Source organism: Apus apus, chromosome 7, assembly GCF_020740795.1.
Source record: "Apus apus isolate bApuApu2 chromosome 7, bApuApu2.pri.cur, whole genome shotgun sequence".
NCBI classification, from domain to species: domain Eukaryota; kingdom Metazoa; phylum Chordata; class Aves; order Apodiformes; family Apodidae; genus Apus; species Apus apus.
The window spans coordinates 22827924-22898206 of record NC_067288.1 but is presented as its reverse complement, the minus strand read 5'-3'; the positions used below and the strand labels follow the sequence as shown (position 1 = coordinate 22898206).

The following is a 70283-nucleotide window of genomic DNA, read 5'->3' as shown; positions in this document are numbered from 1 at the left end:
CAGAGCTGGCTCCTCCTGGGAATTGTGTGCGGAGGGGCCAATTTGTTCAACAAAACCTGGGCAACCAGAGTTTTCTTAAATTCAATTGCCTGAAGGAGAAGGCAAATAGCATTTAAGCAGAGGAAAGTGCATTAAAACCACATCTTTGATACAATGGCCGATACACCCCACGCTGCCAACGCCTGAAATGATAATATTTTTTTTCTTAAATAAATAGCTCAGCAGCAGGAGCCCAGCCTCCCTCGTCACAGGGAGGCTTCACGCTGCAGCAGCTGCATTTCCAGCCCTCCAGGCCAAACTGCTTCAACACTTCCCCTCTTTGCTGGGCTCATTACCGAGGGCGGACCAGTTCAAGAGGGACTGACAGCGGTGCCCACGCTGTGCTGAGGACCCGCACATCCAGAGGGTACTTTCAGCTTCTGCTTCTCACCAGCTTCCAGGAGGGAGTTGGAGGAGCATGGGTTAGCACGGGCATCCTTCCCGACTTGGTACAAAGAGTTTTTCCTGCCCTTGGGAACTTACTGCCTTTAGAGAACTGCCAGACCTCGACACAGAGGAAGGCAAACCAGGGCGGTTCAGGAAAAGGAACAAATATTCAGGATTTGGTGCACCTGCATAACCCAATGGGCCTCTTGTTTATCCAGTTGTGGGATGCACCACAACCACCTCCTCCTCTCTGGAAGCTTTTCCTGTGTTCCTTCTTCCCTCCTCTATCTGGCCAGCATCTGTGACTGAGGGGGCTTTGGACACCTCTTCAAGTATCCCAGGGGAGACTCCTCAGAGACCTGAGACCCTGAGCTAGACAGAAGTGATGCAGAGGAAAGGGACAGGGCTGTGCTCCAGGCAGGACAATCAGTGGCTGGTGCTGGTTGTCCCTTTGCAGAGCAGCAGTTAACTTCAGCCTTAAGCACAACGTGTCATATCTGTATGAAGCCAAATCTATAACGAGGGATTTCAACTTGCCCCATCTGGCCTCAAAATGTCTGTGAAAGTAAGAGACTGTCAAAGAGAAGCACCCCCTGCCATGCCTCCTCGAGGCCACTGCTTGGGACAGATGTCAGCTCAGTTGTGTCACACGTTATAAAAGCCAACCCTTCCAGTCCAACACACTGCTGGTGCCAGTAGCAAGGCCCCTCTGCAGGGAGACCTAACCTACACCTGGGCCCTTTTTTTACCAAAACCTCAAAAGCATTAACTGCTGAGGGAAATACAGAGCAAGGTGAAGGACCCTGCCTGGCTCCACTCGACAGAGGCTCCAGTTTCTAAAGGAAGTCTAAACCAACTGTCATCGGCTGAGGGGCGCATTGTCCCTCGGAGCAGTGGCTGGTGCCACATAGGAGGTATTCAGTCTAAATTAACTCTCCCCCTAATACCTGAGCAAACATTTTCAGCTTGAGACTTAATATCCCTGGACATGTCTGCTGTCTCCCAGGTGAATCCCCAGATAAACAAGGTCAGCTCAGCTCTAATGCAGCTGTAAAAAGCTGTCAGTCAGTCCAGGAGGTCTGGTTGCAAGGTCAAACCAGTTCTGAAGGTTGCTGGGGCCAAGCCTGGCCTATCTCTCATTTTAAGTGCAGGAAGGTTTGTTTTCTCATCACAATGTCAGGTACCCCAAATTTAGGATTAGCTGTCAGCCACCAAAACATTGTTCTTCCAGAAAAAAAGTAAAAAATAAACATGTGCATCCACACACCCCTGGCCCCAAAGAAATCTGTGTGCTCAGCCTGCCTGCAGCTGAGAGGTGAAAAGAAGCTTGTCCTTCAATAAAAGGCACGTCCCATCAAATAAAGGGACGTTCCCACACATTGTGTGACAGCTTCTGGCACAAAAAAGCCCTCCAAATACACAGAACAACATCCTCCAGTTAAAATATACACTTGAATTATGATATGTTCACCAAAATGATCCACTGCTGAAAAGCCTCTTTGTCCAGCAGATGAGGAGCGAGGCAGGTCACCCTCCATCTCAAGGGGGACATATGGAAGCTGTACTGGGCCAGCTGCAAGCAAAAGAGCTTTGCATGGGATGAATCCTCAGTGCCACATGTGAAACGAATGCATAGTCTTCCCCAAATCTGACCAGGAATGAAAGCAGAGGAACTAATTTGCCTCTCTGCATCCTTTCTCCCAGCTACACATCACTTGTGACCAGTGATGCTCTAGGAAAAAGGACCAAACAAAACAACCTTCCAGAGTCAAGTCCAACTTTGGCTTGGTCCTCCCACCACCCTTGTATCATCAGCAGCACATCACAGGGGTAACATTCACAGTCTGGGGGGTGAAAGTGAATGTATAGGTGTGGTTCTCAGTAAAAAGCCCTGGAGTGGATACTGTGGGAATAAGTCCACAGGAAGAGACATATTAAAAAGCCTCTGAGGGCAGCTCATCCTTTTCAGAGACATCTCAAACTCCTTCATAAAATTCACTCGAGCTTTTGTCTCTCACCAGTTTCTACATTAACTGACTTACACACAGTTCACCTGCTGCTAACAGCAGCCTAAGTTGATCCATGGACAGTTTATCCATTTTTGAAGGAAAAAAGCATGGCTTTTAAACAACCCCTCTCCTCCTCTCCCCTGGTATTGAGCCACAGTGATGCTCCTGCAGGTGCCCAACTGTGGTGTTTCTGCTGGTGCAGGGGGTTGGCTGGGCAGGGACCCTCCAGGGCAGCCTCAGGCATGTGCCAGGGACCCTGCCACAGCTGAAGAAGACGGGAATTTTTCAGCCTGTGTCTCAGAAGGGAAGGGCTGGGAGCAGGAACCTGCCTCAGCCCCTCAGAAAGACAAATAAGCTCCAAGGAGGAGGAATGATCAGACTGTGCACAAAGAGGTTAACCTGAAGAGACTTGTGCCAGGAATGCCTGGAGTGAGACAGGCTGATGATTGACAGCAGCACCTCCCTCTGCAGCAGCCATTGGGGCAAGCTTGTGGCAAAGAGCAGGAGAGGCATGTTCATCTCAGACCCTGGTGTCTCCACACACTGGAAGAGTTGGTAACTCATTTCTCAGCTTGTATTATCATGCTCCAGCCATCTATGGAGACTTATGGATCAGGTGGACTTTGCTGCGAGACCTCTAAGAGATGCCTTGACCCTCACCACCCCACTAAGCAGAGTCAGCAGAGGTACCCCAAACCCCACAGAGGACCCAGGCAGTGCCCCTAAGACAGTAGAGATGGCAGGTAACCATTGCCTCTTGGGGCACACATCTTTGCTCTCCAAGGCTGTCAAAAGAGCCTCTTTACCTGCAGTGCATCTCTAGGTTCTGCTGGAAAGCAACTATTTCAGCACATACCTGATTGAGGAAAGCATCTCAGCCACTTGGATGATTCATGGGGAGAGATCACCTGAATGGCTGAATATTCATCTATAATTATATAAAGCCTTGGTTCCCAAGGCAAAACCAGATTAAGAATTTGCCATCTTTGATGCCAGCAGCACTGTGCTACAGCTCACTGCCCCAGCCCCAAAAGGGATGCTTTTAACTCAGACCACTTGATTATCCAGATAACTGATCAGCCTCATTAAACAGTTACAACTGCACAGCACAGGAGATGGGAAACTGGGGCATAGCTGGAAGAGGAACTGGGCCAGGAAAGGCTTCTTTTCAGCCAAAGTAGGTGAATCATCTGTGACTTGAACAAAATTCCATTGACTCCATCTGCTGTCCATCCTGGAGCTAGCTTCCCAAATGATACCTCCTGGTGAAAGAGACCTCCAGAAAGTAAACAGACAAAGCCCTGTGGAAAACCAAGGGTGATCATCCATCATTTTCAGGGCTACAGCATCTCTCCAGAAAGCTTCTCCTCCATCCTGTCCATCACAGGAACATCACACAGCCAGTTAACAATGTCCAGAATCATAATTGGTTTTTGTTCTTTCAATTTTCAAGGCACATTAATCACTTCAAAGCAAAGAAACAAAACACTCTCCTTAAACATCCCCAATATTTTAAACTCAACTTTGTTTCAATATCCCTAGAACTGTTTGGTTTGGTTTTTTTCAACAATTAAACCATTTATCTTTTTCAGATCCACCCAGAACCTTATTTAGATACATTTGTCTTCCTGATCTCAAAGCCAAGGAATAAATGGGACTTTATTCTTCTCCTACAATACTGTCACAACATTTGCTGCCTCTTCCAACCCAAGCTATGAATGTATTCAGGCATTAGGCTTTCCTCACATTTCATCTCAGCTTAAAATATCTGATTCTCAGTTTCATCCCATCACATCATGCTCTCAACATCCTAAAAAACCCCCAAACAAAACCCACAAAAAATAAGCAAATAAAACCAAACCAAACAAAATTAGGTCACCTATCCAAAAATCGTCTTCTTCCTGAGGGCTGAGAGAAACTCTTCCACCCAGATTGCCCCAGAGAAGTCAAAGGAGCTGCTGCCACATGCTCCTGACTCTGCTGGAGATTGCTACATCAACTGAAGGGGGGGAATGATCCACCCAACCACCCACTTCTTAGTCTAACTCATCACCACTTAACCATCAGAGCCCTTAGTGATTCCTACAGCAGCTTACATGTAAGGACCACTCCCTCACCTTCTGTCCTCTCCATGAGTTTCAGCTGAATCACAATCCACTCTCCAGCAAAGACACTGGAGCTAGCCCTGATAGACTGCAGAGGGAGAGAAGCTTTGGCCAAAACCCAGTTCTCTTTCCCAAAAGATGTCATTCCCCATCCTGGAGCATAGCATGATGGATGTTTTCACCACTATCAACAAACACAACACACGACGCCACACAAACGCTCTCCCGGTTTACAAAGCATATTCCTTCCCCCTCCTCCTGCCTTGCCTGCTGGAATTCAGAGATGGCCAACAACTATTAAACACATCAACGTAAATGTTAGTAGATTGATTCTAATAGGAAACAAAAATGTTTTGAGCAAAGCTAATTGCCGGGAAATAGGGTCGTTCCAATATTTCAGCAGGGGGTTATAAATCTCTTGGTTCCTGCCTCCTTCCAGCATTAAGGTTTTACAGATGTTGCTGTCAGAAGGAGAAGAATTATTTCAGATGCTTGTTTCCACTTTACATTAAAAAAAAAAAAAAAAAAAAAAAAGGCATAAATGCATGCAGCAAAAGGCAGGGCAAGTTTTCTTTCTACAAGAAAAACACGCAAATCACAGGAAACTGAACAGTGAAAATCTGCCCTGAGACTCCTTAGAGTCTTATGGTATAAAATACTCAGCACACCCACAACTGGCAAACTTTAACTGGTAGTTCAACTTGGCCACTTGCACTGACTGCCAAAATGCTTCTTCCAGTCCTGTGCCTCTTTTTACCCTACTCTGCCACCAAATATTCACTGTACATGAAGGGACCCTCCTTCACAAGGAGGTCAGAGACCAGCCCAGTCTTTTCCAGGCTGGAAAAGGAGGAGGAGATAGAGTTGGGCAACCATGGAGGAGAGCACCATTCTCTGCAAAACCTAGACCCAGACACAAATGTTAAGAGGGTAGGGAGAGAGAAGAAAGCATCTATTAAATAAAAGAGGAAGGTCAGATAAGAAAATGAGTTGTGGTGGCTGCCTCTCAGTCATATTTCAAATATCCACCAGCAAAGGGGCTAGCTCAGCTCCTTTCCCTTTGCACGGAACAGCTGATGAGCTCTTTGGAGCCCCCAGACACCTCATGGTGCTGACACCCCATGATGCACATGGTTCATGGACACAGAGTGGGCTCATCTTTTTGGAAACCATTTCTCATGCAGCAAAATCTTGTTATGAGAAATGAGAGGAAGGTCTACCAAAACAAAGCACTCAGCTGCAGGACCAATTATCTCCCTGGGAAAACAGAGGAAGCACAGACCAAAGGCAGATCATCACAGACCAGGGTTTAGTCCCTGCAGGAAGGTGCCTATAGAGTTTCTCATCATTGTATGAATTAGGGTAATGCAGGCATTAAGCAGCAGTATCACACTATGGTTCCTGCTTAATACCACCACAAGATCTGTCACCCCAGCAGAGCTGGTGTCCATGCTGTTGGCAGAGTCTGCACCCAATATCTGTACCAGGAAGCAGTCAAACAAGGACTTGAGTGGGCTTCAGAAGCCAATGTCCAAAACTGCCACCACAAAAGCCAATGTGGCTCAAATCATGATGGGGACATGTATAGAAAAGCACACTGATTTGCTCAGCTTTAACTCAATGAGCCGACGTGACATTCAAGAGTGTCACTGTCACACATGGCAGTGTGTTAGTATGACCTTTTTTTCCAGCAAAGCACAATCCGTTCATTGTCCTTCACTTACCTTTAACTCCTTGATGCCATGTGAAGGGGGGAGGGCTCTGCTCCCCATATGCCCACTGCCCCCAGTGACCTCCTTGGGGCTCAGTGGTACCTCTCCCAAGGCACCAGGCTTGCTCCAAATGTGCCTGATAGAAACCAAGGGGCCAGGACCTCTCACAAGTCACATTTGAGCTGCTTTATTTTTCCAATCCAGCAGAAGCTGTTTCTCTCCTGCTGAGAAGCCTGGAGCCAGCTCTGAAGAGGATAGGTCTGTTCCAGATTTACACGATTTTTCCTCAAGCTCCAAGATTGCTGCTGAGCTGTCTCTCATCCTGCTCTTGGCACCTTCTTGCATTTTAAACTGCAATCATACCCCCCAGAAAAACATATCCAGCCAAGACAGCATCCAGTCCAGCTCCTTTGACATTCCCAGGACAGTAGCACGAGTTCCCCAACCACAGTGGAGTCACACTTTGGATCTGATTTCAATAAGACCCAAGTGACACCCCTAAAAACTTAAGTCAAGCCAGAAATAAACCACTGGGACAGGAGAGCTGATGTCAAACATCTCTCTTACTCAAGTAGATGGACTCAAGTCTCTCCAAGAAACCAGATAACCACCATGTATGAAGAAGCAGATCTATGTCCATCTTAAGTCTCTCAACACTTGGCGACAAGGAGAGGGCTGCGTGAGACAATAGCTATGCAGCCCACGTGGCTCTGCTTCTCATTTTCCACCATGTGGGCTACTCTGCAGGACCCTCAAGTGAGGGTTATGTTTAGACCAGCAGGACCCAACACTGATACCTGCATTTGGAGAAAATCAAGATGCCTGAGTGGCCCATTTCGGGATCTGTTAAATCGCAGAGACTGGTGTGGCATCCCCAGGGACCCAGGTCAGACCCACCAGGAAGGACAAGCCCCACTGCTTCCACACAGAGGATTGCACCAGGTCCTTGCAGGAGGGGTGGTGTGGGTGCCAGGTGTGCATCCCAGGGTGTCCGTTTCAGGAAGGCTCCTCCGATCCAGCTATAAATACCATCCCAAACCACACGTTCCCCAGCAGCTCACTGTCTTCTTCCAGCAGATGTGCCAAGACAAGCCAACCAGCAGTTTGTTGGTCTCCTGGGGCCAATGAAAGCCCAGATTAGACTTTACAGCTGACTCAAACGCACAAGCAACCGAGCTCTGTGAGGGCCACAAGCAACTGTGGAACGATTTAGGAGATGGGCCCTTGAAGTTGCCAATTATTTATCTAGCTGATGACTCAGACAAGCAGTTTTACTGGCCACATCTTGGGGAAAAACAAGTGGAATCAATCAGGCTGCACTGAAAGAAAAAAAGAAGAAAAAGAAAATAAATCAGACAACACATGTAATATCAAACCTGATTTTTCCTTCCAAACAGGCACCATATCTAGGGGTGATACTCTTTGTTGCATGTTTATTATTCTTTTGCTTTTAAAAGGCAACATATGGCAGAAGTCATTTCTGCTAGCACAACAAAACATAACCTCTTCATAAAGAAAGGCAATGGCTGTTTATTCAGCAGGTTTCTCCTATTAATGATGTAGCCATCCAAAAATTAGAATGAAATTGAAAATCAATAATAAACCAATGGGTTTTTTTGTGGTTACCCTAGAAATACACCAATTTCAGTGTTAAACCAACCAATACGAACAAAGTTTTATGCTAATAGATAGAGTGAGATTGTTGCCTGTTAATGTAAACAAAATAAGGGAAAACGTAGTTAAAAGACAGTTTTGATAGTTAAAGGTTGGCTGGCAGATTTGGGGTCCTCCCTTTTTTGGGCCCCAGAACATCTGGGTGCTCTTGGGAATGTCACTTCATCTCAACTCATCAGGAGCTGCATGAGTAACATCCACAGAGATCTTGGAATCTTGTAGGATGTGGGACCAGCTCACTGTCCAGTGATGTCCAGAGCCCTCACCCAGCCAGGATCTGATCCATGTTAAATCTCTAGTTTCAGAGGTGTGCATACAGATACAACTGGAAACTTTTCTTAAGAAAAACCTCAGGTTTTGCTGAACTTTCATTCTTATGGAAGGAGACTGAAGTACCAACCACATGAAAACAATGTACTTAGAAACAGGACTGAAAACTATTGCACCCAGCTTCTGAGAGAACATAAATGAAGTTGATTCAGCTTAAGCCAGCCTCAGCCAAGCCAGTATCCAGCCTCACACCAGCTCTCTCCCAACCCCTCACATTCCTCTCAGCACCAGTGAAGCACATCCCCTCTCTTGCCAGGCTCGTCCCCTCCTCAGCTCCCAGCCAGAGGCTCCTGCTTGCCTGCCCATTTTGCTGCCTTCTCCTCATCACACAACCTCCCAGATAACATCAGGTCAAGGCAATTATGTCCTCTGGGGCCAGCAAACCAAATTTTCTGAATGACCTGCCCAGATCACCTCTCATCAGCCTCATGGTGGTGCCAGGGATTCTCCTCCATGCAAGTCACCAGGTACTGTCCCAGAGCCAGACAGTCCCCCCCTTATCTTGTGTTCACCAAAAGACTGACCATGTCATTGCTAGAGCCATTCATTTCATGCAAGCTCCATCAATTTGTGTCCCCACCCCCACATCAGGTCACTGAAACTTGCCCTTCCGCCATGCCTTTCCTGTTTGCCTTCTCTTCTCCATCACTGCCCTTTGGTTGACTAGCTTAAAGATGTCCCCATCAAGTAGTCTGTGGTCTGGGGCCAAAAAGGAGCAAGACCACAGGTAAGCACAGAAAAGTACCTGCTGCCAGGGCTTATTTCATGTCTGGCAGAGTGATTATGTCTCACTTGAGGCATCTGTCAGCCCAATGCTCTCCAGCCAGGCCTCAGCAGCAAACATCCCACTGCTGGTTCCTCCCCAACAGCTTCCTGGCAGCTGCTGGTGGGTTTGTGTTACTTATGATGGATATTTCAAGCAGATTTACAGTTGTTTTCTATCAGAGAGCAGCCAGAGCCCCATTTCTGCTTGCCTCATCTTCATCCAGCCCAGAGCCATGCTTTCACTCAGGAGGCAAGGGGTGACTTCAGGGGCTCCTCTTGCCCAGGGACCTACAGCCATCCTGGGTGCCCATCATTCCTCCCCTCCCAACTAAAGGGGGCGCAATTCAAGAGACCACAGCGGCCTCCACAACAGGCCTATTCACAGGCCTGCAGGCCCTGCCACCTCCCTCACTTTCACTAAAACAAACCTTTCATCAGGAACACGACTTCACCCGAGCCACAAGGCAGAGGAGATCAGGCAAACACTAAAGCGTGAGCCAGAACACACCTTAAAACACAAGTAACTGCTTCATGCTGCATCCCAGAGACTCTTTCTTTTACTAAAGAAGTGAGACATTCAGGCATTCAGGCTGACTTAAAAGATTGAGCAGCACGATGACAGCTCCCATTTCAGGGGTGAGAGGCAGAGGGAGAAGGGATTTAGATTCAGACTAAACCCTCGCGGCAGGTCCCCATCAACACGCACCCCAAGGTCACACCCGGGAGGCAGCTCCTTTTGAAATAAAAGGACAGCTTGGGGCTTTATTTACCTTCAGAAAGGCTTTTTCACTCTGCCGGTTGTGGCTTCACCTCCGGAGACCTTATGAGATGTCAGTAACGTCATCCCTCAAGGATAAGATTTTGGGGGCCGCCAGTGTCTATGTGCAGGAATAGGGGGAATCCAGGTGTGCAGAACCCAGACAGGGGTATGACATGCCCATGGATGTGCACCTGATGAATACATCCTCCAGAGAGGCTCTCAACCCTACAACACACGGCCCAGCACTGCCACCCCACTGTACCCCCACATGCATGTTCTACAGGGGGGTCAGGCTGATGCAGCCTCTCCTCCTGCAGTTGCCCAAACCCTCCTTTCCACTCCCACATACCTGTGGACACCCAGTTTTAGGCACACAAACAGGCCTTTTCCGGGTTTAAAAACACCAAGGATCAAGCCTGGAACTGAGAGTTTGCTGGGGAACAGAGGGCCTGTCCCCAGTGCTGGGCACAACAGCAACACAGGGAGCCAGCAGGTCCACAGCAGCAGCTCAGCACCATACCAAACAGTTCTTATTTCTGTCACCCCTCTTCAAACTTCTCTTTGAGGCAGAAAAGCCATAACAGCATCACCTACACATGAGACAGGGAGCAGGGCTTCTGCAGGCAAAGGGCAATATGTGGTCACAGTCTTTCTGTCTCACCTCCACCATCTGTGCCACAGCCCTGCAGAGGAGGGGCAGGGTTTAATCCTGCACCTCACTTGCAGAGCTCACTGTGACTTAAAAATAAACCAGAAAAAAGAACAAGTATCCCTGCTCCTCAGCAGGACATGCACTGATCTGTGGGCAGGGCTGAGCTTTCCACCAGCCTGATAAACCAGGGCAGCTCCTGCAGCAGGTGAGGTTCCCCAATGTGCTGCTAGTGCCTGGCAACTCCTTTAACCTTTTCTCCTTCACCTCTCACCCTTTGCTCATTTTCTTAGTTCAAGTTTAGTTGGCAATGCTTCTTGAAGGCTTGCAGTTAGAGGGACTTGGGCAGGATTGTTTTGTTTTTTTTTTTTCCTTTAAAATGAAGCTCCAAGGGATGATAGAGAAATCAGAATCTGCTTTAAAAAGGAAAAACTTTCCTACTCCTTATGGCTATAGGGCAGAAACAAGCCCCCCCCAAAAAAAGGAAATCAGGAAGGAAAATAAAAATACAAGCTTCAGAGGAGTTTTAACCTAATTTCATGCTCTCTGAGTGCCTGGCAGGCTTTCCAGTCACACAGGCTTTGGGCCACCAAAGTCCCCTCGAGTAACATCAAACTCCTCAGCAACTTGGGAGCTTTGGGGCATTTACTAGTGGGGAAAGGGACTGACAGGCAGCACAGTGAAGCCCCACAGCTGATGGACCCCTCTACCCAAGGGATCCCAAGCTTTTGTGCTCCAGTCCCTGCTCCGTCTCCAGCAACACCCAATAAAATACAAGGAAGCTACTCAGACATGTGTCCTTGGCACTGCTCAAAAAATACCCCAGCCCCTTCCCCTCCCACTGCCCAGCCCCACTCAGACAGCCCAAAGGAGCTTTCAGCTTTGCCCCTGAGCAAACCAAAGCAGTAATAACCAAACCCAGAGCTCTCACCTCTGCTCCTTCCCTGGAGCCCAATGCAGGAGCTGCAGGACCAGTGCTTCCCTCCTTGGGTGTGAAATCCCCAGCTCTAACTGGCAGTTCCACTGCCTTCTGGGAACCAGCAGGAGCCCGGTTAGCAGCTGCCTGTCCTCACCCACCTGGGCTGCATTCCCTGCTGGGACCAATTAGGCAAATTAGTAGCTCATCAGGGTTACCCTGCAACACATGTGGGTGTTTGCCAATGACCGTACCTATTTCTGCACCCTTCAGCAGCTCCTTGGCTGTTTGTGGAGGCTCTCATCTCCCTGCTTTTATCTTTTCCCCCTAGAGCTCATATTTTTATGGGACTGTGCAGTTCAGAGAGGGGACAGCAGGGTAGATAAGGCGGGAGTTAATGAATTCTCACAATGGAAGAATCACAATCAAGCTAATTAAGGCTCTTAATATGCCTCCTGTCTACTGTGGTTAGCTACTGTGGTGACCCTGTGTGTACTCAGACAGCAGAAAACTACCTGCTCTCCCAAAGGGACCCAAAATCTCCCTTCACTGGAGTAATTCCTAACACAGTGTCAGTTAAAAGATGAGTCATTTTTTCAGTATTGTTTTTTTAAATTAAGGTTATCACCTTTTATTATTACTATTAAGGTCACTTGAGCCTTATAATTTTAGTTTATTGGTGTTCTTAACTTTTAAAAACACATTTTATCTGAAGCAAAGTCATCTAGTCTTTTATTCTGCAGCACAGAAGGACATTAGCAGGTTGGACATGGCTGCTGAGAGATGTCGTATCCCTCAAGGGGGACTGGGCTCAGAATGGCTTTTAGTTCTCAGCCTGCCCACAACTCTGTCAGCTTGTTCTCAGGGCACTTCACTTTCACCATGAGTAGGTGCCCTAAAAAGTTTGCACTGATTAATATCCCCCCCAAAAAACTACCTCCTCTCAATACTTTGGGTAAATGGCAGAACATGTTTAACATCCTGACCAAATCGCTAAGAATAATGTGGAGGTTAAATGACTCTTGATTCACTGAACTGATGCAGTGAAGCCCTCCTAAGCCTGTACTTCATAAGGGACCTAATTCATCTCCTGCTTCTCCTCACACTGTCCACTACCAAGGCTTTAAAGGAAGCTAAACAAGCTCTTAAACCGCAAGCCAACTCTTGTCCCTTTTTCCAATGTCTGCACTGCCTGCAAGACACCTTCCCCTTCTGCTCTGACTTGGTTCTGCAAGTCCCCTCTACTGAGCTTATGCAGGGGACTGCTGCTGGTCCTGCTTGTACCACACACTCAGAATCACTGGCCATGACCCAGCACAAGGCTTTGCCAAGGTAGGTCTACCAACATCTCAAGACCCCTCTGCCCTCCACCAGCCAAGACGCCAACTCTACTCTGCCTCTTCCCATTCCCCTACCCTGAGGTCTTTTTGGGAAACGCAGGCCTATTATTGCTGAAGGATACCTGGGGAGTATCTTCACAGCTGTAGCTGAAGGACTAAACTAGTCCATGTTTTTCCAGCAGAGTCCTGGGATAATAGGATGAAAGGACAACTAGGAGTTTTCACTATAAAACATCAATCAACAGACAAAACAATGTTGGGTTTTGACTTTGTAGCTACAGTCATTTCACTCCAAAATTGCCGTGAAAGGGAATCTAGTGCTTACCACTCAGCTTTCCCCATCAGCTTCCCATTCAGTGTTCCCTCTGCCAGCTCAGGAAAGATCTCACTGCTGAGGCACTCTGGGATGGAGAGGCACCAGGAATACTTCTCTGCCTTGATAGCAGGTCTGTGGCTCTTTTGCTAATGGAAAACTCTCATGTGAACAAAGCTCGGAAAGTTGCCTCATTGGTTCAGGATGGGAATGACAAACCCATCACGAATGAAGTGGCACAGAACAGCCACAGTAATTAAGTTGGCCCCATCTAGTTGTTCTCATTAGATGCAATTAAATAAACTGACAAAAAAAGCACAACGTTCACCATTGCCAAGTTACCAATATAGCAGATCTCACTGCAACAAAATATCTGTCCAAAAATACATTTCTTTATGGGGTTTTTTTTCTTTAAAGTGCATCATTAAAATATAATTTAAAAAAGAAAAAAAAAAAAAAGGGCAGATTTTTTTTTAAATCAGGTTTTTCTATATATGGGAAATCCTGTACAGCTTAAGAACTGCACTTTCAAGCTCCATCCTTTCCTCTGCGAGCCTTGCACCCCTCCTTGTGGTAGATGGAAGCAACTGCTTGAGCAAAATCTTCTGCTGGGCTTTGGCTTCCAAAAAGAGCACAGCTAAACGCCTGAGACACGCTTTCAGCCCTGGCACAGAGCTGAGCTCTTCTCCAGGTTGTGAACATCTCCGAGCTAGAGATATAAACAACTTCTCCCTCTCCCGAGAAGTCAACTGTAAGCATGTGTCTCAAACATAATTAAACTGGAGGGTGTCGATGTGTGTGACACATTGGAACAGTTAAACTACCCAATCTTAATGTTTGTTTAAAGGTTACTTTTGGATGAAAGCTGGTTAGAGAATAAATAACAGATGCTGAAGGCATCCATTATGTATTTTTGCAATTAGCAGAAAATCTTGGTACTTTTCTTAAAGAACATACATAATTTTGTGGGATGTTTATTGCTGGAAGGGATCTGCTCTCGCTGGCAAGAACTGCATCCAAGAGCCCAGGGAAGTTTCACAAGCTGTCACACATGGTGAGCCAAATGTAATGCTTGCTGCAAGGGACAGCACTGAGAACCCTGAGCTCTGTCACAAGGAAGCAGTCAAATGCTCTTTCTTTCCACATAAAATTTTAAATTAGAAAGAACGTGGTAAAATTATCCCCATTTCTATTTCCCATTAACATTTTGATTACCCGGCAAGAATGTAGCTGCTGATTATGCTTTCATTTGAAAAATGGAGCCAGGATGTTCCATGCCATTGCTGTCTCCTGTGCCCAAGGGCTTCTCCTGTGATCCAGCTACCATGTCTCCTCTCAGTGTAGGGAGGTACTACTATACCTTGGGAAATCTTTTCCATCCAGGATGCATGGACTGGAAAGGCAGATGGAAGTAAGGAAGCCACTACAGCTCCCAGAGAGCATCTCCCTCCACAGAAGTTTGCATGTGCAGGGTATGAGGTGGGGCAGCAGCTCCACTTTGGGCTCTGCCAGTCCTTCCTTTGAAATAAGGACACTGATGATTTCTGTCATACCAGAGGAGGTATACAGATAAGGACTGAGATCCTTAGTTAGAACATAACATGGACCTTAGGATACTTGACCCGTTTAAAAGACAACAGAGGTAACAGAGATAGTGCTCTGCTCAGTCAGGAAAGAGGACCACCACACATTACATCCTCCAAATACCTTGACAGATCCTGGTAGTTCCTGAAGTTCTCCACAATAGATTAAGCTTCGCCCTTAAGCCTATCCAAAAACCTCTTTTCATATCTCAGGGCACTGAATAAAAGTGCATGCTGAGCAAGAAAGTTTGTGCAAGCAGAGCTGCTGTACAAGACACCATTCCCACATACCGTTACACTTCAGTAGTCGTGCAGCAATCCAACAATCTTGGCCATTTCTTACCATGAAGAAAGTGCATTGTGCTAAAAAGCCCTCCAGAATAAAGCAGATACTATCTTTTGGGATGGCGCCTTGTATTTTCCAAGAGTTGTCTCACTGCAGCAGCTATAACAAGGAACTAAACCAAACCCTCCTATTTGTAAATTAGGGAGAAAAAGCACAACTCAAACATGGGATTTGGTTTAGGACTGAATGGTTTGCACAGTGCTTAAGAAGCACTTCAGACAAAGGCAAGCTTGCTGCCAAACATCTGAGGGGGAAGAGAAAATTTCTGCTTTGCTGTTTGAATGCAGTTATAAACCAAGATGACAAAATGGCCTGGCATTGCTGCCCATGGTGAAATAAGCTGTGGATCTTGTTCTTCACGAGCACAGCTCAATTCTCCTTCATCCTGCCCAATTTAGCTTTTACAGCTTTACCCTGAAGACAGATTCCCGTCACCACAACCCCTGGAATTCAAGGTGGTAGAAATGATGAGGGAAGACAGGCAACTTCTAGGCAGAGAGTGCTTTTGTATGGATTTCTATCCAGCATGATCACGAAATAGCTGAAGTAAATACAAGCATGACTACTGTGTAGAACAGATGTGTATCTAAAGCTGAAGTCTAGTGACTAGTGAAGCAGAATTGACTGAGCTTAAGCATCTTTTCTCCCCTCCTCAATCATCTCACTTGCTCCCATCAAAAAGGAGCAGGTCATTGCTAGTTTAACATAGAGTGATTGAAGAGATTATATTCTTGCAAAGCACTTTTTTTTCTTGCTAAGCCCTGTGCTGAAGCAAGACAGACACATCTGATCTCACTCCGGTGGGAGAAAAGAGCAGAGGAACTACACAAAGATTTTCTGAGGGGGGGGAAGCACAATGTGCTTTACGTCAGTTTGTTTACAGATTGTGTTCCAAGCTCATTGGCAGAATCAGGTCCTGACTGCTTTAGCAAAAGGTATTTAAAGATTTTGTTTCTCCTGCAATACAGAGATCAGCAAGAGCATCCCCTTCCTCATCCCACAGAGCTCCCACAATTCAGAAAGGTAAGGAAAAGACATTAGAAGGCAGAAAGCAAAGAGGATAGAGAACACATCAGCTGAGCAGATTAGAAGCCTCAATAAAGAAGCCTATTGTTACCAACAGAAATACTGTAGAGACCACAGTCTGAAAACCACCATCTTAAACTAAGCAATCCATGAAAAACAGCAAGAGCAGCAAGATTAAATTCATCTGTGCCTCCCTATCTCCACTGGAAGACTTATAAAAGTCTGGAGATCAAAAGAGTGTGAGAACTGATGATACATGAAAGCAAAAGTCTTAATATTTTTGTTACTGTCTCCTCGGTTACCTGATTAGCTGAATCCTCTTTCCATCGCCTTGCAGTTCTCGTTACCAGCAGTTAACCCTGGGATCTTTGGGCTGTAGAACTGCACCCCCCAGGTGCCCATTCTCCAAGTCCTGCTGCACCACGTCCTGAAGAAATAACCTGATGGTGTCAAGGGGGAAAGTGTTGCCCCCCTCCCCGAGCAGAAGGCCAGCTGCATAGTCACAGATCGTGGCTTTCAGAGACATCTCTATCACCACAGGGACCAAACTGGTATTGAACTTCAAACTAAGCAGAAAAGTAATCCCCTAAGCTGCAACCCTCCTAAATGCTGGCAGCCAGAAACTGCTAACCGGTAACGACAGTTGGCAGCTCCAGCCTGAACTGAGGCTTTTTTCCATTTAACTCTCCCATTCTCCCCAGTTCCGCCTGGGCAGCAGCACACAGATGTCCCCAGTGTTGTAAAACACAATGTTTTTACACAAGACCTTGAAACTCCCTCATGAACCAACTCTTATTAAGGACAAATGTTTCTAGTGGGGAGTATCTTACACTGAGGCAATCTTCATGCTTCTGGTCTTCTCTGCCTTCTTCACCACTCCATCAAACTGGCACCTTTTGGGCCGGGATTTCCTGTCCAAATCTCCCAGTTGTGGGAGTGGGAAGCTTGCTCTGGGGCAAGCCACCAGAGCCTTGCCCATCACTGAGTCCCAAAGGAGACACTACAACCTCAGGGTGGGGTTTCAGCAAAACAGTTAGGTCCATATAGTTTTTATCAGCAGAAAGATACCTACAACTACTGGAAAATCCTGTTCTCCAAGCCCTTTCAGGCCAGCTCTGCAAATCTTCCCAGATTAAGGTTTCAAATTCAACACGTTGTTTACTGGAAACCTACACGTGAACAATCCACCCATTCTGTGACAAAATTTTATGTCAAATATGAAAACATTTTAAATTAAGCCAGGCAACCTCTCAGTGTCTTTTATAAAGAGGGTTATGCTGTGCCCATCTCCTTTATGAACACAGGCCCCAGTACAGCACGTAGGCATTTGCTGCCAAGTGGCAGAATGGCATCCAAGAAAACAGCTGGAAATTGAGAAAGGAGGCATGAGAAATGAAGGAAAAAATAACTTCCAACAGCAGCCATGCAATAGGTTTGTGTGCCAAAAGAATTCTCACTGCACAACTGCATGAACAGAGTAGTTTGATAAATCTATATAATCAAGAAAAGGCCCCAATTTCACAGCCATTCATCTGTGCCTAACAGGGTCTTCAGAACTTCAGGTTTGATGGTGAAAACTGAACTTTTATACATATACCTCTGAGTATGCAGCCACATAAGGTATCTAACACTAATAAATACGCACTTCATATAGACAGACATACATGAAAAATACCCTTTGTGAACAGATAACTGTAAGCCAAGCACTCATATTAAGCCACAGAACAAAGTTTATTGATCTCCTCAAATTCTTCGTACAGTTTTGCTGCTAAACAGACACAACACATGGGCATATTGCCTTTAATCTTTATCTCAATCATAAGTCCACCTGAAAGAACTGGTAACACATTTAATGGCATCTTCAATAAATAAAATGACAAAAAAAATCTGGTCTTTGCAGAGACACATTACAATCCACTCCAAATTCAATATTGTCAAAACATTGTTTTTTTGCTAAAAACTTGCTCCAAAGGGTTTTTTTCTTTGTTTCAGCACTTAAATACATAGAAAAGTATATTATTAGAAAAAACAGATACCCTACTCTGAACAGAACTTGTAAAAGGCAGTAACTTAGAAAAAAAAAATTAAATCTCTCTAATTAGATTAAAGAATTCTGTTTGAAGTCTTCTTGGAAAAACCCTGATTCTAACCTTCATATCAAAACATGCAGTTTCACTGGATCCTATCCTATGTCAGCACAGTTACACACTAAGAATGAAATGCCATGATTTTTCTTTTTTTTTTTTAAGGGGAAATTCACAAAGAAAAAGCATTAGCCTCCCACACTCACAAAAGCAGTCATGGTCCATATATTCTGCAGTAGTAAACAGCTAGTTGTGCTCAGTCTGTTATTTGATTTCCAACCACACTGGAAAGGACACTAGAATTTACCCCTTGGTTTCTGTACTCATCTCTTCCCCAGTCCAGCAGCCTCAGGAACCTCAGTGAGATGAGAATCCATGCAAATACAAATGTGCCTGCACAGATCAGATTGCAGGATGAGGACTGACATGTCTGATTCTAATTAGAAGCTAGCCTTAATTTTAAACTTTTCCTCAACAGAGAAAGTCATCAATAAAGAAGAGCTGAACCCCAAGATTTCCAAATTGCAGCTCCCTGTAATTTGCAACACCTATTAGCATACCAGAAACCAATTACAGTGTCAGTTAACTTAGGAAGAACCACCCCATCAGTAACATTAGTTAAAACACTCATCCTTCAAGCCTTCTGGAGCCTTCTTCAGTGAAAGCTCAGGGCATGCAAGGAATGCAGGGCTGGGGCCCCACAGCCCTATGCTAGCTCTATAGGGGAGAGAAAAGGTTACTTTAAACAAAAGGCAGAATTACACCACATCTGTGCAAACATTTAAACCAGTTTGTTTCAGCTGGTTATCTGCTCAGCCCAGCTATTGCTGCTGACTGTACTTGGCTCATTCAAGACAAGGTGAAAGAGCAGGAGGACTCAAAGTGTTTAGGGGAATGGAACTTTTTTCCTGCAGGTATCTTCCCCTCAGCTGACCACTTTGTAACAAAAGTGCAATAATTTACAATCTTTTCAAACAGACAGCTATTAAAATTATACCATTTTAGGGAAACAAATTCACTAGTTTAACCATAAAAATATTTCCCCAGGTAACAAACCTTAAAGCATTCAATAACACAGTATTCAATAAAAATAATAATAATAATAATACACAAAATCCCTTCCACTTACTAAGAAAGATATAACTGTTAGAAGATTTTGCTTACTGTACATTACCTAAGAGTTTTGCCATGTTGTGAAGACCACACTGTAATTAAGAATATAGCTATTAAAATAAAGGAGTATGGAAATACTGACCTGACTTTTAATTTATATTCTTAACCACTTGCAGATGAAGACACATTTAAGCCCAGGGTCATGTCATCCAAGTACTCAAGAACTTACAAGACAGTCTACATCCACAGCCTTAAGAAAGCACCACTATCCATAAAGTATTTTGTATGTCTATTGCTGAAGAGCATATTAAATAGTTTTGTGAGAACTGCTACAACAGATTCTCATATTAACTGCAGCTTGACTTACAGAATTCAGGTCTGGGGATAACAGGGAACTTCCCGACAAAATTATATGCTGAAAAAATACCTGCTAAACTTGGTCCAAGCATCCAAAAAAACCAAACAAGGGCACATGAGTCCCTCATTGCTTAATGCTGCTATTTAGTTGATCCTTAAAGCACAAAAAAAAAAAAAGGTGTATGGCAATATGGAAGAAGGGCTGCCCACGATAGGCACAGAGCCATGACAGAATAAATAGTCTCTGCAGAGAGATGTTTCAACTGTGGTTTTGCCAGGTGAGTAATTGAGCTTGTACTAATGGAGAACCCTGAAATTTGTATACCATAGCCACAAGAAATTATTTCCTATTTAAAAAAAACAGATCCATTTGTAATCACCTGCTTTTTGAATCATCATTAGATATGTGAAAAACAATTTAAAAATTCTTTAAAACAATTACAAAGAGTGGACTGCAGTAGCAGCTATTCAAGCAGGATTCAAGCACAAGTTTAATTGAATATTCAAGCTGGGAATTAGCCTTCTTTGTCGAAAATTTGTACAACCTTTTCAAAAACCTATAAAGAGAGAGAAGAATATTACTTTTACAAAGTGTTAGTCAAATAGTTACACTTCAAGTTAAACCAGCCACACAATAATTGACAGCATTTTTAAAAACACGTAGGTTTTTCTTAGAACATTCACAGTATTTCTTTAATAGTGAAATTGGCATCAGTTCTGGGAAAGTGAGACAGAAAGAAAAGCAAAAACTCACAAAAATGAGAAAGAGAAAACACTGTTAAACAAAGAAACATTTAAAATGTGTTTAGTCCAGCTCATGTTCAAGCGTAACTAATTGATTTCTTAAAGTTATTCACATCTTAATCCGCTCTTCAAGAGTCAAAACGAGAGCTCCACAACCTCCCTCAGAACACACATCAGTGCTTAATTAACACCCTAACCACACATACACACATCTGAGAAGAGAGCCAAAAATATGTACCCTGTCACAGTCACCCCCATGATTTTCTGGCTTTTATACTTACTTCATCAACAGATTTAGAGGCATCCACTTTTCTGACTTTCCCCATTCTCTCATACAAATCTATTATAGGCCTAGTAGACTGCAGATATGTATGAATTCTAGGAAGAAACACAGGGGGGGGGAAAGAAAAAGCATTACATCATAAAAATATAAAGAGAATGGAAGTGGAAAGCTTTGGAGATGGTACCTCTTCTCCAGACTCTCCCGATTATCATCACTCCTACCACTGCTCTTGCCTCTCTCCAGACAGCGGTCGATACATATCTACAAGCAACAGCAAAAGCATGATCACAACCAAGAACACCAGGAGCTCTCTAGAAATCAGGCACAAAAAAACCCCAATAAATCCTGAAAATCTAAATAAGCGTGACACAAAACATACTGTCTGATCTGGAGGATGCATCCAGAATGCATCTAGGAGTAGGGATGTCATTGTCCCCCTGTACACAGCACTGGTGAGGCCTCACCTCAAGTACTGTGTACAGTTCTGGGCCCCTCACTTCAAGGATACTAAGGTGCTGGAGCAGGTCCAGAGGAGAGCAACAAAGCTGCTGAAAGGACTAGAGGGAAAGTCTTATAGGGATAGGCTGAGGGAGCTGGGGTTGTTGAGCCTCGACAAGAGGAGACTCAGGGGGGACCTTCTCACTCTCTTCAACTACCCAAATGGAGGTTGTAGTCAGGTGGGGGCTGGGCTCTTTTTCCAGGCAACCAGCAACAGGACAAGAGGGCAGGGCCTCAAGCTGCTCCAGGGGAGGTTTAGGTTGGATATTAGAAGTACTTCCTCACAGAGAGGGTGATCAGACATTGGAATGGACTTCCCAGGGAAGTGGTGAAGGCACCATCCCTGGATGTGTTCAAGGAAAAGGCTGGATGTGGCACTGAGTGTCATGGTCTAGCTGATGTGGGGGTGTTGGTCACAGGCTGGATTTGATGATCTTACAGGTGTTTTCCAGCCTTGATGATTCTGTGTGAAATTACATGGGAAGTTAAGTTTTTCCAGAGAAAAAGGATGATAGCTTTACACTTAGCTTATTAAAATGGGGGCTCTTAAAATGGGAGTCAGTGGAAGTAAAAGCAACTTCAGGCTCTGGGTTTGACTGGGTCTCCAACTTGAAACAAAGTTTGTAAGGCTACATACTCAGTTTTTTTATAAGTTAAAATGTTTTACTGTTTTAATATTGCTAAATGAAAATCTAAGTAAAAATTAAGAACTAACTGTAGCTGAAGACTTGTCAATGAACCATGTTTTGAAACATAAAGCTAAGCAAGCAACATTGACACATGTACACCTAATGAATACATTTTTCCTACTCCTACAAGAAGAAAATGGTTAAAAATTATTTTTCCCTACAAATTACACCCACAGTAAAAAAATCCAGATCATGTACATATTGTTGCCTACTTTTAGATCTAATAAAAAAATTAGAACCTCAAGATTAACACCCCTAGTGAAAAAATTCATATATTCTTATTTTAAGTTTTTAAATAGAAAAAAAAAAAAACCCTCCCTTGCTCTTTTGAGATTTAAAAAAAATTGCAATTAATAAAAAAATATAAGTGATAAAATTTCTCAGAAACTTGAGGAAAGGGTAAAAGGAAGTCAGCTTAAGGTGCTGGGATTCTCATATCAGTTTTTATGTCCCAAGGGCACTGGCATATTAAAAAGACAGCATATCATGGCACTTGTTAAATTAATATAATGTATCACTGTCAAAATGCCCTTGTAATCTAATGACTTGCTGAATAAAATGTTCATTACTGGCTATCCTATAACACAGCTCATAAGTATGAAGAAAGAAAAAAAAAAAGAGAACTGTTGCTGCCAGCACTTAAAAATAAAAGCAGACATTGCTATCAAGTTCATTTTGGACTAAACAACAGTTACTAAGAGTAAAAACAGCAATGTGTTCTGAAGATTACTCAAATAATCGTATATAATACATTTAAAGTTTTAATACATTTTCCTTGAGATTGCAATTGCCTGGAGTACTTCTTCAATATAATTCATTTGCACATGATTCTACCAAGTGTAATTAGCTGCCTACTATTAAAAAAAAAAATATTAAGCTTTTTTATCTTCAAAAACAACTTGCCAAAAAATTCTTGAATCTCACAGACCAAGTTTTCTTTCTACACTTACTCTAGTCCATTCACTATCTGATAAGGATTTTATTGCACCTCTTGAATGGTTCTCATAATAGAGCAAGAAAGGAAGTTACAAAATAATACACTTCATTACCTCATTGTCACAATCAAAAAAGAGGACAAAAGAAACATCTGCCTTTCCATCCATCGTCTTATTCCAGCCTTGAAGATTATCTTCATTCCTGGGAAATCCATCAATCAAGAACTTGTTCTTCTGAGAATTGGCTGCCATTGTTTGATCCATAGCCTGATAAAAGATAATTCAATTCAACATCTCCTGCACATACGACCATTTATCTACTTATTAAATTACCCCCAAAATGTTGACACGGTAAATTAGGAAGCATTTATCTTAGGATTAATACAGATTTACAAAGTGTATTTTTATTTCACCTTCAAAACATGCTAATTAATTTATTGATGTATAAATACAACCTTCTTCCAAACCAGACTCTCTATTTCATAAAGCTCAAAATCTCAAAACACACAATCCCAGCTTTAAAAGTTGATTTTCTACAAGATACTGTAAGATGTAAGTCACGGTAAGATGTGAAAATATCCCTGATCTGGAGATCATTCTACTGGAAAAACTCCAGAGAAATGTAGTGCTCTGAGCAACAGAAGCATTTCCTGTCATAAAGGAGATCCTCTGGTTGTTTTCCTGGATATCTAGTAAGGATAAAGGCCAGAATTTTGCATTCCACAGGAACACCAGCAGGTGCTCTTCTCCTTCACCTGGCTAGCTATTTTGGTAAAACTTACACAAACTTTGTACCTTTAAAGCCTCGGCCTTTCAATCAAATATGACCGCGCTGATCAAGAGGTCCAAAAGCCAGTGAAAGGAAAGAAGAAATACAGAGTTTCAATTATTTCCCTGGAGCTACTAATAAAATAAAAATAATCCATTCTCACAGATCCACAGGTATCAGAGGCCATCACCTACTACCCTGCCACCAGCCAGGAAGAAACATGAGTACTTGCTATGAGAAGCCCAGTAGGCAATGCCCACCTATGTATCTGCCACTTCATACTGCTCACACCAGGGGCAAGGCAATTCTTCCAGAACATACCTTTGCTTTGTTGCTTAGTGAACCAGCAAGTAAAAAGCCCTTTCCTTACCCTCTTCAGCAAGCTGATTGTTATTTCAACTGGTACAATTTCCCCCTCCTTAATGTAGTTCTCAATGAGTTCTCCATACTGTGAGCCTGGCCGTTTTCGCTCGTCTCGAAGGAGGTCCCCAGCAGAGAGGTGTGTGTAGCCATATTTCTGAGGGGTGAAAAACAGGCACAGATTCCCTTGCATTAGTACACATGCAAAGTTAGTATCAGTCAACAGTGTCAACATTTATCTCTGTATTACAACACAGGGAATAGCAACAGAACAATAGGGAACGTTGCTAATGACAGATCTATTCCACCTTCAGTGAGTAATGTGACAATCCAGCCTACTCTGAGGCACAGAAAGGTCAACAGAGCATTGGTCAGGCACTGGCTCCTGTTTTCTAGGTAATTTTGTTATGTTTGGAAACACAACTGTTTCAAAGCCCCCGGGGTGCTTCCTGAAATGTTACACTGTGCAATGTTTAATAATCACCAAGGTAGATACCAGCTCTAACACCACCCTAACAGTTTGACTCCTTGAAAATCGTCAGTGGTTATCAGTTACTTGGTCTATTCTTGATTTACAAAGTGAAAAAATTTGAGCTAGTGCCTTTCCTTGGTATGTTTATGCAATAGGTTTGTAATTCCATCTAATGACCTACTTAAAGAAAAGCACGTGAGGTGATTCCAGGTCCTTTGGAGAAGGAAGAATGTTTCAAGCACCGCGAGTGCCAGAAATCCTCATGTTCCCATTGTGGTTCTGGCACCAGCTTCCTCCTCTACCTCAGTCAAATCACTTCAAACTCTGCATCTAACATGGCAGCTACACAAACAGTCCTACCCATGCACCCCTCCACACTTGACCCCACTGCCTCCTTCCCTAACATGAACACTACCAACTCAGAGGGCAGCCCTCGGGGGACACTAGTGCCTTCTCCTGACGATGATGGGGCAGACGAAGGTTAACAGCTACACTGGTGCCACCTGATGTCACCCCACGTGCAGCAACCAGTCTGCAGGAAGACACCCAACACCACTATTCTTTTCTTTCACCTCAAGCTACACCTAAAAGAAGTTGCTAATGCAAAATATTGATTAAAAGTATATATTACACTTGAAATTCTCAGGCACTAGGTGTCATAAACAGACACCTAGAGCAAACATACACACACAGTCTTGCCAAAGAGAAATGCATTGTTATACAGGAAATTTCAGAGCACAAAACAACTACTTTCTCAGCTCATTTCACACCACAAGAAAATTAACCAACTGTACTCCTTAACCAAATACACTCCTTAACCAAACATAGTCCATAAAAACAGGCAATAAAGACCTCTCCTTGGTGATTCCCTTAGGTAGCTATACCTCCAAAACAGAGTACAGCTATACATTCTCTTCCAAAAGTTTTTCCATAAAACAAAAGCAGTAGCAAAAAACTTCAGGGTTATCAGCTTGGTTGCAGCAACATCCAAAGCAAATTTCAAAAAGGTATTTGAGCAGCATAATAATGTGACTACACACTTTTCAAGGCTGTGAACTTGGGATTTAAAAACTTGGCATGTGGACCAAGTACAACAGGAATATTACACAACCCACTAAGTGACTTGAAAAACATTTCAGTTGCTTTCCAATTTCACCCACAAAAGCATAGAAAGTTACTTCTGCCATAGTCATAATTTAAGAAGGGATATAATTACCTAAATCTCCAAAACTCTACACAGCTGGCAAAAAAGGAAGCAAGATTTCACTCTAAATAACTGTGAAGAAAAAGCTCCACAGACATCCTCTATAAGCTCACTGTACTCATGCTTTAGTGTGAGTTGCATTTGGATACGCCTATTTAATTGCAAATCTAAATATTAACTATGAACTACAGAAGCCACAAACCAGAATAATCTTTCCATATAAGCAAGAAATCTTACTCTGCTGAACCCTAAATTAACATGTAGCTCTTCTTGCTGAAGTTAGAGAACAAAGATATTTTTAACATCAAGTTTCTAGAAAGGAGAAAACAGGAGAAAAATACAATCCCTTCAGTTTTAGAGGATTACCAAACCATTTAATTTTCCCTGGCATTTCCCTTCTCATGCATGAAAACGTAATTGAGTCTCCTCATTTTTTGAATTCTCTGTCATTTGCAACAGCAAACTACAATAGTTTGTAGCAGCTGAACAGGGAAGTTAAAGATATGACTGTTTTAAACTGCTGTTGTATAAACAGCTTGTTTTAGATAATAGTAAATCGTATTCTAGAGTAACCTTCAGAATGGATTAACCAGGCAATAAGAAAAACAAACCTCTCCTTCAGGGGCAAAACATGTATTTGTTAACTGTACTGAGAACAGAGCCAAAGAAAACACGTTGGTTTAAACAATGCAAACAAGCCCAGAGAAAGGCCTGGCTGCTGCTCCGTTCACAGAAGGCTGCAGAGATGCGGCGCTCACGCTGCTCTTGCCACTTCTGATCATTGCGTTCAGGGCACAAAGTTTTCTTTCATCTTAGGTGAGATCAAACCTCAGCAAATGTCCCGAGTCGGAGAAATTCCTCACATCCCCAGGAGCTCACAAAAGAGATCCTGATGTAACTGCAGAAAAACCTAGGGCAAAACATTCTCCCGTCTTGCCAAGGCTCGTGTTGTGCCAGCACATTTTCCAGCAGTGCCAAGAACATCTTGATGCAATCTCCAGAATGGGACTTCTTGCAACTACTGCCTAAAGCTTCTCCTCCAAAATTAGATAGGAAGGGGGACTGTGGTTGCCAATGAAAAAGCAGTTTCTCCAGTTCTTGAAGAATGCATATATGGTAGGTTCATAATGTCAAACTGAAAGGAAGACTTGAAATAGAAACTAGGTTAAAACAAACAATTCCAAATATGCCAAGCACCTAAAATCTGGACAGATTTTTAGATCACACAGAAGAAAAACTAAAATCTAGAATTAACTGTTCCAAAACTTATTTCAGAGATAACATTTTCTGCTATGCTAGGGGGCTGCCATGCTGTGCTATAAAGGAAGAAAAGATGAAACCAGTAAGTTTCTATTATACAAATTCTCATTATTTTAAAAACTATTTTTATATTTGGAGAATCATAATCTCTTGGAAAAAATTAACTGAAATGAAAAAGATAAAAATAACCTGTCTTCAGCATTACTGTAGACATCTTCCTCCTCTGCTTTTAAAAAAAAAAAAAAATTGATGTGGAAAGCTAAGCTCAAGTTTCCAACAACCCCACCACAGTGGTGTTAGCAGTACTGTACACAGCAGAGCAAACTCCCTTGTTTGTCACACAGTGGCCTGGTAAATCCAGTCCCTGCTCAGCAGAAGAAACTGGGACATGCAAGCTGCATGTTCCACATGTCCAAATCACATCCCCAGACTGCAGCCCCCCTGGGATGCCCTTCTCTTCCCTACCCTAAAGCCACTTCTAGCTTGCTTCTGTTAGCTGGGATTTGCAACTTCCACTCCCTAGACAGGGCTTGCTTTGTTTTCGGTAAATACAAGAAATGGATGAATAGAACTGAAAATCCATGAGTCATATCTGTGCTACACTTGAATAAGCCAGAGTCTGTGTGAGCCATGTTCTCCAGGCAGTGAGACAGGACCCGTGGTGTGCAGCAGCTGCTGCAGGACTCCTTACACAGCCAGCCTTCAGGGAGGAAACAAGGTTTCAGCCCTGTGTGGTCCAGCAACACATCCCTCCACCAAGCACACAGCTTGAGACTTCCTCCAGTGAGCAGAAGCCAAGAAAAAGCAAGAGAAACACAAATTACTACTTTGACCTTGACTCCTATCTCTGCTTATCATTGTTACTCTGAAAACGAAAGTCACAGGGCTTAAGATTGAAACTCAGAAAATACAAACATTTATTGCCCTAGTTGTGACTTGTCATATCTTGGGCAGCCTTAATAAATAACCAAAAATTGCTACATGTTCTTAGATAGACCACTCAGGAACTAAATAAAAATAGAACTGCATAAAGCCTGGCAGCCTTTTTTTAAAAAAAATATAAAAAGTTTTTATCTGCTCTATTAGCAATTAGCACATGGAATTATAACTTTGGAGTGTAAACTATAATGCAGCAATAAACCATCTGTCTGCTTACTCCAATAGAAAAAAAGACATTTTCTTAGTTTGCAGTATGTTCTTGTCTCTGGGGGAGGAAAAACAAACAAAAAACCACATTAACAAAACACAAAAAGGACACCCCACTGGCAGCACCCTCAGGGAAGGAGGGAGCAAACAGAGAACCCCAGTGCTTCAGGAATACTCTGTGCAATAAAAGGCACCCAGAATGTTTGGAATAGTCCAAAACTCAATGCCCAGTGAGCGAGCCTGCATTCTGCAAAATGGAAGTATAGAGTGATAAATCTTTGGAGGGTGGATTTTTCTGAACACTCACCATGATTTCAAAAAAGCTCCAAAGTTCAGAAATATAAACTTATATTCTGAAAAACAACTATAAGAACTTAAGGCTAAGTGGACTACTAACAGTTGGCACTCTTGAAAGACACTTCAGAAATGGAGTTTAAAGTAAGCAATTTTAAAAACGTGTTTATTTCAAAGAAGTTGATGCTGTCTCTCAATGGACTTCCAAAAGACAATTAGCACATGACAGCAAAACCTAAATCCATTGCAACTTTCAGAGGAATGTTTCTGATACAATGAGTTCTTCTTGGCATTGTTTTATTCACCCTAGGAAATCTCCTTGTCATATATCCCAAAGCAACTTTTTCCATTTGGATATTAACTTACACTCTTCAGAAACAGATGGCTCAGCATCCCACCTTGTGGAATTAGTTTAGCTTTAACCACAAACATACAGGATAGGGCTGTGGTGGAGGTAAATTATATTTTGGGTAAACAGAGAGGGATGCCTTGTACACTCCAAATCCCTACATAATCACCTTGCCAAAACAAACAAAAACACAACTCAAATCTTGCTTGGAATAAAGACAGATGACTTAGCTATTATCCTTCCCCCAGCCAAACAGTTTTGCATTTCAAGCAAAAGTTGTTAAGATTTAAAATTTAAGTACAGGAAAGCACAATTTGTGCAGATTTTAAGAACATTTTGGATTTTTTTTTTCCCTTGACTTTACCACAACCATTTTATAAGTAATGTTCACAAGTCAGCAATAGAACACATTCGTTTTGTCCTACAAGAACCTGCATTCAAACAACATCATTCAACCACCTGCTCAAATATTCTGCCTCACACAGCAAGCTACACAACAGTCCCAGGTGATGGCTAACACTACCTCACACAGTTGTGGAAGGTTTCAGGAGTTAATCTGCAGAGCTGGAAGGGAAAGGGTAAGAACTTAAGAGGCAACACTGCTTCATCCCTTCCTAAACAGGAGGAACTAGTCCAGAGCAGCAGTTCTGCTGCATTTGCATTTCAGTGACAATTCTGTGAGTCTGTGGAACATATGCACAAGTCTTCCCTCCATATCAGAGAAAACCAGCCTGGTTCAGCTGTCTCCTCCAACCTTATCTGCAAAGATAAAGAAACCTAATCACTTACCTGCTGTTCCCTTTCGTGCACTGTGTCAATACCCATTTCCGCTTGTTAATGCATCTTTTCCCCCTCAAATCATTTCTCCATCCTGGTCCCAATCTGGCATGAATACATGTCTTCTCCAGAATAAGGGACTCCCAGCACACACATATTGAGCAGTTATCATTTAGGCTAGTACTTGACAAATACATATTTCTCCTACAACATGTGACAACCACCTCCCTTTTCTAGGAACGTAAATTATAGTCAGTGAAACAATTACACCATTTCTTTGAGAAATCATTCCCAGGTAGTATGAAATACCCTTTTTACAAAAACACAGCTTGTATTTTTAATAAAATAATTTAATGCTAAAATTATACAAGATCTCAACTCAGCAAAATTAGACTTCTTCCATGTGATATGCTCTGTCCTAGATCTCTAGTATGAATAGTAACCAAGAAGTATTTATAGTTCATACTGACTTTTTGTTGAGCACAAACTTCAGATTTACAGCGAGATACTGGGTCAGATTCATTCCAAATAGAAACTAATATTATTCAGACCATTTACAAGGATGAATGAGGTTTATTTTTTACTCAGCTACAGCCCCTCTTCTCTGTGGCAAGCTGCCAACATGGTTGAAAATCCAAACAAGAATAGACTTTCAACCTAAAGACAGCACTGACTGCACACAGGCTACTCAACTGCCTGTACCAGGGCTGTCTGAGGGGCTGCCAGGGGCCAGGCCCAGGATCTGTGCTTAAAAAAAAGGTGCTGCCCTCTAGTACCTCAGCTGCACTTCATCCATGCTTCCCTGTTCATGTCCCCTTTTTCTGAAGTTTTCCAGCAGGCTGCCATCAGTCCAAACCTCCCTTCAACTACCTCAGACCCTCTCTCCTTCAAAGTTCAGCCAGCAGCTGCTGTAGCAGTGGCCAAGCCAGCAGGGAAGCCACCAGTCACAGTCTGCAGCCCCAGATGCTTTCTACTGGCAGCCCAACTGACTTCAAACAACTTCTCTCCATGCAGTCAACAGGATTAGCAGAATTAAAGCAAATTTACATTTATTAGTACTTGGATTTCCCTTTCCAGGCTTAGAAAAGAAAATAAATGCAGTACAAGCAAAGTTAACTTTCTTCTTTCACTTTTAGCTGCAAATACAATATGAATAGCAATGACTTGTTTGAGCTCCTCCTTACAAAGTGGTCTTTATCCAATTATATGAGCCTATCAAGCTAAAAGCATTTACACTTCTAAACACAGGCCCATGGCCACACAAGGTACTTCAGCCCTGAGGCTACATTCATGGTTTGGTGAAAGCCATTAATGACACCCTACAAGATCCTCATACAGTTTAAGCTCATTTGTTTGCTACGTGCCAGGGGCAGAATTTGACCTTACCAAAAGGGCTTTATGAGCACTATGAACGTTTCATTCCACAATATAATTTCATGAATAAGCCAGTTTGAATGCGAGTCTATAATTTGAGGTTAAAATCCCTCAGATCTAAAGTCGTAACGGCATTTCTCAGTCTGGATCAAATTTGCCTAACTTAGTTATTCACTCTGACAACTGGGATATAATGGCAGCATGGATAAACTGGAACAGCACTGCCAGTGCATCACCAGAATAGACAACACATAAAATGTGCCTGGGCCAGGATTTGTGGTTTGGGTTTTGTTTTTGTTTTGTTTTTCCTTCACCAATAGTTACAGAAACATGGGCATTGTGACAGTTTTTAGCAATTTCTTTCAGTAAGGGTATGGATAAACTTTGGAATGACATGGATTTTGAATAAGAAAATTACAAACAACTGCTCGTAAAAAAAAAAAAAAAAAGTAGTAAAAAACCCCATTTAAATCCAACACACACACATTTGGAAGCATTTAGCCTTAACTACTTCTGTAATTATCCACTTGAATACAATGTAATTATCCCCGGGTTTTTTTAGTTTGTAAAAGCATAGTACTACACCATGTAGCATTCGCCATTCTTTTTCTTAGATACTCGTTCTGTATCAAAGGGCTGTAAAAATCTATTTGGAAAACTGAAAATGTGAAAAATATCTTCTCAACCTATACATTAGTTTTAGGCTCTTTGAAAAGAGAGAACAAGATTAACCACCCACGGGGGCAGGACATCCTCTGACCTCTCTCATACTGTCACAGAACAAAATTTCAGTTCTACTTTTAATATTTTACTTTCACAACTTCCAGAGCTGGCACCAGGTCAGCAAGCCAAGACCCTGCAACATTTACTATATCAGCTCTTACCTCGACAGGACAGGCTTCAGAAGACACGGACCTTACTCCCACACACTTGATGTCAAGGTGTTCCCAACCACTGTAAACCATCTCACCTCCACTCCCAGGCTATAAAACCACCACTGCAAGGCATGTAGGTGGCAGCCACGCAGTCACCTACGTGGCCACACAGGTGTGTACAGAGCCACCCACAGCGGCCGGGCTGCAGGACCGGCCTGACAACACCCCACGGGCCAGGCAGCCAGGCACTCCTCCAGGGACACGGCCCTGTACCTCCACCCAGGCAGGGCGACCGCTGCTCCTGCCCAAACCGCTGCCGTTACCGCCACCCTGGGGTGACCTCCAGGCCCCGTGCTGCTGCCCCACTGCCCAAGGCGGGTGCCAGCGCAGGCAGGCCCACCGCTGGCGCGGGATTCCGGGGGGCTAAGGGAAGAACGGGCAGTGGAAGGCAAAATGCCGGCCCTTGGCCAGGCCGCCCGAGAGGGGCTGGAGGGGGCTCCCCCGCCGCCTCACCGGCTAACGGGGAGATGCGGGTCAATCATTTTTCTTTTACCGCCTCTGAGGGATGTGTGCGGGGGCGGCGGATCGAGGCTCGACAGGCGCCCCGGGAAACGCGGAGGGCAAGGAACACGCTCCCCCCGCCCACGACCCTGAGGAGAGACGCGGGCTGCCCGGGGGGGCCTACAACTCCCAGCGTGCCCCGCGGCCGCGCCCCCAGAGCCCCCCGCAGCCCGAGCTCCGCTGCACGCCGGGACGCGTAGTCCCGGACCCCCCCGCCCGGCGGCTCCGCGGCCCCTCACCTCCACGATGCGGGAGCACTGCGTTCCCTTGCCCGCCCCGGGCCCGCCGAGCACGAAGACGACGACGGGCTTCATGAGGAGAAGCAAGCGGCGACGAAGCAGCAACAGGACAGCGGCGGCGAGGCGGCGGCCTAGGGACGGCCGTGGAGCGGGCGGGGAGCGGCGGGCACCGAGGCCAGGGCTGAGGCAAAGCTGCCACCGCGACACCCGCTGCTGCGCTGTCCCCGCCGACACAAAAGTGCTTCCGGGTCCCCGGCGGCGCGGGGCGGGGCGGGGCGGGGCGGGCACGCTCTCCCATCCGGTGCCCCCGGCGCCGCCGCCCCCCGGCTGCAGTGCGCTCTGCTGCCAGCCCGGGGCGCCCCGCGCCCTTCTCCGGCGAACCCTCGCCCTGAGCACTGTGTGACCGGGACGAAGCGGCCCGGCCGTTCCGCTGCGTCGGGGGCGGCCCCATGGGGGACAGGCCGCACCTCCGACGATCGTCACAAGCCGCAGGGGAGCGGTGGGCGCTGCGGGTGGGTGCGGCCCCGCCGCAGCCGGCTGGGAAAGGCCTCGGGCAGACAGGGCTGGGCGGGCAGGACGGCTGTGCCCGGTTAATTGGGAGCTCACGCCACCGCGGGCCTGATCGCCAACCGCCCGGCGATGGCGCCGCGCGCTGCCATGGCAACCCCGCCGCGCCGCACTGCGCCTGCGCCAACGCTGACCGTTGCTCGGCCCGCCGGCTGTTTTAAATCCCCAGCGCGCGCTCGGGCGGTTGGTTCCCCGGGGTGCGCGCTGATTGGTCGAGCGAGCCGTTTCCCCGCCGCCAGCCGATTGGGTGGGAGCGGCCCGGGGGGGCGGGACCGCCTCCTGATTGGCCGGCGGCCGTGGCGGCGGCGGACGAAGCGTTGGCGGCGGATCCGAGCGGGCCGGGCCGGGCCGCCCTGCAGGGAGCGCGGCGGCGCTGGGGCCGGGGGGTCGCGGCCGCTCCCCTTCTGCCTCGGGGGACTCTGGCAGGTCCCCCCCGCTGAGGGAGGGTCTGTCGCGGGCAGGTCCTGGACGCTGCCCCGCGCCGGTGCCCCGCGGCAGGGAGACGAGAGGGGGGCAGAGCTGCGGACGCCTGGCATGGACCCCGTTTTGCCCCGCCCGGATTTGAGGTACCCGCCCTGGGAGGGTCCCCTGGCCCCGTTCGGGGGCACTCTGCCGGTGGCGAGCCGTGGAGCTGTGCTTGTGATCCCTGCCTGCCCAACACGAGTGAAAGCTCTAAATAAGTTTCCCCTTTTACAAGCTTCAATTAGGGTTTATTGCGATGGGCGTTTAGATTTTAACGAGAATCAATTAACTGGGTCTGGGAACACGCGAGGTAGATGACTTACTTAGAGAGCTTCCTTAAAAATAGAGCAGGTTCTTCCCTGGTAACTTAAGGAAATGAAAACAAAGCACCTTGGCAAAGCTTGACGCTTCAAATACCTACAAAGGAAGTCCTTGTTTATATGTTTTTTTTAAAAAGAGCGGAGGGATTTGCCAACTGGTGTGGACTGTCACGTGTTTTGTGTTTTACTTAATATACTTGGTTTAGGCAACTCTTAAAAAAAGTAATCCTGCCCGTCTAAAGAAGTTTGTGATTTTTTTTTTTTTTCAGAGCTCTTTGAAGTGTCTTTGCAAATTTTGTGCTGTATTATGTGAGTTAAGCCAAGGCTTTATTTCAGAAGTCTTCAAAGCTTAAGTGGATTGAATGTTGACTTTTTAAAGTACTTAAACGGGGCTTTTGGAAGCTGATCTAATGATAAGTTTGCTAAATCAAGATTTTCTGTGTGCCGTGGGAGTTTCTGATGACTGATAATGTTTTTCTTGCCTACAATATATCTAGAGCAGCTTTTTATTGAGCTTTTTCTGCAAGCTTGCATTTTGGCTTCCACATCTCCTGAGATTACACGAAGGAACTGTCGGGTGGAAAATGAAAGTTTTGTATTGACTTTGTTGTTCATATCTTTGACAACTTCTTAGGACAAAGTTTCTACTTCATTAGTCTGGACCTGAAACAAAAAAAGTTCCAGAAGCTTATGTATCCTATTTGTTGTTTTTCTTTGTGTTACTCCTTTGTTCCTTCTTATATTGCTTGAAAACACCGAGCTTAATCCATTTTCCTTTCTTATCTCTGTGGTCTTTTCAGATTTACTCCTGAAAGGATGGTCCCTTTCAGTTTCCCTCTGTCCAAGTGTGCACTTTGGGACCCCATCCCCATGGGTGATGTCATTGGCTCACATATTGCCTATTACAGGTAGGAATAACATTGTTTAAGCTGCTAAGGTTGAAGTAAAATAATATTTATATGGTTCAACATCTCATTTGATCTTTCAAGTTTAGTGTATGAGAAGGCACAAAGGAAAAATAAACAGCTGGTGTGCTCATTATAAGTATATAAGAGAGTGAGAAAGTATATAGGGGTTATAAGTATATAGGGGTTTCAATTGGAAGGGTTTGAGAGCTTCCCTTTCTGTAGTGTCTCACACTCAAGTGGGTTGAAGGTACCTCAGTCTAAAGTGACTTACAATTTCTTTCTGTTCCCTTCCCACAGGGAAAGGTGTAAAAATAATGGCATGCTTGACATTTTCTATAACATGTTATTCCTTGTCTCTAAATATTTACATAGAAAGAAATACTTTTTACAAACTGGTTACATAGGGCATGCTAACGAGGTGATCATGTGGAGCATTCTGTGGAGCTGCTCCAGTTAAAATGTAGGTTTATTGTGTATTAATAGTTGGGGTGATGCAGAGAAGATGAGCTAAAATTCCATTGATCTTTTATACAGTCTTAATTCTTACCTTTTTGTTCTTCAGGGCTTTGGGCTGTTTCTGTGTATATTCTTTTTAAGGGACAAAAAAAATGTGGACGCCATTGCAACATAAAAAAAAACTTTTTAAAAAGCATAAAAAAAATTTGGATCTTAAACTTACTTCTTGTCTCTTTTTAGAAACCCAAAGGTATCTCTGATGGAAAAAACCTTGCGACTTGCCTATCGCCATGCAAAGCAGAATGAAAAGAAATTACTTTCCTGTTTTTTGCTTGGAACTCTTACAGTAGATGAAGGTAACTTAAAACATCAGGTAGACAGACAATGTTGGTTGCTTGATTAAGTTGTTATCAAGGAGCCTGAGTTGTTGCTCTTGAACTCTTAACTCCATTTCTTTATTTTAAAGGTGGGGAAGGTGTAACGCTAACAATAGACCGCTTTGATCCTGGTCGAGAGGTTGCTGGTGGTTCAGGCAAAATTCCAACTGCATCTCTTCCTGGAGACTTCTTGATTCCCTGTACAGTTAATGCCTGGGGACCTTCTTCAGATCATGTTCTAGTGCACAGTGCTGAAGATATTGGCGTGGCTTTCAAGGTAGGCAGCTCTTGGCGACTTTTGGGTCTCTTATACAATAAACTATCTTCTGGGCAGGATGTTGGACCATGCACAGGAGTTGTCTTTCAGCCACCAGTTTTAAGCATACTAAAGGTTGGTTGTGTGAAATGAGCTGCTCGAGTGTCATTGAAAAATGTATTGGAAACTAGTAAAATCAGTTACTCTTCACACACCCTTAAGGATCATCACACAGTCTTTAATCTTGCTGTCTGACCACCAAAACCAGTAAGACAAGGGTGATTGCAGTGAACTTAAGTAAGAAGAAAACCCCTTTTTCTCTTCACATCTGTCATGAATTAGTTATTTGTGCAATTATTGATAAAAAGTGTTGCTAGGCAAGGGCCTTGCGAGAAAGCATGTGAAGTCTGTGAAGGCCAATAGTTGTAGCTGAAATGTCTGCCTGTTCTGTAACCTGCTGTAGACACAAAATCTAGTAAATATACCTTCTGTTCCTGTAAATGTTTGCCTGTAGTTGTTTCTGTGTGCATTTTATAATACAAACAATGCTTGTTTCACATCTTTCTCATTATGATACATCCACAAGTTAAAATACACATTTCTTGAGTGCTAGAAAGAATTTGACAGATCATCTTGAGCCTTCTAGTTGTCCATTATTTTATTAATGTTATACAATTGAAGTAACTCCAGGTTTTTAATATATCATAAAGGAATTGCAAGATAGGCAATTCTTAATTTCAAGTGTATTTTACATTATCCATTATATTCAGTATAGCCATGAGTTCTGCAAATGTGGATTAATGGATTTTTATACAGTGCCTACTGCCATAGTGGCTATGATGAATGATTTCAGTTCCTAGTGTAATACAACTTGTATCATGGTAGTCATACAAAGACAATTTTGTGTATTTTACCTGCTCTCTGTTTTTCCTTCTTCTAGGGTCTGCAGCACAGTCTGTGCAGCAAAGAATCACTGGATCTTTCTAAGCTGCTCACTGTTAGAGCTCACATTGTTTTCACAGAGAACCTGGATAATCTACATTTTAATTTTCACTGGGCTTCTATTACTGCAGCAAATATATTGGAATACACCCCTGTGAAGTCTGTCCCAATTATTCCCACAGCCCTAGCAAGAAATTTGAACAGTACTATGAATATTGCACAAGTTCAAGGAACTTATAAATGTGGGTGAGTAAAGGGTGGTGTTAAAACTATGAAAGTTGCCTGGCAGTTTGTTGCATTTCCTAAAGCAGGTAGGTAGGCAATATCTCAACCAGTGCTTTGCTTTTCAGTAAAATAAATAGCATTAAAATAGAGGTAGCTTCTTGGTCTTGGAAAAATTCAAAACATTATAAATAAGAAGCAGGAGATGAGGTGGGGCAAAAATCTTAACTGGTTCAGTAGGAGTTCCTTACTTCTGACTTCAGAAGAAGGAACTTCCTACAAGGGTAGGGACACACACCTCTGATTAACATACTGACTGTAAACAGCATCCAGCTTTTTAAACAATATAAGTTCTGGCTGTGGAATAGAAATCAGCTGATTGTGAATCAAAGCTTTTTCTGTTGATGATGCTTGTGAGATGGTAGCGGGGAATCATCACCTGACTGAGAGCTAATGTAGTAGGGTGAAGGGAGGGTATATCAGAGAAAAACTTGAAGGAACTGAGTATCATCTTATTTGGAGCTTGTAAATGATTTTCTGGAAGTTACTCTTCAAATTTAACATGACTTGCAATTCTGGATTTGTTGTGAATACCTTCATATTAAACAAATGTGGTCTTGATAATTCTTTGATGCACAGAGAATGGATGAAAAGCTGGGGAAGTATGGAGGAAGGATGGTTTTGCTTTTTTCCCCAACTTTTTTCTTGTAGTATTTTCTAAGCTTGTACTTGCTTCTTCACTATTTTTTCTGAAAGAACACTGCTCCAAAATACTAAAAATACACCCAACCCCAACCCACCTTCTGCTCTTCTGCTTTCTTTCAGCTACCTTACCATGGACCAGACACGAAAATTGCTTTTACTGCTGGAGTCAGATCCCAAGGCTTATGCTCTACCATTAGTTGGAGTGTGAGTGTTTGGCTGTCTTTATACAGATTAAAACATATACTGATTTGAAGTGTATTTGAGGAATTATACAGTGGGAACTTGTTAAGGGAACTTTCTCTAACTCGATGTTTCTTCTTTCTTCTAGTTGGCTGAGTGGAGTTACTCACATCTGCAGTCCTCAAGTCTGGGCTTGTTGCTTGCGATACTTATTCAGTTCTTCAATTCAAGAAAGGCAAGTCACTTTTATCTATAAAACACAGAAGCTATTGGCTGCCTAAAACTGTATTCCACAGAAATGTGTGGCAACATGGGCTCTGCCCAAAGATATTTGAGGGAATTCTGTGATTTATATAAGAGGTGGGGGCTGTCTGTTATTTCTGGTTTTCACTTCTGCCTCACAAGTTTTTTATATCTGAAGTGTTAGGAAGCTGGGCTGATATCTCAAAGACAAAAGAGGCTAAACATTAATGTAATTAAGGTCACTGCATTTTAGTTTAAATAAGGACCAGGAAGCAGGAAACAGTATAAACAGTGATGGGGTTTTGGGTTTCAATATTTCTTATGGGTGTCTTCTTTGACATAGGCTTTCTCCCTGGTTGTATCTGACCAACATATTGTAGTGTATTGATTTGCAGCTAGTACTGACTTGTTATGACTTCCTGCTAAATATTCTGGTGTTATAGTTTTTGCATTCTAATTGCTTCTTTTTTCATTATGATGTTAGCAGATAATAATTCCTCATTCTCAACACCTTTTCATGTGTAACATTTGCTAAGTTCTATTTATATGGAAGCTGGGAGGGGTTTCAGGTGTTTATAGTTTAAAACTGCCCTTCAAATAAATGAAACCTAGGCTGTATGTGTCAGGATTTCTTCTGCTCAACCACACTTGCTTTTAAATTATGAAATAAAAACACATTTGCTGAACAAATGTGTCTGTCATTACAGAATAGACTTTTTCCATAACAATTTAAATATGCTCAAATACAGATAAGAGGCCAATTAGATTGTTAGATAGGCAAGTTAGATACTTGACTCTCATTAACTTTCACTGATTCCATCTTTGAAGTGGATTAGGCAGATTTGATGAACCATGCAAGAGAATTAACCTCTGCAGACTAACAGCCTAATCTGTGCATCATACATTTCATACATTTTTAACTCTTAAGTTGTGTCATTTTAAAGCTGTGTGTGAATGTGTTTTTCAAGCTTTTTGTTCTTACTGTTTTCTTCAAGTATATTACTTAGAAAAACCTCAGAGCACCCAAACACACCCCTTCCACAAGCATGTGCATTACAAGTGTTGTAAAAAGAAACCTGTTCTGAAAGTAGTGCTACTTTGTCCTGTAAATGCACATTATTTTCATTATCCTTTTGTGTTAAAAGTTGACTGTTGTTACTTACTGTTATTAACCTGTAGAAAAAAGTCAGTGTAATTTTTCTTCAAAAAACATCTGTTTCCTAATGAGCATTTTTTTAATATTTAGGTGTAACTAAAACCATAAGTGTCTTTATGATACATCTTCAATTGAATTATTGAAAAAAAACCACCACACTATCATTTTTACAGATTTTTTCTTCTACGGAATGATTGAAGTCTTCCTGTAATTCATTTAAAGTACTAAGAGATCCTAATGTTTTGAACTAAAAAGTTAATTATTCCAATTTTTCTGCTTTTATTCTTGCATGTGGCATCAGCCAGAAGTCCATCTGCTCAGTACTGCTCAAAATGTGGTGACCCACCAGTTTTGCTAACAGTCTGATAGTTTGTTAGGTATATTGTTAAACTGAGTGCCTTCTTCCTATTTCTTAAGTTGTTGTTTTTAATATGTGGGTACTTTATATTTTAGGGTTTTTTCAGAACCTGGGAGTTTTCTTATTGTGCTTTATTCATTGACACACAAGGAACCAGAGTTTTATGAGTGCGTTCCATGCAGTGGACAGACTGAACTAGGGTTTCAGATCCTAACTTGCAATGAAACAATACACCTTTTCAAAGTAAGTAGCTTGGTTTCCTACTGCATCATGATACCTTAAAAATTCACTTTAAGGAGGAGTCATTATAACTTACCCAAATGGAACTGCAGTCTTGGAAAGTGATGAAGTTCTGCAAAGCTCCCTTTTTTACAGCGATTACTGTAAACTCAGAATTTGTCACTCAAACTGAGATCTGACCTCCAAAGTCCACAACTGCTCACTTTTCTAATCTCATTAATGATCTGTCTTTTAAAATGCAGTATGCTATGTCAGATTTGGTGAGTGCTCCTTCTTGCTAGTGACCTTTTTGGCTGTGTGAGCAGGGATTCTGATTTCCTACAGCATTTGTTAATCCTGTATGCTATGTGCATGCTGGACACCTCTAGCAATTGCTATGGGTGATGCACATCAGTGCTTTTAGGAGAGTAAAGCTGGATGGATACTTATGCTTTGCTTGAAGCCAAATGCAAAAGGGAATTCAGGGGTTGCTAATCTGCAGAGCTCCTCCTGCACCACAGTAACAAACAGGAACAATTATATCTTTGTGCAAAGTAACTCTGAAAGAATTTGATGATACAATATGTGGGAGAGAATTAAAAAGCTTTGAGGAAATTCTAAGAAATCTCAGTTCCTTATGTTTTTCTAGGCTTGTGCAGAACCTGGAGTTGAATTGTTAATCTGCTCAGTGTATGCTCCTATGCTCTGGCAGAAAAGCAGCTAGCGTAATTTATGTCCTGGGCTCTTCTCTTTCCAATTAAATTTCCCTGTTTAGGTTTGCCTTCCATCTCTAGCCTGGCTACAGTTTAGCTTTGACAAGTCTCTTAATAGAGGCTCACTTCTGCTGTCTCCAGGACTTGCCCAGCTGTGGTGTGTGAAACAGTACAGGAAAAGTTGTTGTTTCCTATGGTGGTGAAGGTTTGTGGAAGAGTTTCTAAGCAGTTACAGCAAGGAAGCATCTGCTCATGGCTATAATTAGGCCAACAATTTTACTGAGTAGCAGGGGGAGCAGGGTTAAACAGGAAGGGAAGTCGCCTGCCTCCTTGTAGTGGTGAAAGAATTGAGAATTGAAAGTAGAGGACAAGCAGCAAATAAGCAGATATAAATGTCCTTAAAACTATTTCTTTGGGAGCAGCACCTCGGTGACTAAAAGGTGAAAGTTTCATGCTTCACAAATACAGGAAATTTCATTTCAGAACGTTGAGCCTTCAGACAAGAGCCCTATCCACTTTGAGTTGAGTGCAGAAAACCAGAATGCAGAAACTGAGTTCTTCAGCAGAGTTTGCAAGAAACTTCCTATCAAAAGGTAAACTTTTCAGGTGTCATTTATATGCAAAAAGTAAATATTTATTGGATGAGGGTTTTTTGACCTTCACTGTGCCAGTTGTCAGTATAGCTGTGCATACAGTGATCTTATATTAAAAACTGCATATGTGCTTCTGTTTATTCCTAGAGCTAATATTTTTCAATTAAGATGATAAAGTTGACCATGTTCCAAGAGAAGCTACCCACAGTTTTACTCTTGATACTGGTGGTTGTAATTTTTACAGTAGATTCTTCTAAAAAGGCTTCCTTCCTGATGGAGCTCATCTCACTGTGCTGAGCTGTGAGATTTGCCCTTTGAAGCAAATCTCTAATTGAAATATACTTAAGTTGGTAAACATGTTTTTTTCCTTCCAACTTCTCAGAGCTGTGAGACCTGGATAGGTTGAAACTTAGTGATTTTTAAGAACTTGACTTATCCATCACGTTTTTATCTATGACTATAAGATGGCCTTTATTTTAATGTAAACAGTGTTATAATCTTCACTGTAGCACTCCCAATCTTTCTAATATAGACCAGTCCTGACTGTTAGAATGTCACTTAAAAGATGTGTACGTCAGAGAGTGTGGGGAGAGAGAGTTGGTATGTCTTTGTCCAAATTTGTATTTTCACTGTTTGATCTTAGAACTGCTTTTTGTGTGAACTCCCTTGCTTACCAGGGAGGAGAGGTATAGCAACTGTTTCTTGAAAAAAATAATGCTGATACTGCACTGTAGATGACACAGTGAAAAATGTGAAGGTTCACTTTACTGCTGCCAAATCTGACAAGGAAACATTTGTAATTGAATTTATGTTTGATTTAGTCCTCCCCGAGGCTCTTCATCCAGCAAGTTGTCAGCAAGTGATCATGACTCTGGTGTAGAAGATGAGGATTTATCCCCCAGGCCAATTCCAAGTCCTCACCCAGTCAGTCAACAGGTAATGAAGTAATTGTTCTAGATATCTCAAATGTAATACAGCATTGTGTGAAAACTCATTGTAAGGGGACTGGAGAGTATAAGTTTTCTGTCTCAAAGTGCTAGCACAGGAGAGCAACTGAAGAAATGGACCAGGAGTCCCAACTCCTGCTATAGTTAACCTGCCTTTTTTCCAGGTTTATAAACACTTTTAATTCTTGTACATGGTAGAATTTGGGAGCAGATATAGTGGGTTCTACTTTGAGAATCTTGCTGCCATTACATGGACTAGCTGGGGTGTCTGAGGTAAAGACAGAGCCAACAAACTCCTTGTGTATTCCTGACTAAATAAAATAAAGATCTGCTGGTCTGTCCTTTTCTACTGAAGTGTATACATATACAATGAAATATTAGGCCTTGTACAGCAAAAGTCTAGAAGGATGTGACAGTTGTGAATTATAAATTATGTTCTGTAGCATCTGTCTGCTGGGTCTAAGAATAGCAAGAAGGGACATGTCCAGTTCTTGAAGGGGAAAGATCCACACTCAAATACATTCCAGGATGACATGGACCATTCTTTTGGTAGATGTGGCTATTCTGTTATAGGAAAGCAATTTGTCCTCTAAGAATGATCCTAGAGACCTTGCTTCTTTTTTTTTATTTTATTTTATCAATGGGTAGTTGGTTTGATGCTGGTAATGGTTGTATCTTGATTTAAAATGAAAATATTTTCTGTGATGAAGTTCTGCATGTGAAGAGCTGAAAGACAATACTTGAAAATAAATTTGGTTGTGTAACTCTCTTTTCAGGTTACTAGGATCTTTCCTTCTGTTCCTGAACTGTCCCTTGTTTTGGATGGGAGTTTCATAGAACCAGGACAATTGTCTAAGCCTGTGGGGACTTTGAATGCTAAAAGTCTACCTTCAGGGCTACCTCAGCCTATTAAAAAGAAGTGGTGCTTGGGATCTTCATACTATCCCACCCAACACTTTGAAGACAAGCAAAACTTTTCTTCTAATACAGGAGATTCCTCTTTAAGGCAATTACCGAACCATTCAAACCAGAAAATTCCAACTTTAAGGCCTTCCAGAGGAAAGCAACCTCTACTACAGCAACAGTTGAAATGTAAGAAAGCTTGCCCTCAATCAAGAAAAAGTTCTGGGTCATCTTCTCCTTCAACCCCTTGCAGTGGACCTTCCCCAGATACCTCTGTGCATCACCCCAGAAAGCCATCAGAAAGACTTGTGCTAAACCCTGATGGAGCTGCACAGCAGGGAGAGCCTCCAATGAGAAGAACATCAGTAACCAGTTCCAAGCAGCTTCCTGCTGTTACGCAGCCGATCCTCTACACCTCTGCTTTTTCACCACAGAGTTGCAGAAGACCACCAGAAGTGCAGGTGCCAGTCCAAGTGCCACCTTGCTGTCCAGCCAGTGTGTGCAGCTGTCAGTTTCCTGCTTCCGTGCAGTATAATCCAATAAACTCATGGCAAGGAATGGGGAAAATGAGCCACAAACACGGAGCAGAAACCCAATCAGAGATGGCTCAGCAGACTCCATGTACAGTGCTCCATCAAAATCTCATTTGCCCAAATATTTGCTGCAACCCAGGATATACCACAAGCAGCCCTATAAATGTGAGATATCATGGGAAAATGGGGAACTGTTCTCTTGACAATAGCTTATCTCCTGGAACAAGACAGCCTTCAAGTGCAAGCCCCTCTAGTCCACAGTGCTGTGCAGCCCACTCACCGTGCCTGCACATGGCTGCTGCTGCCATGGGATCAGATAATGGAATGATGGGATTATCTCCAGATGCATACCGGGTTCTTACAGAACAGGATAGACAACTCAAATTACTTCAAGCTCAGGTGTGTGGAAATGGCAGCTTTCTCATCTGTCTTCTTAGGGATTATGCTTTGCTAGTTCCCCGTGCCAAAGGAATTAAATTAAATTCTTGTCTATCCTTGTTAGAACAAGAGAGCCTGTCATACCAGGTCCAGTTTGGAGATGGAGAGGGATCCCAATTAGCTTGGCTATTTGGTGTTTCTTAAAATAAATGAAAACTACTTGATTCCTGATTATATCTTGCATTTATTTTTACAATATTTCCATAATGTGCAAGCTTCCCTTTTAGCAGACTGTTTTGTAATGCAAACCGGTATGTCTTCTATATGAATGCTTTCCTATATGTGCTTGTCTACATAAAAATCATAATTACTGCATGGGCTATATAGACTTGGGAATTATTGTAAGTGTACAGGTGAAGCACAAAGTGTTCTCGTATGTTGCTTTGCCAGCCTTCAAGCCTGCAGCTTCCTGGGCTACTAAGGCTGTTGCTTAGAAAACTTGAGTTGTCTGTCTGCAGCAGAATGGGATGATTCATCTGGTGTTTGTTGCTGGGCTGAAAAATTGAGCTTTGCTGGTTGGCTTAAATTCAGTTTTGCTATCAGGTTACATTTCTTCAAAATATTGACCCCTGAAGTTATACTGATGGCCCTGTATTTAGGAACATTGGTACATTACATATTTTTCCTGCTTCAACTAGAAAATGACAACTGAAACGTGCTTTAGATGTAGCTGCTGTATGTAAAATTAAGCTATCAAGGAGGGAGTTGTGCACAAGAGAGGAAAACCTCTCCTTATTGCTCAAATGCAGCCTTCACTGTTATGATACCTCTTCATGGAGCTATGAACTAATCAGTGGTCAGGGTGGATGCAAATACAAGAGTGAAGATTTCCTTGGCAACCTTAATTTTGTCATTTAAATGCTTATTTTTGTAATTAATACAAAGTTGGTTTAGCATAGTGTAGGGACAGTTGGCATATAAATTCTTGGCTGGTAAGTTGATAATAGGCTTTGTGCGTGAGTGAAGGGGACAGAGAATACTTCCAACAAGTAGAATGCAAAGAGGCTTTACTCAAGTTATCTTGGTGTGGTTTCAGTGTGTTTTAAAACCTCTTCTTTGCTGGCTCTGCCAACATCAAAATTGATGTTTTGATTTATCCTTCATGCACTGCTGAGAACTGGAAGGTTGTCAGCCTAATTTAGTAATTTGCTTTTGTCTGTTATGCTTTATATTTTATTGTACAAGTTATAAGTTTCTGATAACCGTTGCAGATCCAACGCTTGCTGGAAGCACAGGCTCGTCAGGCTTGTTCCTCTGAACCAGCTCTAGCTGGCCATGCTCTGCTGCCTGAGAAGCAAGGGGACCTTGTTTCTATGGAAACAGAGTCCTCGCCAGCTCCACACATGAGGAAAAGTGTGAGCATTGCTGTGAGCACAGGTAATGCTTTATTCCTTAAAAATAGACTGGCATCACTTTTTCTGGATGTTTCTGTCATTTGGGTGTGGATGGCATGTTTTGCAGAAGTGCTGAACATAGCAGCTAGATACAAAAACCAGCTGGGTTCTCTAGGTGTTGTTTGCAAGTTTAGGCTGGAGCTACTTTTGTCCTTGGCCTGCAATGACAGTCATTGCCATCACTAGAAGGATTACTCTTCCAATAGCTTTAGCAAGGTCTTCTATTTCAAATAATGCCTTATTGAAAGGAAAAACACAGATATATTTCTTTATTAATATGCTGTTTTGAAAAGTAATAGCTTCTATCCCATCTGGTGTTCTATTAAATAGATTACTGATGGTTTTTGTAAGTCATACATTTATATGAACAGAGGGGAGACTGTATTCAGTTTAATTTTAGCAAGTTACACAGCTGTGTCTGTGAAATTACATATTAATGCATTGGTTCCTATTAAATCTGTGGAAATATTGCAGTTAGTGATCTGGAGGAAATTTTAAAACTGGCTCAAGGTCAATGCATTAAAATGCTTTAATACCATTTATTTTCATCAAGTATGCTTTGGAAGGAGCTAGAACCTGAATGATGTTTTGGCAAGTCTTAGCTATTCTAAACCCTCAATCACTTTTTAAATGGTGAAGAAGCCTGTATCTGAGGAAGTTATTCCTCTAGCTCTACAAAGCCAAAGGGTCTCAGAAGATAGTAATGACTTTCCTTAAATGAGTAAATCTTGAATTCTCTTCTAGGTGCTAGCTTGTTTTGGAACACAGCCCCAGAAAAACAGGAGGACTCCGTCCCACAAGGGAAAAAAGAGGATGAAGAGATTTCTAAGGAAGACATAAGCATTTCAATTAATGCTGAACAAGATGCAAGTAATACAAGTATTGCTTCCTCCTTAAAGGTGGTTGACATGCCCAGCTTTGTAGACAGTATTCATCTGGTGGAAGAAGGAACTAATCAGAACACTCTCCAGTAAGTAATCAGAAATATCTTGTGTTCAGATAATAAGCTGAACTGCTTTCATAAGTTTCCACTTTTGTGATTTTATTTTTTTTCGGGAATTATGAATAGTCACCTGACTTGAGTTGTGTTCTTCCCCTTCTTTGTTTTTAATTATGCTTCAAATGGTACAGCTCACCAAAACAGTTGCCTTTACAGTCTGCATTTATCAGTCATGCACATTTAGCTAGCCTGCCTATCAGCAGCAGCTGATGGCAAAAGCCTTTAACTTGGAAAAGCATGTACAGTGCTGGCAGCATTCCCTTTCTTACCTTAAATCCTGAGGGAAAAAGGGAATGCTGCTGTAGTCAGTTGTTTTCCTGCAGTGGGTTTTCCTTGTCAGCATTCAGAACCCTTTCATTTCTGAGGGGCTTAGGACAAGGGGCTTATGATTATATGCCTGTTCCCTGGATTTCTATATGTTTTACACCTGATTGCTTTGTGTGGAGTGAATGCAGGTACCAGCTTCACTGCTGTTAATTTAATTATTTTTGAGCTCAGGTTCTTTTTAGTTCTTTTAGATGAATTTGGGAAGTGATTTTAAAAATATCTGTAATTATCTATATGGATGTTATTTTTACACAGGAAATAGCTCAACAGTTTAGAACTTGTAATGATCTACTATCTTCTAGGTATTAAAAAGCAACAACGGAGGGGAAAGACCCTTCCAGTTAGATTAAATTTCTAAAATACTCCCTATTAGGAAAGATAATGGTAATTAAGCTATACCTTAAATGTTTATAATCCTTGACTCAAGTATTATCTGCAAACATATACTGCTGCCATAAATGTTACTGATTCGAATCAGTCTTTTGAATATGATATGTTAGAGAGATGGCATCTTAAGGTTCTCTTCAACTTATATTCATAAACCTGTAAAGTAGCTGCATAAGAACATAAGAATGCAGAGCACCACCCAGATTTCTTTGAGGAGGAGGGGAACATTTTTGGGAATGATGAATAATTGCTGGTGTAACAGTAACTGATAACCTACATTGACTATCTAGTATGTCACGTGATTTAAATCTTATCGCTTTCAACACAGGCAATTGATCAGTTGAGTTCTGAAATTCCCTTATCTTCTACTTGTCTCCTGAGGAGGAACAGGAAGGGGGAGGAGGGTTGCTGAAGGATCTCCTCAGAATGATAGTACTATTGATATGTCTGGTCTCAAAAGGTTTATGCCATGCACACACCATCTGGCTGAAGGGGCTGCAGAGCATCACCTTGTAACTCATTCTGCAATACCCTTCTTATCTGGAAACGTCAGGTTCCTCATTCACATCTGCTGTTGAGAAATATTTCAACTAGGTGTTTGTTCTCAGTTCATGATGCTCAGTGTGCACTGAGTATGTGTATGTTTGTAATGGTGTCTTTGACAAGTTTTAGAAGTGTTTTTAAACTGCCTCAAGAATCTCGTTAGCAGTTACTCCCCATAGTAAAAACAGCTTCTTGAATAAATTATTTCAGAACATACAGAAGATAAATCACTCCTAAAGGCTTTTAAGTGGCCATGAAAATGCTGAAAACCTAAGACAAACTCTAGTTTGCTAGTAACTTTTAGTTTTGTCTGCTTTAAGGTGAAGTCATACAGTGTCCCTGGTTATGACTAGTTCAGAGAAGCTATTGCCATTTTCAAATCATCTTTTGAAAAACTAGTCAGGCTGGTGTAGTTTCACACCTCGAGGTGTATTTCCTCAGTCCTTTTGAAGGAAAATGACTGCAGAAAGCAAAGCCTCAAGCAGAAGGCAAACCAAGATCTGTTTCCAGAACTCGATTTCTCTCCCCTTCTGGTACTCATGAAAAGATAAGGTGGTAGTGATACTTGTGCCCTTTCTGTTTCGAGGAACTATCTAGGTATCTCCCTGGTCTCTTTCAGAAATGGAAACGTTTCCCAAGCACTTGTTCGCAGTTCATCCTTGGAAGAAAGTATTAGCGTGTCTTTACAGGAAGAACCAACAGAGGGAGCCAGCAACCATGTGGTGGTAACAAGCGAGCAAAACTCGGAGTCCCCAGCTTCGTTGCTGCCTCGCCATCCATCGGAGGAGCAGAAGCTTTACCAGGATTTATTGGTAATTAATATAAAGTTAATACTCTGCACTGATTGCAGTCAAAACAGAACACTGTTCAAGTTACTATGTGGTATGGGCATGAATGAAAAATGCATGTGGTTTTGAAGTTCACGTTGTGCTCTACACAAAGCTCCAAGTTTTTTACTTTCAAGGTGCTAAGTGGTCATTCTGTCCTTCACTCTCCCATGGAGTACTGTCTGCTGCCTCATGAATGATCATTCTTTACTTCAAATATAATGGCAATTGATAACTTCCCGAACTACTGCCCTTTAAAATAGCACAACATTGTACCCTCAAGTCCCTTAAAGGATAGATACCTTAATCTTGAAGAATATCAGTATGTCATGTGTTTAAATTCAGAACAGACTCTTACAGAAAGCTTGAAACGAAAAGTGTTCCAGTGTTTGAGTAGTGCTGTGAGTTTGTGGTTGTACCTGAACTGAATCTGAACTTGATTCCTTTGTCAGAATAAGCTGTTAAGCCATCTAGTTGTATTTTATGTTCCATAAGAATAAAGCAGGATTTTGGTTTCTGACAGCTCCTGCATGCCATAATGTCTTTGTCCATGTGGTCTTTCTCCTGCTCCCTTTTTCTGCAGGGCCAAGTAAACCACCTCTTAAAGTCCTCGGAAGAGCAAGATCACATGTCTGTTAAAGCAGGTTTGGTTAATGATGCTGATCCTAAGTATCAGGATATTGATGGTACAACAGAAGTGGCTTCAGAGACTGACACTGGAGTGATGGATAAGGAGAGTGTGATTAGTGCCACACTCAAACAACTAAAGAGTCTTGGAGTGACGATTGACTCGCCTGGCAAAACGAAGAAAAATACACACAAAGTGGAGAATGCCAGGTAAAATACTGGTTGTTTTGAGTAGTAATCTGTAGATCCAACCAAAAATGAACATTGGCTTAATGACCAAAGATAAGGGACTGTGGTCAATGCCACTGGGGATTTGTTTGGCAACTTGTTCCACATTTCCTCCAAAGATGAAATGCTGGCTCATGCTATGGATATTTCCAGATAGGTTTAAGAGCTGTGCTAGCAAAACACAGATTATTTAAATATAACATAAGTAGCTCTAGCTGTTAGAGCATCTGGTGATTCTTAAGGTATTGTGCATGCAGTAGCACACAATTCCTGAGAATAATAACGAAGCGGCTTGAGTAATTTCAATCCTTTGGGCTATGTCAAAATATTGTAGAGAAACACTGGGCTTGGGAGGCTGAATGTTAAGCAGCTGCATGTTTTGCCACTGCTTGTTAACCCTTGTGTTGCACTTCGTTGATACAAGTGAAACTGTTATCATGGCTTTGATACATAATCAAAACTGGTTCTGTCATAATCTCTTGTTATTTTGAGTGCTTTGATTTGAAAAAGGGAGGCTGCAGTGGCTGAGGAGGGAAACAGCCTTAATGAAACAGGAGAAAGATCAGAAGTAATTTCTGAAGGAGGTGTTTGAGACACAGGAATTTATGTAGCTGCTTAGGCATATGCTGACTGCCTGGTACAGCTTCATTCACTTTCACCCTTATTGTCTTCTAGATACTAGAACATAACTTAGATAAACAACAACAAAATATAATCATCTCCAAATCAATCTTCAGCTATGTATCAAAAGCTTTTTCCAGTCATAGAGTTTCTAAGCTCTCTTCTCTCCTTTTCACTTGAATGTCATGAGGCATTTTTCCGGGCTGCCTTCCTGGCTGGAGAGTGTGTATGCTCTTTTCATGTCAATAATATGCTAATAAGTGAACCTATAAGACAAAAGTGGCATTCTTGGAGTTTTTTCTTCAAACCTGGGGAGCAGGGTGCGATTCTTCCTTCTGCCACTTTCATGACAGACACAATTCTGAGAAAAGGTCTACAGCTCAGTAGAGAAGGAAACAACAGTGTAACTCTATAGCATAATTGGTTGTTCATCTGACTCAGGAGTTTACTCTCCCAAACCAAACGTCAGGATCTGTGCTCAGGGAAATAGAGAGATCCTTTAACTTTCACCATGAGGAGTCTGGGTTTATGAACTAATATATGATGCATGTACTAAATGCAATGGTTTGCAGCCAGTACCTGTGTACCAGAGCTTTCAGTCTTTAATCTGAACACCTAATGAATACTAGAAATTGGTGATTCACACAACAGAACAAATGTTTCCCTTACTGAAGGATGCCTTCAAAAACTAGAACCTTGCAGACTTCTAGAAACAGACGTTATGTCAGAGTTGCTGTAAAAATCATGGAATTTGCATTCATTGGAGAAGAGATGTTCCTGGGTTGTATCTTGTATCCAGATATAAATTTTGGCAGCATCTAGAGTCTTAGGATCAGAAATATATCATGTCACATTCACTGGTGAGAACAGACCGGGAGCTCAAACCTGCTTTAAAACCAAAACCAGCTCCAAAACCTGCTAGAGGTGGTTTCCTCTTCGTATGAGGTTAGTGGTTAGTATTGAATCAGAAGGGAGTGTCATCAGTTCCCTGACATAGTGTTTGTATGCCATTGTTATCAGCAGCTGAAGAGCTGCCATTTAGTGTGTGCAGAACATAGGATCCCAACACTGAGTAGCTGGATTGAGCTGTGGGAAAGGGAAAGAAATCAGTACAGGGAGCAAAATGAAATTATCAGATGACACTTGGAAATGGATACTTGTCCTGTAATGCTGAACTAACTTTTTGATGCTTTATTTCAGCATCTTGGCATGCATAAATCCTGAAGCAGTGGTTCCTGGACTAAATTATATGTCATTTGCCAATGTCAGCATGTGTGGATTAACTCCTAATGTTGTTGATCTGAGCATGGAAGCAAATGCTATAGCCCTCAAATACCTCAGTGAAAATCAGTTGTCTCGGCTTTCTCTCAGTCACTCAGGCCAAAATCCTCCTGCAGATTTCTCTTTCCAAGACATCTTGCATACAAATATGGACAAGAGCATGGTGGGTCTTAGCTTAATTTCACCAAACAATATGTCTTTTGCAACCAAGAAGTACATGAAGCGATACGGGCTGATACAGGGCAATGACAGTAGTGAAGATGAAGAGGAACTGCAGGTCCAAGATGGCAGTTCTGGCACTGGCAATAGTGAAAGTATGCTGGACAAAAACTGTACCCCTGTGTTGGATGGCTTCAACCACTGGACTCAATTATCCAAAAGAATTGATGGAAAACTTCCCATTCACCTAAAAAGTCACAGCAGAGAGTTGACTGCTTATGCTTCTCCACCAGAATTAAACAGCCCTGTGTTAAGTATTACAAATGAAATTTTTCCTCCCAGAGCAGATCAAGCAGATGAAAACTCAGTACAGATTTTAAAGGATTTAAAATCAAAAACCAAATTGTTACCTGGGAGGATTGAATTCACAGAACAACCTGGCAGGAAAGATGAAGGAGATATCCAAGTCTTCCCCAGAAAACTGCATTATCCAGCCCTTGAAACATTAAACCAGTCAAACAGTATGAATTCTGTTGGCACCATTCTTGATGTGAAGCAACTCAGGCAGTTGCCAAAGTTGTTCTGAACCTTCCCCCAAGATGGCTGGCAACCACTGTTTCAAATCCGAGAGGGACCTCACTGTACAAGACTACAGGAAACCAAGGATTAAGCTATCTTTGAAGAGCTCACTCTCTTGTAGCAACATGAAACTTTCAGAACTGTGTTTTCAGTCCAGGTCAGGGAGAGCCACCTCTGAATGCCTGGTTGAGACAGTGCTGAGCAGCACTGCAGTCTGTGTGCACTTTTGTTTACCACTAGATGTGATTTTAAAGTATCTAAAAGGTGAATCAACTTGACCCCAAGATGGACTCTTATTATACTTTTAGCAACAATTCTTATTTACAGGTTCTTCTGTTGACTTTTTTTTTAATACACTGAATTTTCCCTGTCTGTGCTAACTGTGAGCCATGGATACTGTGTGTGGCAGAGCAGGGGTAACAGAGCTAAAGCACTAATTTCTAGAAATTTGCTGACATGGTGGGATTACTGTGTGGGGGGTTGTGTCTCGTGGGAAGGGAAACTGTGGCTTTACTTTGCATAAGATTATTTTTAATTCAGCCAACATGGCACAGGTTGCTCTCTGTATCATGAAATGTTGGAAGGAAATTGGAAAAACTAGCACTTTTAAAACTTTTGTGATTTATTTTTTTTTCTGAATGAATGTTTTCTATTTATTTAAGAAGTACATATTGCTCATAAAGATCAAAGGTTCCATTAAAAAGAAAAAAAATCTTCAATTGTCTGATGTAGCCTTTATTTAAGATATTTGTGACTTCTTGGTCATTGTTTAGAAGGGTTTGCTAGTGAACTCTTCAAGAATCCCAGTTAGCAGAAACAATTTACTTTCTGTATTAACATACAAATATTCTGTCATCAGGTGCGACAGTCTCTTTAAATAGCCCTTTTCCTTCACTCTGTGATAATATTCCACAAGTTGAAGAATTCAGTTATTCCTTGTTTAACCATTCCATCTCTGTTCATACTGTGTCTTTTGTTCTATCTGGAGGTGCAGTAGGTGTTTCTGTGGTTACCAAGGCCTTGTGTTGCACAGTCACCCAATGGTGCTGGAAGCCCCAGGTACCCAGGGGGCTAGTGACAGGGGCAAGTACACCTGAGGGCAAGGCTCAGGGAGCACAGCTGTGGTGAAACACACCTCTGTCCTGACCTCTTGGTCTTGGAAATGAGACAGCTGCACTGGAAGTGGCAGTTCATTCCCATTCCCACCATTCCTGACGGGAGGACAGTGCAGAATGACTGTTGAACCATCTGTTTTCTCACTGGCCTTAGCACATCAACATGTTTTAATGGGAGTTTGAACAAACTGTTTTCATGATAGCATTGTCTCAGCTGAAGTTCAGCCTATGATGCTGACCTTGTCTTTCCTGCTCCAAGAGTGTTACACTAGAGATGAAACATTCCCTGCCAAGTCCCTGGTCTTTCCAGTTCCAATCCAAGGGACTGCACTGTTAGTTCATGGTATGTTTGGGCACTAATTGCTAATTAATATATTACAGTGACAAGAGTGTTTTCCCTCATCTACCACCCTCGTAGGCCTTTTGTGGATTAAGAATTGGGGGTGAAAGAAGCCATTTGCTGTTTCAGAGCCAGCACAGACAGAGGAAGGCAGCAGCTCCCTTCAAGCTGTGTCAGAATTTCTCCTCTCACGCAGCCTCTTCCATCGACAAGAATATTTGCTTCCTTTCAGGAAAGGTGCTACTTTACAGTGCTGAAAAAATAAAACCTTTCTCCGTCCCTGAATCTCCCCTGGATCAGACACAAGCTTATTATCTGGCAGCACGTTTTCTGCTGAATCAGTCAAAAAATAGTTAATGTTTTTGAACATTCCAGTGAGATGAATGAGGCAATTCATACCTCTGAGCTATTGTTGTAGGGGGTTGTTCTTTGTTTCCTATTGTAAAATGTCTGGAAACACAGGAAGATGACAGTTGTATTGGTTAATATTTTAAAGACTTTCTTCAAATGCTGGAGGGCTAGAAACAATTTGAAAACAAAAGCCAAACTACTTGTGCACAGCCCAGGACAAGGGTGTGGTGTTACATTAAGTTATACAAATCATGCACTCTTGGACAGCAACCTCTGAGCAAGTGAAACATTAATTTATTTGACCAAAGCAACAAAAAACCCCCACCCTTCCCTAAAGCAGCTTTTCCTTTCACAATGTAGTGCTGAGTAATTTCAAGATGCCTGGATTATTATTATTTTTACTTTTCCCTGAAGCATCTATTGCAGCTTGGAGTCAAAAATGCGTGGAAAGCCAGGTCTGGCTTTGCTAACTCTGAGCTGTGAGGACCCTGCTCAGGCAGTGATGTGTGGAGAGACAACACGGTTTAAGGCTTTGTTGGCTTTTTTTCTTGTTTGTTCTTTTGCTTTTCTGTTGTTTCTAGCTATATTTTATTATAATTAAGGGAAGATATTTATAGTGCTTGTTCAAAAGCTCTCAGACCCACTCCAAGCATCGCTGACCTCTTTATTCTGTATGATACTGCTCCCTGTTTTATATATTTATTTTTTTCGTGCTCCCTATTCTGTATAAATTTGGTGCTTCGCCTTGTGAAAGTGCGAAAAGGGGCCCGACCCCTGGGTTGCTCGGTGTCACTGGGCAGTGGCAGGGAAGGGGACCCGGTACCTGCCCCTTAAACTCGGGGTGGGGTTGCCGGGCGAGGGGCGGCGGTGCCGGTGGGGGTGAGTTAACCACAACTCCCACCCCACCGGCGGCCGGTGCGGGAACGGCCCCGCAAAGCCTCTCGGTGCTCAGAAGATGCTCGGCTTCCTAATCTCCCCCGCCCAGCCCCGGCTGTTCTATCTTTAACGCTTCCTGTTGGTTAAGAGGAGCCGGCTTGAAACATGGTCGTGTTTCCTGGCGGGAGGCACGGCGGGCTGGCCACCGCGTCGTGACCCTCCGCGTCCCACCGCCTCACGCACGCTGCCGGCTTCGTGCGGGCTCCCGCCTGCAGGGACCCGGCCCCAGGCGCGCCGGGGGGGGATGTTGGAGGAGGGGGAAGGTGTTTCGAAACCTCTCCCACGGCCTCAATCCAGAGCGGGAGGTTGAGGGGGAAGGAGTGAAAGGAAGAATAACAGCTCCGGCATTTCCCCCTGCGGGAGGGCGTGCAGGTGGCGGGGAGACAATAGGGACCCCCGCGCCCCCGGCTTCGCAGCCCCCACGGGCCGCCCGGCAGGTGCGGCCGGTCTCCATCTCCCCGGCGCCGGGAGAACGGGACCGCGGGTGCTCCCTCTCGGCCCGGGGGCCACAGCCTCGCGCCAGTCCAGTAGCAAGGACCGGGGGGCGTCCCGGGAGATGTTCAGCCCCGGTTCCCTCCTCCCCGCCCCGCTCCGGTAGCGATTTCGTTGATTTTCGGCTGCCCGAGCAGGTGGATTCCCCCGTGCTATCGAAAACCCGTCCCCGCCGCTGTCTTTAGGACCGCTTTCCCTTTGGGTGTCGGGGAGAACGGCACCGGGACCCTCCTGGCTATCCCCGCCTCCCCGTCCTTCCTCTGCAGGGACCCTCTAGCAACGTGGGGAGGCTTTCAGGGCGTCCCGTTGCCTTGCAAGGGCCGCCCGGGGCACCCCGACCCTCGCGCTCGTCTGTCTCCCACCATCACTCCGTTCGCACGGTGGCTTTGGCGAAAGCCAGGGATGTCCCTGTCCCCCTGGGCCCGGAGCGCGGCTCCGCTGAGCTGAGCCCCAGCCCCGACGGGGTGCGCAGCCGGTCCCGGTCGCCCGGCCCTGCGCTGCTCCGGGACGGCCAAGACCCCTTTCCCAGGGCCCTCTCCTCCAGGTTTGGCCCTATGCTCTTGGCCGAGTTTCCCTCTCCTCTCCCACCCCAAATTTGCGAAGGGCGAGGGGTACCCGCTCCCCGTCCAACAGCATCTCCCGTCCCGGCAGGAATGCTTGGCCTCCCCTCGCTCCAGATGAGACAGGGAGCTCGCCCCAAACTCAACCCTTCAGCGAAAACACACAGTGAGGGGAGGAAAACTGAGGCTGGGGCCACTTCTCTCCAAAACAACTCCTCTCGATGTGCTTTATTGACCTCCTCTTGTCCCAAAGCAGCCCACACCCCTTCCCTCTCCCTCTTAGCATCTCCAACAATATATTTTGGCTCATTAAATTTAATTAAGAATGGAGTAGGTGTTCCATATTAAATAAGGAAAAAAAAAAAAAAAAAAAAGAGGGAAAAAAAAAAAAAAGCAGGGCATAATAACCTCCAAGAGGACTAAAATAAAGAATTGCTATTCAGATGTGGGCAGCCACAGTGCAATTTTTTATTACCTTTTTTTTTTTCCCCCCTTTTTTTTTTCTTTTTGCAGTGTCTTTTTAAGAGCATCTAAGCACACACACATAAAAAGCTAGAAGGCATGCATTCCGGAGTTATTCCTATGCATATCCCTGCAATAATTTTCCGCTTTCCTTCGATAAAATTGCCAAATAATAATGAATCATTTCATAAATAATGTGTTTAGAAGCTTATCAGGGCAGGCGGGCCACTGCTGGGGTTTTATCTCTCTCGGCCACATTGCAGTAGTGTTCCGCTCTCCATACTAAATAGGAAACTGGACGTGATGTGGAATTAGAGCCTACCCAGCTGAAGCCACCCAACACTTACTACAAATATAGCCGCGATGCGTAGGCCACAAAATGGCTCCACTCACTTTTCCCAATGAAAAGCAAATGGTGAGTAGAGAGGAATCCGGCCCTGCAGCGGGTCGGGGCAGTGGACGTGGCAAGGGGGGGTTTGGGGATAGAGAGGGGTTTTTGGGGGGTTTCTGCTCCATCGAAGAGACGGGCAAGGGGAAAAAAAAAAAAGCAAACAACCCAAACACGTCTTTTCCGCGGTTGGATTTTAATCTTTTCTTCTTCTTTGATGCGGGGTGGGTGAGGAGAGGACGCTTTCTCCTTTGACAATGTGGGGTGCGTTTTCCCTTCGCTAACCTGGGACCCCCGGGCTGCGGCAGCGGGCAAAGGGGGCGAAGCGCCCACCGGGCCCGGCTGCTCCCAGTTTCTCTCTAGAGGGGGGAATGGGACTGGGAGACGACCGGGGCCTGTTCGTTTGTTCCCGGGGGGTGGGGGTCCCCCTATATACCTCTCCCTCCCGCCCCTCCGCTTTGGGGTAATTTCCCTACAAAAGGCCGGTGGGAAAGGTGCGTTTCTGGGCTGGATATTTCCTGCCTATCCGCTTCTGGAAAACAAAAGGATTTTGCGGAGCAGAAACCAGCGGGCGGGGGAATTAATGCCCCCCTATTTTTCTTAAACGAAACCACCCCCCAAATGAAGGCAAAACAGTGCGGGTATTTTTGCGGTTTTGTGTATTTCGTTTTTAATTAAAGCGGGAAGAGACGCCATAGGGATAATTATTTTTTTTTAGGAAGGGGAAAAGCTTATTTTTTGTGATTTCGTTGGCGGGGGAGGGGGGAACCGTCCTCGCCTTCCTGTTGATCCGCGGCGAGGAGCGGGCTCACCCCGCTGGCGGGCCCGGCCCGGCCGTCGCGGCCCCTCGGGCGGGAGCGTTGGGAATTCGTCGGTCCCGTTAGGAATGAAATTTTCCCCTTTAGGAATGAAATTTTCCAGCCGGGCGCGGCAGAGACGCCGCCGTCGCTCTTTGCGAGTCCATCGGGAGAAAAACAATTCCGTCTCCGGCCCCATCTGGGATTTCCTCCCGAGGAGCTCGAATTTGCAGAGTGTCCAAAAAACCGTTAAATTCGCCTTAAATATAGGGCTTGGGTTTTTTTATTATTATTTTTTTTTTCCACACTCCTTTTTTATCTGTTTGGCTTCTTTTCACCCCAGGCTGTGGCTGCCGTGGGTTGTGGCCCCGTGTGCGAGGCGGTTGTTCGATGGGGGGGGGGAACGAAGGGGTGACCGGCTGTCCCCTATAACTGGGGCCGCCCCGGGGTGCAGTCCCCTCCTTCCTTCTCCCCTGCACCCCTCTCTCCACCGGTCTCTGGCAACCGGGGCCCACGAGATCCACCCTCTCCTCTCTTTTTTTTTTTTTCTCTCCCTTCCCCCCCTCCCCGCTTCTCTTCCTCCCAGGATTTAGCAGTTTTATCCCGATGCGGGTGTCCTTCCTCTCTGTAAAGTCGTAAGTACCTTGAGGTGGGAGGAGTAAATTCAGCCTGACACTGAGAACGCTTTTGTTGAAACAGGAGAGACTCGCGGTGTCCCTACTTAAATATGACACATGTGAGTAATCTCTTCCTATACAATATCGGAATAGGCAATTAGATTTATATATTTTTTTTCTTTCTGGAGGGCTAGCGGGGAGGAGGCCGGAGGGAAAGCAGGGAGCTTGTGCTTCGGGTTGGGTGGTTTTGCTATTTGCGCTTGAGAGAGAGAAATGGTGAGATATGGCCAAAAAAAAAAAAAAAAAAGGGAGGGGGGGGCTTTTCTCTCGCAGTTCAGCCCAGCAGAAACGAAAAAAAATATATAAATACCCAAGGGGAAGGAGCGAGAAGGATGGGGAGGACACCCGGTGTGTGGCAGCTCTCTGCCAACCCACTTACTCGCGGGGGGGAAAAAAAAAAGCCTAACGAGGAGGGCGGTGGGAGAAAGAGCACGGCAATAGTCGCGATATCGCTCCGTGCCCCAGGCGCGAGGTGCTCTGTTGCGACAGCTTCGTTCTTATGGGAGAAGGGGGACAACGTGCGGATGGAGGGGAGGGCAGCTCCGCGCCGGGCCCCTTCCTCCTTCCTGCGGCAGCCAGTGTCTCCGGTACGGGCTACTTTAACCCCCTCTCCCCCAAAAAGCGGCTTCGAGTCTATTTGGCTGGAATAATAATAATAATAATAATAATAATAATAATAATAATAATAATAATAATAATAATAATAATAATAAAAAAAAGGAGAGGCGGTGGCCCCTGAAGCTGAGGCCGCTGTGGGCAGGCCGGGCCGCGATGGGGCAGACATCGCCAGGACCCCCAAAAGGCGGGGGGGGGGGGGTGAGGCTGAGACCCCTTCCACCCCACCCTCATTAGGCCGCACAATTTAATACCGCGGCGCTGGGTGTTGGCTGAGCCCCTCCGGCTGTGTCAGGGCTCCGCCTGTAGCCGCGTAACCGGCGGCTCGGGCCCCGCTGATGGGTGCGGAGGGGGGGATGAGCGGGGGGTGTGTTTTTGGGGGGGGGGGTCCGGCCCGGCCGCCTCCTGCGCCGTGCGGGGTTGGGGCGCTTGCCGACGTCACACTGTTCTGCGGGGCTCCGTGACGTCACGGAGCACTCCTGCCGTGACGTCACAGCTCCGCACGGCTCGGTGTTGTGGCCTCGCAGACCCCCGACCCCTCACGTAGCCGTGTACGGGGACCGGCACCCCGGCAAACTCCAATTGATTCGGGGTGATTAGTGCCTCCCCTGCCCTCTCCCCCTTCCTCCCCGATTCGAAACCCGAGCTTCGAAGCGTGTGTCCCCCCCACCCGTTGGGGCGGTGCCGGGGCGGGGTATCCCCCCTTCCCCAGAGCCAGGGCTGCCCCTCACCGCTGCTTCTCTCCGCAGGACGATGGACAGGCCGCCCGCCCCGCCGCCCCCCAGTGACCCCCGCGATGCCCGCCCCCCCCGGCGGCACGACTCGGAAGCGGAGACCACGAGCGAGTCGGAGAGCAGCCGTGGGGGCATGGAGGCGCCGGCCGACCCCCAGCTGCTGCTCAATGGGGCGTCCAAAGAGGCGGGCCGGCCCTCCCCCGGGCCCCCCGCAGCCCCCGTGCCCGTCATCGAGCTGGTGCGTCGGGGGGGCTCCCTGGACATAAAAAGCCGGGAGGCGGCGGGGGAGGCGATGCAGAGAGGGCCGGGCGCCGAGCCGTGCCGCCCCGCCGAGGCCGCCTGCGAGGCCCGCATGGTGCAGCTGAGCCCCCCCGCGCTCCCGCTGCAGCCCCCCGGCCGGGCCATGCTCTACAACCTGGGCCAGCCGCTGGCCGCCATCAACAGGTCCGTGCCTCCCGCACCCCGCTGCGGGCCCAGGGGTCTCTCGGAGCGGCTCCCCGAGGGGTGCCCCGCTGGGCTGCGGGGCTCGGTGGCGGTGGGAGGGGGGGGATGGAGCGCGGGTGGGGGGCGGCAGCAGCCTCGGCATCCCTTCCTCTCCGCGTGGTGCTCGGGGCTTAGTCATCGCGGGTTTGCATGCAACTTTACAAAGGAAGAAAGGGGGGAGGGAATAACCCGAAACGAAAAAACTGCCGTTCCTAGGAAAAGAATAATAATTCACGGTAGAAGTGCCCCTGGCAGAGCAGATACGATTAGGCGGTGATCCCGCTGCTGGAGTGCGGCAAAGGGCTCCGCCAGCGGACGCGGTGCTGGGCCAGAGCTGGTTTAGATCCGCGGGGCTCCCCGAGCTCTCTCTATGCTCCCCTTAGTCCCGCAAATGAGCGTCAGGGACAGAAAACGCTGTCACAGGGCCAGAGCGCAGCCTGGCTGTGCGGGGACTGAGCCCCGCGCCCCGCTGCAGTCTCCCCCCACACCCCCATTCCAGGTGGGCTCCCGGGCCCGTGGGGCGAGGGACAGAAAGCCGTGGGGAGGGAGGTGGGTAAGAAAGCCACCGAGCGGGGCTGCCTCCCTCTGTGCGTGTTCCCCGGCGGCCGCGTGTCCTGTCTCCGCACGACCCCGGTGCTTCGTGAGCCGTGAGCTCCCTCCTAGATCACGGAGCTGCTCGGCTTCCCGCCGCCCCCGGGCTCTGCCCCCCGCCGCGGGGGCCGTGCTGTGTCGTGCCGTGGGGATGTCGGTCTGTCCTCACGACCTCTCTGCCTCTGGTTTACAGCGGGTTTTTCGGCGAACCGGACTCTTTCTCCATGTACGGCAGCAACCGGGTGAAGAGGAGACCCTCACCTTACGAGATGGAGATCACCGACGGTGAGAGCGTTTTGCCTCTGCGCTGGTTCACTTTTGGGGGGGAGGTTCCCCATCTGCTGAAGGGGGAAAGTTGTTGCGCGGTGCCACATGCTGGGATTAAACCCTCAAATCGTAAAAGGCGAATAGGATGGCTGTGGTGGCCGAGAAGCTCCGGCAGCAGAGCCCAGATGTGTCCCTGCTGATGACCAACAGCTTGTGTGAATTCGGTGAATTACTGTTCACCCAGCAAAGCAGTTCAGCCTATGGCTAATTACACCCCTGTTCTACAAATTGCTTAGAGGTTAAATACAAAGTAAGCCGCCAAATTTAAATCTTCGTTGAAGTGCAGAGGCTTGGATCGGGGCCGTTGCGGTGACATGTTGTGTTTGTAAACACCTTCAGTCAGGAGACATTCCTAATGCAGACGACAGCCTAGGGCAGAAAGATCCCACCTGCCTTTGAACTGCCGAGAAGCAAAGGACTGAACCCGTGCTAAGGTCTGCAGCATCACAGCGGGATGGCGGCTGGTCATTTTGCCAGCTTGGCAACTTGATTTCAGTGCATCTCCACACCTTGCTGCAGTCTGCCTGGAGAAATATCCCGTGTTCGGAGTTGTGGCAGAGCCTGGGAGCAGATGTGGGGGGTGACAGGCTGGTGTCCGAGCAGAGATCTCCGTGTAGGGATCCCTGTAGGGCTGGCGGGATAGTTTCAAAGAAAGGAGGGCAGGGCAGGATCCCCCTGCCTGCTCCCGTGGGCTGTGGGGGGCTGCGCGGGGGGCAGCGCTGCCCACGCAAAGGGGATTTGAGAGAACAATTGACACGTGGAAGGCTGACACCTTTATCTGCAGAATTAACAACTTAAACAAACAAGATCCATTCAAATGAGTTTCCTCTTTAGCAGTTGCATAAGCTGTATTTCAATTGCTGGTCAATTTTCCTTCTTTCTAGCTAGATGTCCCTTTTCCTTCTACCTTGTTAAGCTCAAATCAGATCAAATCATAATCCACATCACCGTAAAATAATAGGGTCCGAAGTGATGGGCTCAAGGCATTATCTGCGTTCATCAGTCCCTCTCTTTGCCTTCTCCATCTGCCTCGTCTGCCCAGGGGCAGGGGCTGTCTCAGCCCCCCACACAAGAAGGTCTTTTTGTCTGGATTTCAATTCAGGGGCTTAGTAGTTACAGTGGAAGTCCATCAAATCATGGTGTCTGACTAGAGCTTTCGACTTGCTATTCAATTAGACTTCAAGGATTACAGAGATATTGGGTTGCAACCAAGTTTTTGATTATGTGCTTTAATGCAGTTATAGAAATCGGGCCCAATCCTGCAGGTTCTGGCTCATGTGAATTTCCGAGACTGGGCTCATTAATTTTTGGGGAAGCACAAGCACCAGATGATGCTACTCGACAGAAGCAATTTGCAGGAACATGCATCCCATGCTGAGGCATCTGTGTTGTCTGCTGGGCTTTGCTTGTCCTCAGCCCTTGGGAGATGCAGAAGGGCAGGAGGGTCTTGCCAGGCACTTGCTGTTTGGTTTCCTCTGTAAGGAAGCAAGTGATGTTTTTTTGCAACTATTTCTTTATCCGTTTGGGGGAAAGTTTGGTGCACTGAGTATCTTCTTACAAAATAGATATAAAGGGAGAATAAAATGAAAAAAAATAATCAGAAAGTATCTGCAAGGATACTGTGTAATTTGGAAGCTCGTCTTGTTACTACTTTTCCTTTATAACTGCAAGGAAAAAGCATCAGTCAATCACTTGGAATAAAATCCTGGCAAAAATTCTCAGCCAGTTGCTTGAATTGTGAGGCAAGTTTCTTTATGGGAAATAAATCTCCTCTATCATAATGCAGCTATGGGGCATTTAAAATTTATCCACTGCTTGACATGTTTTGGCCAGAACCTGATCTCTTTCCAAAACATATGCTTGATTTGGTTAACGGAGGAATAAAAAAATCTGAGTGGTGACAGAATTTGTTTTATATAGTGGGGCTTGGTTTCCGTGCCCCTGGATGAAGATGAATATCTGATTTTTCTGATTTAAACATTTTGTGAATAGATGTTGTTTAGTCAGCACCTTTCAGTGAACAGAGATGTGTGTTTGAAGCCCGTGAAGACTGGAAGTCTCTAGAGATTTTGTTTTGAAAATAAACAGTATTCAAGTTGGGTTGTTTTTTTCCTCATCCCCTTATGGGACTAAAAAGGTTTTAAGCTGTATCTCCGGGGCTGTTGCTTTGTCTTGTCTGGAAAGAGAGTTTAAGCATTGAAGCTGTTGTGTTATTGTCACAGGTTGTAACGCATTCTACGCTGCCAATGGTTGATCTCACACTGGAGAAGCTGGTAGCTTTAACCTGGCCCCTTGGGAGTGTGTCCCCATGCAGGCCCTGTGGTGTGGGGGCATTGTGTGTGACGTGCTGGATCAAAGGGGCTCACTTTGCCTCAGAGGGGGGGAAATATGATATGATGATGTTTAATAATCTGCCAGGAGGGATTCCACTTTTCATCTTGTGTCATGTGGGATCTGTCAAGGTGAAGCCTGTTTAGGATGCATTGGGAAATCATGTCTGTTGGGCCGCTCTGCCATAGTCCAAGCAGTCAAGAGTTTTGCTATAGAATAATGATGTTTAAATGCTCCCTGAGAAGCTGGTTTCAGTGGGTGATGGCAGAGATTTGGCTTAAACTACTCAGCATGGCCAGGGACTTGCTCACCCCAAGAAGGGAGTAGGTAAGTGAGTGTGTCAGAGTGGGGGTTACAAGGGAGAGATGGTGCAGATGGGAGTAGCCCCAGCTTGTCCTTTAGGGTATGACACACCAGTGTGGTACCTGCAAGTCTTTGCTTCACACTTTGTGATGGTTTTCATTGCATGTGATGCTTCCCATCCTCTGGGGTTTTTGCTGTGATCATTCTCCATAATTTCATGAGATAGCTGTGTCCTTCCATTGTTGGTGTCTCCTTGGGGTGAGGGTGGCAAGAGTGTAATGATAAAAGCATGTTATGGTAGTGTTTCCTTACATGAATGGGACCCAAGGACCTGCAGTCCTGATTTATAGTGTTGCTACTTCTGTAGCATGGTACTTTTGGATAGACATGCTTTTGGATCTTGCATAGTGCCAAAATAATGTCTCCTTTGTGACAACAGGAGTTAATCCAATGATCAGAAAGGAGAAGTGATGTGTTTTGTGTGTCCCTCCTGTGTAACATGCCCTGTCAGGAACAGGGCTGTAAAATTACAGGGATTTAACATGAGTAACTGAGTCAAACGGACACCTCTAGCAATTCAGAGTTGCTTCTCCAATTAGTGTCAGACAGGGAGTCTTAGCCCTAAAGCACTGATGTGCAGAGAGAGCGGGTGGTCCTTAGGCCAGGTGTGACACTACTTCTCCTCCAGCTGTGATCACCCTTCCAGCAAGGATGCTGCTTCCACCCTGTGGGTCACATTGCCACCTGCCCTCACTGCTATGGGGCAAATCCTGCCACACTATTTTATACAAACCACCCAGGGGGCTGGCCATGGTCCTATAGTCTTCATCAGCTCTGGGTCCTGTCTATATCAGCGAAGATCTCCAGATCTTAGAGTTGTCCAAGCTGAAGCTTGTATCCTCCTGTCCCAATGGTAGAATCACAGAATGTGTGGGATTGGAAGGGACCTTTAAAGATTACCTAGTCCAGCCTCCCTGCAGTGCACAAGGACCTTTTAAACTATATCAGGTTGCTCAGAGCCTTGTCAAGCTTGACCTTGAATGTTGCCAGGGATGGTGTGTCCTTAAGACACTTTTGGAGCAGAAAATAAAGCTGTCTTGCAACCTAAACTTTTGATAGAACCTTAGTTGCTGACATGCCCTTGTTGATGACCTGAGATACCTTAAAAAGGATAGCAGCCTTCTGAACATGTGTCATGGCCTGAGCCTTCCTCCATAGAGAGGTAAATACGGGCATTTCAGGAGACATCTAAAAAGTTGCAACTCCATTTTTCCCTTCAACTGGATTGATATGGCTACTTCAGCTCATCAGTTTAGCTTCCATTTTGCTGGGAAGTCCTGTTTCACTGCCTTGCTAATATCACTAAAATAAGTAGGTTCATTGGCAAACACTGATGTATTCAGCAAAGTAATAAGTGACCTGTTACTCCCCTCTCCTAACTCCCTGTGGTTGCAATTGCAGGTCCTCATACAAAAGTGGTTCGTCGCATTTTTACCAACAGCAGGGAAAGGTGGAGACAGCAGAATGTCAACGGAGCCTTTGCAGAGCTTCGCAAGCTCATCCCCACCCACCCACCCGACAAAAAACTGAGCAAGAATGAGATTTTGCGCCTGGCTATGAAATACATCAACTTCCTGGCCAAGCTGCTCAACGACCAAGAGGAAGAAGGAAACCAAAGGGGCAAAGTGAACAAAGACTCTGGGATAGTCCAGGAAGACCTCCTGCAGGACATGTTGTCTCCTAACTCTAGCTGTGGAAGTTCTTTAGATGGAGCAGCAAGCCCGGACAGCTTCACGGAGGAGCACGAAACACTAGACTCGAAGCACACGCGGAGCCTGCACCACGCCATTCTGCCTGTAGAAGGCAGCGCTCAGCGGTGATAACCTCCCGGGTGGCTCCCGAAGCACCAAGGGGGAAGGAGGGACCCGAGTGTGCTGATGCTGGAACTTGTGCCTGTGGGATTTCTGGCTCTGCCTTTCCCTGCGGGCTCAGGCTCCCTGTTCTCCCCAGCCCGGGATGGAGCGGAGGGCGCGTTGGCCAAGGACGAGGCCAAACCTGGTGGACATTCGGTATTTAGGTACGTGATCGTACAAAGAAGAAAAGCATTGAAGTCATCTTCGTTGTACATACTGCTCGTGATGTGACTCTGCGGAGGGACAGGAGACATGGCCAGCACCTCTCCAGCATTTAGAGGGTTTTCAGACCATCTGACGACTGTCATGTTGCCCGGCCGAGACATGAAACTTCTCTTTCACTGCTGGTGGAGCCACCCAGGCTTTCCAGCTCCATTTGGATCTGGAAACTGCTGAAACCTGCCAGTGCTGCAGCATTTCTCCAGCCTGTGGCATACATACAGCTGGTCTGAGCAGGAGCTGGGACCAGGTGCTCCTGTTGTCTGAGAGCTTTTCACTATCTTTTTAAAGAGGTGAAAAAAAACCACAAACAACCCTCAGCAAAAGAACTATTAAAAGGATTAAGACTTTTCCTTTTCCTCTCCTTTTTTTTTTAGTTTTTTTTTCCCCCCTTCCTCTTTCTTCCTTTCCCTTAGACCTAACTTTGGATCATTTGGGGTTGTTGTATTTATGACGTGGGATTACTTCTGTTTAACGCTGTCATGCAGTATCCACTGAATGAAAAGGTACATAGTTGTTTTCTGCTGCCCTCCTAGTCCCAATTTTTCTGCTAGGAATGTTCAGTGGGAGAGCTCCAAGTCTGTTTTGTTCTCCTGGAGTTTTCCCAGCAGTGTCTGTAGGGCCAGAGCTTCTCTCAAGGAAGATGGAATTCAGAATTGGGAAGGGGGGGAAAAAATTTGCTAGGGAAGCATCCCCTTGGACAAGGGGTCTTTACATTCAATAAGCAACAAAAAGGCAAAAAGAATCAACGATGCATCAACAGTGTGTGTGTGTATATAGGGTTATAAAAGGGTTTTAATGGTATGCTTTGAAACTTCTTATTTTCTTGTGTGAAAATGGTGGTGGTTCAGCTGCACCAATGCCTGCAGGGTGGACTCCAGCGCTGGATTTAATCCGATGCCAGGAGGGTCCTCACCTGCCTGAGGCTGGTAGGAGGCTACAGCCTCTCCGCATCTTGTGGGGAAGTGCTAAAAGCCGTGGTGGGATTAGCCTCCATTCCAGAGTGCTTGGATTGGTGCAAAATTGATGGCTGTGACTTGAACCAGTCCTCCTATCCCTGCTGCACCCCAGGAGGGTGTTTGGGAAGCAGAGCTGGGGAGCAGGAGGCTGCTGCTGCTGCTGCAGTGGCTGGGAGCTCAGGACCACATCACACCATCACCGCTGTATCAGGCCCACCTCTCACCCACTGCCTGATACCTGGTGGAGTGACTGCTCCAAGCCCATCCTCCCCTCTGCAGAGATGTCAAGGCACAGAATCCTCCACCATGCTACAGGAAAGAAAAAAAAACAAACCAACCTCCCACATACATCTTTTGGAAGGGAAGTGTCCTCAGAGCGAGGACACCTTCCACTGCACTCATCCCTTTTCAAAGGTGCTGAGGTACAAGGAAACACAGAGCATTTGGGCAAGTGTCTGCAAGCCCATTTGGGCTTAATTCAGGGTCCCATCATTTCCATCCTTACTTGGTTTTAATGCCTCTTTGTAAATAATAGGTGGGAGGCTGGTGCGCGGGTTGCCACATTAGGTGGAATTAGTTGTCTGGGAAGGGGATCATGCCCATGGAAGGGTTTCTGTCATAGATCCCAAATTCTCTGAAACCACCAACCTCCCCCATCTCAAATTGGGCAAAGGGAGGAAAGCTCTTTCCCTGTGTTTGGACAGCTTGTGCATGGGGGCTTTTATTAAAGGGGGTTTTCTGCAGGGCTGGGCCAGGGGAGAGGTGCTGGGTGATGGTGGGGTGATGCTGAGGAAGAAGTTTGGGCTGCTCCTGGTGCCAGGGGTAGGAGAGGCAGGCAGGGGGGAGGTCCTCTGGGAAGGGAGGAGGAGGTCCTCTGGGAAGGGAGGGGGATGCTGTCACACAGGTAAAGCTGTTCTTGGTTTTCAGCATTCAAAATAGCCCCGGGGTGGGGTGAGTGGGGGTTTTGCACCCTTTTTCTAAAACTATTGCAAGAAAAAAATCACCGACGCTCAGAAATTCCTCATTCCCCACAATTTTATTTTTCTCCTTTTTGAACTTGCCAGTAGTTGAAGAGTTGGGAAAAATGGTACAACCTTGGTGGCAGCCCCCCCGACACCCCCACGCACACGCGTGCCTGCTCCTAGCCTGTAGCAGAGCACGCTGTAGGTCTCCTGGGGTATGTACAGTTGTACTTTAATTGTGATTTGAATGGTACATTTCCTCTGCCCACCTCTCCTGCCTGCTTCATCTCTCGCTGTGTGGACCATCGCCCCCCGTTTCTGTTGGAAACAGCACTTTGGGGCCGTGTCGTACCGTGTGAGTGAATTCCCAACCTGGGATTTTTTGGGTTTTTCAGCCCCGTCCCTTTCTCTACCACCCTCCCCTTGGATTTCTGCATTTTTTCTGCAGAAACGAAGTAACCAGACCTGGTACCCTGAGTCTCAACCCACTGTGGACGTGCTATTTAGAAAACACATTTGTTGTAATGTGTGTGTATATATAAATATATATATATAATGAATATATCGAGAATATTTCTAAATAAAGTTTTACAAAGCAGCCTCCACTTGCTGTCTCCCTCTCTCCTGCCTCATCTCTCAGATCCATTACCACTTCACTATTTCATATCTGGGCATTTTGGGGTGAGGATACCAGGATGGCCCATCCCCACCCATCAAAAGTCATGAACAAGCAGAAAAAAACCAACAACCTTGCAAAAGGATTTGCTAATGATTATTTTTTTTTTACTTGGTTGACTCACACCGTCCAGCAAGGGCTGGGCTTTTGCAGCCTGAGCAAGCGTGAGGAAGAGCACGCGGGGTGGGCAGGAAGGAAGAAGGGTGATGAAGCAATCCCCCCCCCATCCCCCTGCAGGCGAGTGTTACCAGCTGCCACCCAGTTACCTCCAGCACATTATTTGCAGGTTCCCCCAAAAGGTTCCGACAGCCTTTTCCCTGCTTTTGGTGAGGGGGGACGGTGTGGGGAGAGGGCTGCTGGGGACAACGCTGCTTCCCTTCACACCTTGGCAAGGGTTCAGCCACGACTTAACAGGCAATGAGAATAATTCCTCTTTTTGTGTGTGTGTGGTTTGTTTTTGTTTTGTCTTATTTTGCTTTTTTTTTTTTAAAAAGAAAACAAAACGTTGTTACTACAGCCATGTGCACAAATGCTTTTAAAAAATTATTGAGCTGGTAACATTAGTCAGAGAGTGTTCACAGGCTAAGTGGTCCGTTGAACATGTATGTTTATATATATATATTTTATATATATATATATATATTTTATATATATATATATATATATATATATATTTATTTAGATATCAACCATGTTGCTGACAGTGACCAGCCATACCCCTAGCACAGAGCAGGTGAACAGGAATGGTGCTGCAGATATTTTCTTGTCTTTCATTTCTGTAATTTCCAGGGTCATTACCAACTCAAACAGTGTCTTTTTTGAGCATCCCTTGTTTTTTTAAAGCCCCCCCCCCCCCCCAAAAAAAAAAAGCTGCTAAAACATCCTGACCCCCACAGCCCCACAGCCAATGTTTCTTTTTTAAAGTTTCTGGGTTACATTTCCCAGTGGGTGAAAGAGGGGGGCCCATCCAGGCTCCAATGTGGGGGTGCAGGGAGCCCTCTCCAGGAAGTCCTCCAAGCCAGGCTGAGCAAAGCCCCCACAGCTGGGGCCAGGCTGGTTTCCATCCAGGATGCTGGGACCAGGCGTGGGGCAGCGTGTGGCTGCTGGGTGTTTATCTGGGGTGGGCTGATCATGGCTGCACAGCTGGTTTAACCCCCGTCCTGCTGCTGGTGAGGCAAGAGCTGATAACTCACCCGCAGCTTATCTCTGCTTCCCACCTCCTGGCCCTCTCCCTCCCTCCTTCCATCACCGGGACAATTGTCCTTCCATCTCCCCCTTCTGCTTTTTAATTTCTTCTTGGCCACGCGGTCTTTTGCCACCAGCAAAGGGAAGAACATCTTCAAGATAAAGGTTTTAAACCACTCCCTGTATGTATATATTTAATAGATAGCTTTGTAGCCTATAGAAGGAGCTGGAACTGTGCCTGTGCCACCCGTTCCATGGTGGGATGGCAAATGAGTGTCACTCCTGGTCACCCCTGGTGATGAAAAGACCCTGGGAGCTGCTGTACTGGGACAGGCTCTAGGGATGGGTGGCTGGTGGACCAGTGCTGGTCATGCTAGAAGCAGCATACCCTTTCCAGCACCTCCAGGTTTCCTTGCTGCTCTGTCAGTGGGATCCAAATGTCACAGAAGGCAGCAAGCATTTTCTGCCTGGTTTTTCCTTTTTTTTTTTTTTTTTAAAGGAAATTTTTGAAAGCACTTCCCACTCCCTTCTTTTGATGGAAAATATATTTTGTTTCCTACCAAATGGTAATTAATTTTTTTGCAACCCCTCTGCTTTGCAAGTGGTGATGGTCACTGCTCTGTGGATGGAAATAAACGGGGGAAAAAAAACTCCAACAACCCATTTTCTTCTCTATTTATACAGAACAGAGGAGAAAATCAAGAAAAGCAGTGTAGGGTCCTGGTCTGACTGCACAAATGTGATGGGTGCAGGGGGAGGGCGATATCCTGTGCACTGCAGGTGTCAATGCCCTTGGCTGGGATGGGTCTGGGGTTCATTTCTCACCCCTTTTGGCATCACTGGTGGTATCACAAGATGATGAGGATTCTGCTCTCTTTTCCACTGCAGGAAACTTCCTGGCAAGTAAGGTTTCCTTACAAACTCGAAGCAGGTGCATTTAGAGGGATTTTGTTTGCCCACATTTCTAATGTGTTACAGGAACCTGGTGACATTTGGGCTCTTGGTGGCAGAAAATCCCCCTTAACCTTGTATGGGTGACACTGAAAAGTAGGGTTGGAA

At 44.9% G+C, this 70283-nt stretch overlaps 3 protein-coding genes across 8 annotated transcripts; 2 read left to right on the top strand and 1 right to left on the bottom strand.

Annotated features, from left to right (window-relative positions):
• Window positions 1-17666: 17666 nt before the first annotated feature.
• CMPK1 (cytidine/uridine monophosphate kinase 1) lies at window positions 17667-32589 on the bottom strand. 2 transcript variants are annotated; one of them, XM_051624848.1, is made up of 6 exons: window positions 32338-32589; window positions 23797-23943; window positions 22772-22924; window positions 20720-20796; window positions 20534-20630; window positions 17667-20065 (listed from the first exon to the last, which is right to left on the bottom strand). In XM_051624848.1, the coding sequence occupies exons 1-6, from the start codon at window positions 32410-32412 to the stop codon at window positions 20024-20026; spliced, it is 591 nt and encodes a 196-aa protein (XP_051480808.1). In that variant the 5' UTR covers window positions 32413-32589; the 3' UTR covers window positions 17667-20023. The 2 variants fall into 2 exon arrangements, with proteins under 2 accessions (XP_051480808.1, XP_051480807.1); XM_051624847.1 differs by lacking the exon at window positions 32338-32589 and adding an exon at window positions 31547-31695.
• Window positions 32590-34499: 1910 nt separating this feature from the next.
• Window positions 34500-52264, top strand: STIL (STIL centriolar assembly protein). Its single transcript, XM_051624850.1, has 15 exons — window positions 34500-34594; window positions 35291-35406; window positions 35517-35704; window positions 36624-36871; window positions 37673-37756; window positions 37881-37967; window positions 39585-39732; window positions 40890-41014; window positions 41836-41950; window positions 42738-43796; window positions 45047-45212; window positions 45974-46199; window positions 48106-48298; window positions 48897-49150; window positions 50990-52264. The coding sequence occupies exons 1-15, from the start codon at window positions 34503-34505 to the stop codon at window positions 51813-51815; spliced, it is 3927 nt and encodes a 1308-aa protein (XP_051480810.1). The 5' UTR covers window positions 34500-34502; the 3' UTR covers window positions 51816-52264.
• Window positions 52265-56363: 4099 nt separating this feature from the next.
• On the top strand, window positions 56364-67961 carry TAL1 (TAL bHLH transcription factor 1, erythroid differentiation factor). Of its 5 annotated transcripts, none has more exons than XM_051624840.1 (5): window positions 56364-56479; window positions 57836-57884; window positions 59291-59719; window positions 60543-60634; window positions 64772-67961. In XM_051624840.1, exons 2-5 carry the CDS (start codon window positions 57856-57858, stop codon window positions 65188-65190), a joined length of 969 nt encoding a protein of 322 aa, XP_051480800.1. In that variant the 5' UTR covers window positions 56364-56479; window positions 57836-57855; the 3' UTR covers window positions 65191-67961. The 5 variants fall into 5 exon arrangements, with proteins under 5 accessions (XP_051480800.1, XP_051480802.1, XP_051480801.1 ...); XM_051624842.1 differs by having other exon boundaries at window positions 57836-57985; XM_051624841.1 differs by lacking the exon at window positions 57836-57884.
• Window positions 67962-70283: the final 2322 nt, after the last annotated feature.

Excerpts from the sequence above, each read along its gene's own strand:
- CMPK1 (XM_051624847.1), bottom strand. The coding sequence starts at position 31,627 with ATGGTTTACAGTGGTTGGGAACACCTTGACATCAAGTGTGTGGGAGTA. Across the intron at positions 20,797-22,771 it reads TTTTTGATTGTGACAATGAG|ATATGTATCGACCGCTGTCT; the intron begins GTAATGAAGTGT and ends TGTTGCTTGTAG. Across the intron at positions 20,066-20,533 it reads CCTCTAAATCTGTTGATGAA|GTTTTTGAAAAGGTTGTACA; the intron begins GTAAGTATAAAA and ends CTCTCTTTATAG.
- STIL (XM_051624850.1), top strand. The coding sequence starts at position 34,503 with ATGGTCCCTTTCAGTTTCCCTCTGTCCAAGTGTGCACTTTGGGACCCC. Across the intron at positions 35,705-36,623 it reads ATATTGGCGTGGCTTTCAAG|GGTCTGCAGCACAGTCTGTG; the intron begins GTAGGCAGCTCT and ends TCCTTCTTCTAG. Across the intron at positions 37,757-37,880 it reads GCTCTACCATTAGTTGGAGT|TTGGCTGAGTGGAGTTACTC; the intron begins GTGAGTGTTTGG and ends TCTTTCTTCTAG.
- TAL1 (XM_051624840.1), top strand. The coding sequence starts at position 57,856 with ATGCGGGTGTCCTTCCTCTCTGTAAAGTC. Across the intron at positions 57,885-59,290 it reads TCCTTCCTCTCTGTAAAGTC|GACGATGGACAGGCCGCCCG; the intron begins GTAAGTACCTTG and ends TTCTCTCCGCAG. Across the intron at positions 59,720-60,542 it reads CCGCTGGCCGCCATCAACAG|CGGGTTTTTCGGCGAACCGG; the intron begins GTCCGTGCCTCC and ends TCTGGTTTACAG.